The sequence below is a fragment of the Mytilus californianus genome, unplaced genomic scaffold (assembly GCF_021869535.1).
Source record: "Mytilus californianus isolate M0D057914Y unplaced genomic scaffold, xbMytCali1.0.p SCAF_14, whole genome shotgun sequence".
Lineage (NCBI taxonomy): Eukaryota > Metazoa > Mollusca > Bivalvia > Mytilida > Mytilidae > Mytilus > Mytilus californianus.
Genome location: NW_026262626.1, coordinates 22,557,723 through 22,629,811, shown reverse-complemented (window position 1 = coordinate 22,629,811; position 72,089 = coordinate 22,557,723). Strand labels below are relative to the sequence as shown.

At 32.0% G+C, this 72,089-nt stretch overlaps 3 protein-coding genes across 5 annotated transcripts in view; all 3 read right to left on the bottom strand.

The window, feature by feature from the left end:
* Window positions 1-7,172, bottom strand: part of LOC127724926 (putative DBH-like monooxygenase protein 2) — a 13,312-nt gene extending 6,140 nt beyond the window's left edge. Inside the window, 3 exon segments of the mRNA XM_052231928.1 lie at window positions 1-2; window positions 6,501-6,711; window positions 7,153-7,172. The exon segment at window positions 1-2 is cut by the window's left edge and continues 134 nt beyond it. Coding sequence (XP_052087888.1) covers window positions 1-2; window positions 6,501-6,711; window positions 7,153-7,172 — 233 coding nt within the window.
* A 17,589-nt stretch (window positions 7,173-24,761) lies between these two features.
* On the bottom strand, window positions 24,762-47,307 carry LOC127724414 (uncharacterized). 3 transcript variants are annotated; one of them, XR_007992491.1, is made up of 2 exons: window positions 46,814-47,307; window positions 24,762-25,789 (listed from the first exon to the last, which is right to left on the bottom strand). XR_007992491.1 is itself a non-coding variant. In XM_052231369.1 (2 exons), the coding sequence occupies exons 1-2, from the start codon at window positions 46,896-46,898 to the stop codon at window positions 44,384-44,386; spliced, it is 600 nt and encodes a 199-aa protein (XP_052087329.1). In that variant the 5' UTR covers window positions 46,899-47,307; the 3' UTR covers window positions 43,708-44,383. The 3 variants fall into 3 exon arrangements, 1 of the variants encoding a protein (XP_052087329.1); XR_007992490.1 differs by lacking the exon at window positions 46,814-47,307 and adding an exon at window positions 26,360-26,500; XM_052231369.1 differs by lacking the exon at window positions 24,762-25,789 and adding an exon at window positions 43,708-44,898.
* A 1,074-nt stretch (window positions 47,308-48,381) lies between these two features.
* Window positions 48,382-63,011, bottom strand: LOC127724410 (uncharacterized). Its single transcript, XM_052231361.1, has 7 exons — window positions 62,071-63,011; window positions 60,283-60,358; window positions 57,302-57,647; window positions 56,501-56,685; window positions 52,536-52,706; window positions 51,133-51,217; window positions 48,382-49,502 (listed from the first exon to the last, which is right to left on the bottom strand). Exons 4-7 carry the CDS (start codon window positions 56,641-56,643, stop codon window positions 48,453-48,455), a joined length of 1,449 nt encoding a protein of 482 aa, XP_052087321.1. The 5' UTR covers window positions 56,644-56,685; window positions 57,302-57,647; window positions 60,283-60,358; window positions 62,071-63,011; the 3' UTR covers window positions 48,382-48,452.
* Between the last annotated feature and the right edge of the window lie 9,078 nt (window positions 63,012-72,089).

Here is a 72,089-nt window from a genome sequence, read left to right as displayed (position 1 = left end):
ATCTAAAATTATCAGAATAACAGGACTGCAATAAATTCACTTACATAGAAGTGTTATCATTTATCAGCAAAAAGTTCAGGCTTTGACAATTAAACCAGAAAAAGGAAAAGATAGTACAGCAGTTCGTATTGCCAAATAAAGCAGTGATAAGGTAGCAATTTAATGAGAGAAAAATAGACACAATTACGATTTCATTCCAAATCATAACTATAAAACTTCTTCTGAAAGTGTTACTGCATCTGGAAAATTGAGATAATGACACTTTTCATGTTATATTATGGAAAGCCTCAGCTGTCATCTATTAGAGATTTACAAATCGTTATGATGAAACTTAAAATGTAAAGTTAAGACAGCGTGATGTTGAATTGAGTCATCAAAATGCTAACTCTTGATACAAAATGTAGCATAGTACGTCACATCCGGTTGCATACAAAAGAGGGTCGAACAAAAATATTCCAAAGAATTTGACAGTTGTAGGTTATTAATCCTACATTTCATTGAAGTAAACAATTTCTGGGTCATAAACATATATCTTGGGTATTTCAAAGCATCATTATTTTTTTATTTGGGGTTTCTATAGAATATTTTGAAAACTTGAGGTCACTTTGTACACAGATAAAAAAAAAGGTGAACATTTGATAGGTTAACTTCCAGTGAAGGTTTTTTTCTTATATGCAATGAAATGTTATGTGAAATTTTGCCTTTAGTACTGGACAGGATAAAACTTTACTCATACCTAGTATTTCTTTATTTGAAACAAAGATAAATTCCGCACAATTTTTTGAAAAGTGCATATTTAACAAAGACGAATAGGGGAAAATCAATGGTGGTATTACACCTAATGTGGGAAGCTGCACATGCACCTATGACCTTGTGAGTAATCTCATTTGTTAAAATTTCTTGCTATTTAAGTGAAATATTGCAAAAATGAAATATTCTGAGTGGATTGAGTCTCAAAAATACATTTTAGGAGAAAATTTCCTTAAACTAGGACTCTACCATGAATACTAGTTAACAGAGAAGCCATTCTCAGTGTTTTGGGGAGCTTTTTCTCCTTATTTCTTATATTTTGCTATAATAGAAAATTTTTCCTAAGCAATACATTAGCACACATTTTTTGTCCAGAAGCCAAATAAAAAAAGCACAAATTTACCAAACAATGATACTCTTGCTACTAACAATTTGATGCTAGGTGGTTTTGTAACACCTTTTTAAGCATCTGTGCTGCCTGCTGATGAGTCCTGAGTGTAAATGATCATTCACTTATACATACCGGTAATGTTAGTAAATATAAATTATTTTTTTTGAATCCTGTTCATATCTAAAAGAATTTTTAATCAGTTTGTAGGAGTTATGAGCATCTGTATTGGAATCTGCCATATCTGGTATATTATCGTAACTTAAAACCATAATATATCTTCAATTTCCTCGTACAAACAAAATCTTTTACTAATGATACTAGGAAGATCCTGAACAAATTTTCAGTTTTATGTGGACAAACCCAAGTATAAAGTATTGACCACCTCAAAAGAACATAATTAGAACCATACAAATATTACATGCATGCAGGTTATCGGACACCATCTCGCATACTACAATCACATCATGCAGAAATGCACCCAATGTGGTTCTCTTCAAATTTTGGAACTTATTTTATCGGAATCATTTGGCAATCCTTCCAATCTTTTGCTTCTTTACGTAAATCTCTCCAGCGTTGGAGCACACTCAATTAGCTGTATTCCCTTTACAGATCATTTTTAGAAATGTAAATGTATTCACATAGAAGTTATTTCAAAGTTAAAATGTTGAAAGGAAATCCTCCAATGAAACATTGAAAATGCACAAAATTTATTTACAGGAATGTACATATTATATACAGGAACCACTATTAGTACTTTGGCCAATATGTAGATTTGATATTAAAAGCAATGTCTAGCTAAATAAAATCTATGAACAGTCGGCACTGATTTAAAGTAGTGTCTCCTCCATGATAGTCTTGATTGACCTATAATGATTTACTTTTACAAATTGTGACTTGGATGGAGAGTTGTCTCATTGGAACTCATACCACATCTTCTTATATCTATTGAACATTAAAACTCAATATCAAATAAAAGACACTGTTATTTTCAGTGTTTGGTACAGGTTGGCTGTCACTGTGCACAACAGTTAAACATAGAACCCTATGGGGAAAAACCAGAGAACTCTTTTTGTCAGAAAACACTGTCAAATATCCAAACATACTATCCACACTGATATGTGTCCATACTTGTACATTAATAAATATATAGTTATTACAATGTAGTAAATGAAATTATTTTTAAAGCAGTAACAACAAATTATTCACTTAAAGAGACGCTTTTTATGTCCCTCTCTGGAACGCGGCGTAAATTTAAGTTTTACGTAAGGACTTATTGAAACCTCCTTGGAGACAGTAAACTTTTATATGGATAGTTCATTCTGATGAATACTTCAATTACTCATTTATTATAACATTTTTATCATAAATGAGTGAAAGTTACCCCAATTTTTTTATTTGATGTTGTGATGATATGCCAATAACACGTTACGTTGAGTTTAAACTACATGATGTGAAGTTGACGCTGCATGATGTTAGCTTGCAGATGGATAATGTTCTGCAGCCATCCACTTCGATTGCTATGATAACAAAAACAAAACAAAAAGCTGAAACGTATGGTGCTGACTTGATATTAATAAATTTTGGGCTGAGATAGTACGATGGTATATTATTGTGATATTAATATAGGTCTATCATACAATCTGGTTTTTTTTTAAACAACATGATGAACAGTTGAAAGTACATGATGTTAAGTTAAGATATCACGATGCTACACCACTTTATTGAAACGAAAGGCTTACCATACAATTTGTTGACTTAAAACAACACGATGCAACGTTGAAAGTACCTACTGTTAAGCTAAGATATCACGATGGTTTATCAGTATTATGTCACGATGGGCTTACCATGCAATATGCTCACTTGAAACTACACGACGTACAGTTGATAAATGTGATGTTAAGCTAAGATAGCACGATGTTATATCATTGTAATGTCACGATATTCTTATTAGAGGTTTCTCGACATCTTACGAACGGACGAAACTCTACGAACGTATCGTTAAGGAGCAGTGATTTTGTTCACTAACAAATTTCTACCGATATTGCAGTGTGTTTAAAGACAACAGGAAACAACTTGATATTCCTTTTGCAACCTTGCATTTTATTGTTTTAGTGTTCCAATTCATTTTGTGTTGTTGAATGTTACGTAATCTTACGTTGAATTTCGTTTGTTTACATGTCCTACATATGCAATCGATTTATCTCCCTTATCCATTCGAAAAGGAACATTGTTTTTTGTGATGTTGTTAAAAAAATATTCCGCGCATATAGTTGGCATTTGATTGATTGCTTGTTGGTCGTTTAACGTTCAGTGGCAAGTATTCCATGCATATCACGACGAGATTAGTATTTGAAATAGGATTGAAAAGTGATTGAGATGACACAACTTTAGCATGTTTCATTTATTATATCCTCACGTCATTTTGATAACCCACTTCCAAGTTCTACAACACAGTCAAGAACATTGCCATCTTTTGTTACTGTACAACGAACGAATGACTCTAAATGTTTGCAATTCTTTTATTACATGCTCTACGTACACACACCTCTTCTTGTGGAGTCTGTTAAATTTTCTCATGCGCCTTTTTTCTCATGTATCTGTCTGAAAAAATATCGGCGGAATTATATGGAACGACTAGAGGAGGAGTGTTTGGGTAAATGCTGTCTCCTAGAATAAAGCACCCAGCAGGAAATTCCAAAGTTGCGCAAGGTCCAATTGGTCCAAGTTGCTTATACGTATTAGCGTCATTTTCGTTTCCGAGAAAATGACAGCAAAGGTTTTGCATGAATTTATAGGCCAAGCAAGACTAACATATCAGCAATTGCACAAGGTCTTAGCTAGTTTTGAAAATTCAAAAACAAAGTAGAGTAATCTTATCCTATCATATTTTCCGTCGCAGGTTAATACATGTATACGTATAAAGCAACTTTGATAAAAAAAATTATTAATACAAACGGGTAAAGAGATAAGATGTCGTTTACTGTATGTCAATTTCTTCATTCATTCCCAAATTTATTCGATAATATTCAAAATTCAATTTAAGGAACTACTCCTTACAGTAAGACAAGACGGCATGTTTTATGCTTTCTTGGATATATATTTCGTTAACACAGCTATTTATTTTTTTTTTCTAAAATATTTTTGGGATTCAGTTACAGTAATATATATGTGCACTCGATCTACAGTAAAGTAATAGTAATTCTTGTTGAAAGTATGAGTGCTACAGCACCAACAAACTGGTAGTCACATGGTTTTTAAAAGGTACATTTTTTTTAAAATTACATGCCTAAAATAAGAAGAAACAAATAGGAAATAGAAAAACAGAAGAAAATATAAACAACATGCCATAAAAGCTCAACGAAGAGAAGAAAACAATAAACAAGTAAACAAAATAAATAAATGTATACTAATATTTGTACGACAATATAAACATACACAAATAGAATAAGAAAGGCTATGAACACACAAAAAAAAACAACAAAAAAACAAAAAAAACAAAAAAACAAAAACACACACACAATACATTACAGAAAATCTTTTTCAAGTTAACTGTTTTTTTTTTAAATATTTATTTCAAAATCTTCCTTTATTTATCTTCTTGAGTATGCCAGTTTAGCTAGAATATTAATCAGTAATACTCATTCAGGTGAAGAAATGATTCTTTGGATTTTAATGGTTGGGGACAACGAAGTTATCTAGGATCCGACGATGTTTTTTTTTCGAATTAAAAACCGATTTTTTCTAGAGGCGTTCACTCCTAGATTCGTTTTACCTCATTTTAGCGGAGGACTTTTTACCTCTGATCTGAGCCTAGATAAGTTTTCAAAAAGAATCCTAGCCCCTCTCATCCCAAAGTTCTACATTTACCCTTTATCACATGTATGTACTAAATTCGATATGATGTCATGTTTATCAAAAAATCTTGTACGATTACTATCCTTGGTCTAAATATTTCATATTCTTCGCCAAAATTCATTGATAAATTAGATTTACTATACTGAGTTGATTGAATACTGAATTGTATATTATTACATATAATATATCAAATCAATATAAATATATCTACAACTTGAAAAGGTTTAATAAGAAAACCTGCATGTATATTTTTATGTAATAGACATTTCTAAGAGAAGTGAACAGCCGATAGTCAATTATTGTTATTAAGGTGGTACATAACACTACAGGGAGATTACTCTGTAACAATCAGTTGAATGTATTAATCACGTACTATTGTTAAGGAAATATTAAGCTTTTCATTGATCAAAATTAATGTTTGTCAAACTGCTATAAATCCAATGAAAATTTTCCGATAAAGTGTGTGGTTCCAGTTTTTTTGAAATTTTCATATTTTTGTCAAAGGGTTTAGGTAAATATTTTGTCAAAATTTTATGAAAATTAAACGAGCCAAAATTAATTTTAGTCAAGGTGTTTAGTACCACCTTAAATAAATGAATGCTCCCTCTTTTCTTGTTACGGCAAGTTCTGTCAAGTTACGACGATTTTCGTTCGTTCGTTGCAACCTCTTTTATACAATATGCACATTTAAAACTACACAACATACAGTTGAAAGTACGAGATGTTAATACGAATATACGAATACGAATATACGAATATACGAATACAAATATATGAATAAGAAAATACGAATACGACTACGAATATACGATTATACGAATATACGAATATACTTTATTTAATCCAATTAAAGGGCCCGTTTTCGAGCATATCTAAATAGAAATAATTATGGTAATTTTAAGATACATTACATGAAAAATAAATGAATAAATAACTATCCTCCATACAAGAAAGTGCATGATGAATATACAATATAATCATGTACATTGTCGGAAAATATAAACTTTATTTGTATGAGCTTTAGAAACAGGACGAAAAGCGAGGCTCGCCGAGCTTTACTCCTGTTTCCTAGCGAGTACAAATCAATTTTATATTTTCCTACAATATAAATATACTGTTTTTATCCTGAAATTAACACCCACCACTTGAAACTTTAGTTGTCAAAATTTAAATCATTGTCTCTAATTTTTCAAAGAAATCGACATAGTATAAACGCGGACCGCGAAGAGGATCCTAAAATGAACTGTTATGCAAAAAGAAATATCTACATTTCCGCTCGCTCAACATGGAAGCTAGGTAACAGGAAACTTTATTGTACAAGTACAAATAAAGCAAACATTTATTGATGTACCTGTTATTTGTACAATAGATGCCTGATTGCAGGATAAAAGAAATGTGTATGTATTGTTAAATCTTAGGCTGGTCCTCTCCCTTGCAACATACGGGTATCTCTGTCAGAGCCAAACAGATAAAGGACAGGGAACCAGTCTATGTTAAATCTTACCTTTCCAGTGTTCACTTTGTTTTGATACAGATCTATTCCGAATGGATTCAGAGTTCCTCCACCTCCAGGTAATTCGTGTCCAACACCATTCCAGAGTTTGTTTTGGTGGCAGGGGTGACGGACTTTATCTCCGTTTGGAATGGACGATTGATATGACGGGTAGGAATAGTTGCCGCCAAACAAGGAAATTAAACACACACAAATCACTATGCTGTCAAGATTAAAAGATCACTCTTGAAAATGCAATACATTCAAATTGAAGATTATAATATTTAAAAAGAAAATATCTCGTAATCTTATTTTACAAATTAATTCTAAAAACGATGGATCCGCTAGTATTGATAAATTCAAATCAGGTGCAGATTCAGGGAGGGAGTTTGTTGCTGAAAATTTGGATGATTTTGAGTACAATTTTTTGATTATTTGACTGCCGGTTACCTTCTTATTTTTGTTTGGGCCCTTCGATCCCCTTTTGAAAATCCTGGATCCACCTCTTCAAATCAAACTCATTGTTGGAAGTCATGAATTTCGTACTTATTTCAAATACTTTTGTATGAACAATTTACATTTTCATTTAAAAATGGGTACAAAATATTTTGAAAATGCAAATTCATAAATAATTCAAATTACTATAAACATTTCAGTAACTTACTATTTTAATTCAAGCTTCATTTTCATAATATTATCTGTAATGAAAAAAAAATGTTTATTAACTAAGCAGTTTTATTTTATTTTATGTTTCAGTTATTATTCATGTATTTTTTAATTCATAATATTGTTTGCACATTTACTTATGAATCTATTTAATATTTATATCAATAAATCTCAGCATTCCTAACTTACTGTCTGTAAAACAAATCTATTGGAATGTTTGCACCTTTTAAAGATTGATTGTTATGAGGGCTGTCCCCTTCAGATATTTTTTTATAACTTTATAAATATGTAATTAATGGTTTTCCACGTTTAAGATCAATCCATACAACCTCCTATTATTTGCAGAAAAAAAAAAACATTTCTCGTGACAATAGTAATTAAATACAAACCCAATAACTTTTGTTTCTTTTATCATAAAATGTAGAAATTTCCTATAACTAAATGTCTGCATTTTCTGAATTCGTAAAGACACATTTTGTCACCAATAATAAAAATACAAGTTATGTCATATTATTTGTCATCATTTCAACTTCCCGTTTCTGTCGTGCCTCCAGCTGCTTCATTAAAAGATCGGAAACATGGTATATCCATCCACTCATATTTGGTTATTATGCGATTAAAACCTGGGGCCATGTCAATGAATACGATTGAAGTAATATATAGAAATGAGACGTCACGAGAACATGACTACCGCAAAAATCAATAAAAAAAAACATTTACAAAGCTCTTTATATATAGCAAATTCTTAGCAAATTAAGACCATTTTCAAAAAATGTTCTTTGAAAATAAATTTGTGTTACCAAACTTTTAATTATGCGCAAATGATTAATAAATATATCATTTGCAAGATTTCAAGTCAACTTTTACTGTGAAAAAATATTGATAGTCAGAATTATTGGTCCCCTTCGAGCCCACCAGTCTTTGCTCCTACATTGTACTCCTTAATGCTTAGTGGAGAAGCAACGAATGCCGACCGGGCACATTGCATCCGCCATTAGACATATTGACTAGTTTTCAAATAGTTGATAAGACTGTGGCAAACATTTTTTTACAGGAATGTCAAGAGCGAATAACTAAAATTTGTGGCTGACACGCTTCAATGATTATGGTATATTTATATGTTTCATAACGAGTGAGAATTGGATATCGCTTTATATCAACTCGAGTTATTTAATTTCAATGTAATAATAAACGAGCCTTCGGCGAGTTTATTATTCCTATTTAAATTAAATAACGAGAGTTCATATCAAGCGATATCCAATTCTAACAAGTTGTTAAACATATTTCTCTTATGGTCGTTGAATTAAAAATCCCGCTAATCGTTGATCTAGTCTTTTGCACATACCAATATGACGTTATATGTCCTGTTCCGATGTCAAACTTTAACATCAGACATTTTAAAACTTTTTGTACGCTTCAAAATGTAATAAAATTTGACAAAATGAAGAATTTCAGGTGAAAAGTGTGAGTGTTTTGTATATTATTGAAGAAATAACATATGCCCGTTTCCACAGACGAAATGTACATCGTCTTAACCTTTGAAAGATTTCAGTGACCTATCGAAACGCCAATGGAAATGTCGTATTTATCGTCTCATGATGCTGAATAAGCCAATCAAATTAACGCATATTCTAATATCTCATATTGTTGAAGAAATAACATATGCCCGTTTCCACGGACGAAATGTACATCGTCTTAACCTTTTTGAAAGTTATCAGTGACCTATCGAAACGCCAATTGAAATGTCGTAATATCGTCTCATGATGCTGAATTAGCCAATCAAATTAACGCATATTTTAAGATCTCTTTTTCCTATCACACTCCGTACAGTGTGAAACGAAAAAAATATCTCTTCAAGCAAGAAATAGATAGCAGGCCACAACCATAAGACAAGGATGACTATTAGCCTTTTCTCTGCCATACGGCCTATCCGGACTATTTAAAAACACTACCCTTGAGTGCCACGGGTGAGGCTTGGCAAAAGGACAACGGAATTTTGACGTTACGTTATAATAAACAATACGTCATAAAGCTGGAGTGCGGGATCTATCGGCTTCAAATCTATTCCAACTCCATGATTTTGGGTTTTGCCACAAGAAGATGAAAAAGAACCACAATTTAATATCAACCAGAGGGGACCAATAAGAATGCTAGAAAAAAACTCGTCGCCAATAGTTTTTTTTTTAGTTAATATTTACTGTTTTACTCTTCTCTTTAGAGCTGACAAAAGTATTTGTGCAACAAACAAACATGTTGGAAGAATTTCCATGTTTTTTACGTTAACTTTTGGCAAGCAAGAGCATCTGTTAGCTTGGTACATGTATATGAAATTCTTTATGTTGGGATGATTAAAAAAAATGTTGTTGTGACTATATTTGTTGAGGAATACTAAAATAAATATTACCCGTATCAACTACTAGTCAGTATTGAAAATGTGTGTTCAATGACTTAACTTGAATTTGATAAATTTCTTCGAGTTTCTGTTTTCACTGCAACTTTACTGAATGAAGATGAAGTTCGATAAAAACTCTCATAAGATAAACAAAACAAACATGTTTACAGACAAAGTAGCACAAAAATAAATTGAAGCAAAATCATGCTCCGATTACCTTTACATTGTTATGCAATTTATATTCGTCACCTACAGTTTTTGGTCAAATATTTCCCATAAAACTACATATTCTCAAAAAACTTATTGTAAGGCCGAATTCTGGCTGGAATTCAACCAACTTATTACCAATAGAAACATAGTTGGCATAGATTTATTTTTGAATGCTTTTTTGGTTATATTTACATGTATTATGAGAAGCGTTTTCCTCTTCTAATGATATAAACACATATATGTTTGTCAGGAAATTTGCTATATAAACCAAACATGATTTCAAAAAAGTATATAATTATACATGATAACATCAGGATAAAACCAAGTAGACAAATACACTGCAGACAATTCTTTTTTTCCAACTCTTAATTGGTTGAAATATAGGCATACATTGTTACCTGTGTTCAAAATATATATATATTTTTTAAATGTATGTGTTATCATTTGAAAGATTCAGCAAAAGATTGTAAATGACGAATATTTTTACAAAATACTAAAAATAATAAATGTGTGACGACCATGATGGCTAAACAAAAATGATGACGACTGCGACTACAATGGATTTCGCTCATACCTGAAAATATATTATCATAACATAGACATGATAGAAGTGGCCAATCTAATAGACGTATTTACACTTGTATGCAAATTTGTCCGCCATTACGTAAAAGCACACAGGTTCCCGTAAACTTTGACATCATAATTCAAAACATTTGACGTTACAATTAAAAAGTGATTGTTGCCTGACGTCAAAAGGTTATTCGGAGTAGATCTAAGGTCATTCGGAGGCAAAATATAGCTAAATACCAAAAGTGTAAATACGTTTATTATAATCTTGGTATCCAGCGTTTAAAAATAAACAAAAAATTAAATTAAACAAAAATAATCGGACAAAAGAACGGAAAAATTAAACATTAAATGAAAGTGAATTTAAGTCTTTGCTTTAGTACACACGTTTGTGAAATTATGGATAGACTCATTGATTATTGGCTACTTAGTGTCCATCGGCAAATATTTTAGTCATCAAGATAACGCACGGAGATAAGATGCACAAGGTCGATCAGCATCGAAAAGTGATATATGTAGCTGTTTACTTTCCGATATGTATAGCAAATTAAATATCCGGAAATCTGTGGTAGGAAAGTGTAGAATTCATGTAAATATCGCAAAAAAAGTTCAGCAACTTTGACTTTAAAAAAGATGCGGAAGATATCAAAGGGACACCCAAAAATTATAAGATCAAGGAGAATCTGGAAACGCTATAGAAAAATCATGTTTATGATAACACATATTATACGTTTGAGGATGCGTACAACGAAAAATGAATTCGGTAGTCCCCTGTAAATTTTATATCAATAAAGCGGAAATTTTAGTGACAATGAAATATCATTTTAAAAAGAAAATTCACAGATTCTTATCTCCTCTTAAACAGTAGGATTTTTAATGCCATAATTGGAGCTGAAGTGTACCAAAAAAAGTCATATCATAGGAGTCAGTGTATATAATGTGCGAATCCTGAAATACCGTTTTTACTTTATCCGTTATGAATTTCTAATGTAGAATGATAAATAAACAGACGACAAATTCATATTTTTTTAATAAAATAAGAAATAATATATAATATGTACTGTTTTTATACATTTATGATATAGGTAAGAGAAGCGGACGGGTTTTCATCGCGCTTACAGTCATCAAGGTGTAAAATTAATACACAAAAAGATAAATATTAAGAATAGTTCACGAACAGAACGTGCAAGAGATTTAAAAGCAACAGTTAAGTTTCATTTGCAGAAAAATGTACATGTACCTTTTAACATAAGTATTAATGCTGTATAACTTAAAACAGGTTTTGTCATTCAGCTTGTTGATATTGAATTAAATTCCACTATGCTGTTTTCGTTATACGATTCATGTTTACTGTCAAATAATGATACTAGACTTTCACTGTAGGGGCGACTCATTTCTATTGTATATGCGATGCATTTTCACAGACGGAAATTGATTAATTGTCTTCATATAAAATCTTAATTCAGTCGACTCTCTAACAAAATTTATGAAGTCTGAAGGATTGATTATATATATGCATACTTTGTGATTAAAAGTCAAGGTAATATATCAATAAATTCACGTCAACGAAAAAGCAAAATTTTCGTTTTCGGTCTGAATCTACATCACATACTTATAAAACGTCATTAGAGCTATTTTCTTAATGATTGTAGTTTAAAGGTGCGGTTGGCTTGCTTGCTTTGTTTGTATAAATGTTTGCTTAAGCATTGTAATTTAGATTGAGCAAACATTTATACAAACATGGCAAGCAAGCCAACCAAATCTTTAAGCTACAAGCATTAGGAAAATAGCTCTAATGGATGCATCTTAGAAAACAAAGAGCGTTCACAAAACGATCTTCATTTCACGATTTAGTATACAGTAAAGAAAGTTCGAGCAACAATCGAGTCACCTTAACTTATGTTTGAATTTCTTATAAATTGTTGTTACAAATAAGCAAATACGTAATTGTAAGAATACAAGGATATATTGAATACAGGTTATTTTTACATGTTTAAATGGTTCTATGCCTCGGGGTTTAACCGCCGTACAGTTGATTCCGCACGTTAATCGCTGCATCGCGAAGTGAGGTTGTTAGATAGACCGTCCTAATATTTTCACCAAAGACTAATCAACGTACTGTTCAGTAAAGTATTCAGCGTTTATGAAAACAAAATTTACTGCTCCTAACAGCATTGTATATTATTTATATTACTTGAACACCCTGTGACTATTTTAAATATACAGGTCTGTGAATTACTTGTAAACATCGCGAAACAAACACTCTGTGTAACTCAAACTTGATTAAACTACAAATAAAGCATAGTTGGTTGGCTCTTACACAAAATGCGACCGTGTATTTTGTGATTTGTTCTTGTTTAAAAATCATAATGCGAATGAGAAACCCGTTCTTTTATTTTATTTGCAGACATTCACCTAAAAAACTGACCTCAGAACTTCGGCACTGTACGATTCATTCTCTTTGTAGTTTGTTTACTTTCTTTAGTACCGTTCGTTGTAAATTCTTGTACTGTTCGATGTGCGAAAGCCTATCAATATAGTATAAATATGTATGAAACGGCGTGACAAGATTTTTTAAGCGAATACTAAAACTTTTCAAGGAAAATTCGCCATAAAAATACGTTATATTCATGGATGTTCTACTCCAGTATATTTTCGGATCCATGAAACACTAATAGCAAACTCACCAAAAATATTTGAACATGCATGATGTGAACGTGTATCAACTTAAGACGATGTGACGCATTTAACCCCGAACTTCGTGTGAGCTTGACCTTTGACCTCAAGATCAAAACACTGTATTTCTAAGAAACTGGATTACAATTAGGCGCTCCCGATAAATGGGCTTCTCTTGCTCCAGTAAGTTCTGTTTCACGTCAAACAAATACAAAATTCAGGTTGTTTTAATCTTCAATATGAAATGTTAGTAGTTGCAAATGCTTGCTAACCAAAAAAAAAAAAAAGACAGACATTTCAATAGAAACAGCAAAGTATGTTCTCGATTTTTTAATATCGAACGCTAAAGAACTATGAGGAAAACACGCAACAAAGCAAAGTATAGAAAAAAAATCGACGACCAGTACACAACGCACAACGTCCGGAATCAGCCATCCGTTGGTTATACCCGTGTATATTCAAGTAAGCATCTACGACTAGCTTGCATTTCAAATTGTAAATATCATCAATATTAAAGTCATTAAAAGACTATTTTCAGTTGTTGCATGTCGAATTATCATATAAAACAACAATGGAAATTCATTGCACCTCCAAAAATTCCACATCAGAAATGATCGCACTTACAGTGATAATGCATCGCATTTATAGTTAAAATGAATCGCATTTATTAATCAATATTATGGATTCAGCTGTTTTAATTACACTTTTTTTAACTTTAATCCTGTTATTGTACACCAAAAAGTTATATTCTAATGGAATTGTATTAAAACATACATTCAAATCAATTATTTTGTATTTTCAAAAAGTAAACAAACGTAGTTTTTCTCATCATCCTTTATTCTACAATAGACATACTCGCGTACGACAGTGAAAATGAACTAACTGGATTCGCACTTTATATACACTGGGAGTTATACAAGGTATACATTATCAACGTCATGGTCGTGAATGAATTTACTAGTTACTAAAGAAGTGCTTTAGGCATCACAATATCGTATATTTCGATAACTTTTAACATGTATGTTTTCTATGATAAATCAAGTCATATGATAATATAATCTATAATACTAAAATAACGAGGTCCAATTTGTTAGCCGGCATTGGGTAAAAACAACGAATCAAAAAATTCAACTTTATATATAACTAATATAAAAATGTAGGACAATGGTATTGATTAAAAACAACACCATTCCAGGCTCTTTTGTTTTCCACATAATTAATATAATCAATAATTAACAAGTTCCAGGTCGAATCTGATACCGATACCAATGTCACCTCAAACACAAAAGCATTTTGGAATACACTTCACAAATTTTCAAGCAAAAGAAAAGATAGCCCACAGGTGGAGATTGGCACTTTTTTTTGAATATTTAAAAAAAATTAAATGCAAGTGAAGATAATGAGGGAGATATTAGTTTGAATATTGATAGTATTTGTGAAAATCCTGTATATGATGAGTTATTAAATGGGAAAATAACAGAGTTAGAAATATCTGAAGCAATAAAGGAGCTTAAAAATAACAAAGCTCCAGGTACGGATAACATTTTAAATGATTATTTGAAATATTCAACTCCATTGCTAATTTCTATATATTGTCAGTTTTTTTAATTTAGTGTTAGATACTTGTATTATTCCAGAAAGCTGGACTAGTGGAATTATAAAACCTGTTTATTAAAAACAAGGGTAACCCGTCTGACCCTGATAATTTCAGGGCAATCACTCTTATCATTTGCCATGGGGAATTATTTACGTCTGTTATAAATTCTAGATTAAATATTTTTGCTAACGAATTGAGTCTCATTTCCGAAAACCAAGCTGGTTTTAGGAAAGGATATTCAACAGTTGACAACATTTTTGTATTGCATACTCTAATTGAGTTACATTTTTCGTTTGGCAAGAAGCTTTATTGCACTTTCGTCGACTTTAGGAAGGCGTTCGATACCGTCTGGCGATCGGGGTTATGGACAAAATTACAAAATTGTGAGATTAAAGGTAAATGTTTTAAGGTAATCTTTAATATGTACCATGACATTAAATCTTGCGTTCAGTATAATGGTGACCAGTCTGAATTTTTCCCTTGTCTAACTGGTGAAAGACAATTAAGGGGAAAATTTATCACCGTTTCTTTTTTCTATATTTCTAAATGATTTAGAAAGTTATTTCAGCCAGTTAGACGGAGAATCTCTTAATATCATTAAAGAGAAGCTCGAAAGTGAGTTGCACATTTTTTATAAATTATTTGTTATTTTATATGCAGATGACACTGTCATTCTGTCTGAAAGTATGGAAGGTATGCAAAGAGCTCTAGACATTTTTCAATCATATTGTGATATATGGAAACTGAAAGTTAATGTTAATTAAACTAAAGTTATGATTTTTTCTAAAAGGAAATTAAGACAGAATTTTATTTTTACTTTGCAAGATTGTAACCTTGAAATAGTTGATACATATTCATACCTAGGTGTTATTTTCAAATATAATGGAACGTTTATTAACACAAGGAAAAAATTTGTAGAGCAAGCACAAAAGGCGTTATATTAATATTGCATTTACAAACTATTTCGTAATGAATCAATACCTATAGATATACAATTAAAAATGTTTGATTCTATGATTGAGCCAATTTTATTGTACGGTTCAGAAGTGTGGGGTTTTGAAAACCTAAAAATTATTGAACAAATCCACCTGAAATTCTGTAAAAGAATTTTGAAAGTTCGAAAATTCAACTGCATCATTTGTGGTTTATGGAGAACTTGGGAGGTTTCCACTCGAAATTCGGGTCAAATTGAGGATGATTTCTTTTTGGAGTAAATTAGTATTAAATGAAAATAAACTGAGCAGTACATTATACAAGTTAATGCTATGTTTAAAAAGCAATCATGGGGTGAATTTCAAGTGGATAAGCCACATAGAATCTATATTAATGAGTTAGGCATGAGCTTTATTTTTTTAAACCAGTTTGCTGTATACGAAAAGAATTTAGTAAAAAAAAATTTGTGTGACCAGTTCATACAGATATGGTACAGTGACTTACACACCACATCGCGTGGACAATTTTATTCACTGTACAAAAAGAGTTTTGAAATAGAAAAATATCTTATTAGTTTACCAGAGTCATTTAGAATTTGGATTTCAAAATCTAGAACTGCAAATTTACGATTGCCTATAGAAAATGGTAGATGGTACAATATACCAAAACTAGAAAGAATGTGTAATTTATGCAAAGAGGATATTGATGATGAATATCATGTATTATTTATTTGTAAAAATGCAGATATAGTAGAATTGAGAAACAGATATTTACCACAATATTATAGAAATAATCCAAACATTGTAAAAATGGAAGGTCTTTTGTCACTTTGCAATATTGAATTATATAAGAAATTGTCAGTGTTTATCAGAAAACTTTCTTCTCTTCTTTAAATTTTATTTGTATTAATATAGTTAATTGAAGTCCAAAGTGCGAAGTTGTACTGTTATATTTATTTGTATTTAATCACATGTTCATTTCTGTCATATTTAATGTATATATGTTATCAATAATGACCTCTTGTAACACATTGTATATGTGTCTGAGTGTTTTCCTAATAAATCTTGAAATCTTGAAATCTACATGTACGTACCTATTACCTACATGTAATCTGTACGTTCCGCATTTGTCAGGCGCACCATCAGCGGTGTATTTTGAATTTGCTATATACACGGGTCATAATCACACCTAAACTTCGTCATTATACAGGGTTGGCACTACTAAATTCAATCATTGTCGCATTGTTTCCGATTGTAGTATTTTAATCAGTTTGACTTTATAAGATAACAATTCGAATACTAAAATTCCAGACTTAGAATAATGCGTAGGTACAGTTTCCAATGTGTTAGCCGGCATGACATAAACATGGCGAATCAAAGATTTCAACTTTTTATATAACTAATATAGGACAATGATGTTGATTACAATTTGCACCACTCCATGCCCTTTGTTTCCAAATAATTAATATTACAACTAATTAATAAGTTCCAGGTCGACAGGTTCAAACAGAAAGATTTTGAAAGCAGAGAAAACCGTGCGTCTTTTAATCAACATGACTTTATTATTTGACAAAACCAAAACTAAAAATCCAGACTATAAATAAGGCTTATATATAATCAGTTACTTTAATTCAGTCACGCCCGCGATGTCGCGGGTGTGTTCTAGAAGTAACAGAAAATAACTCTGTCAAAAGTTATTGAAAATATATAAAACTACATTATATAAGCTTCTCCGTGATAAATTGATAGTATATGACGTTAAGCACGTTATTGTTTCAATACCGTGAAATCAGACAAAGACACTGATAAACAGCTCTTCTATGAAATCTAAACAGTTAAGCTTTATAAAATGTATATCCATAAACAATATTTCAGATGATTGGGGTTGTTCGTTTAGCCGAGGTTCTAAAGTTGAGAAAGGGCTGTATTACGAGAGGATAAACAATCAGCCGTTTATTTTCAAACTTGTGAAGCGTAAAACTGCGATTTATTTTCCTCTGCAATACGATTCATTTGTGTAAAACTTAAAATTGTTGTACCAGAAAAGTTACACCTCGATATTCTACAAAGCTTGTAAAGTTAACATATTGGATAAATATAAATAATTTTTTAAGACAATCATTTTCTTTCTTGATTTAATTTTCAATTAATAAAGATAATAGAGTGTTGAATACTTTTCTGTATTTAAGTAAGACCCTGTCACTTGTTATTTCATGCATATTCAAGACTTAGAAGTATCAATATCGATAAGAAAGTAGATAACCGACTAAAAGAAAAAAAATATCCTAGATTACCGGTGTCCTAATGCCATTCTCCCCCCCCCCCCCCCCCCCCCCCCCGATGTTATTTTTTCTGGGGGGAAGAACTGGATCAATCCAGTTTTTTCCCCCGGAAAAATTGGTATGATCCAACTTTTCCCCCTCAGCTTGATTGGGGAAAACCAAGATCAGTCCTATTCTCCCCCCCCCCCCCCCCCCTCTTAGTAACACGAAAAGCTTATTTCTCCCCCTTGTAGTAACGTCGGCGACGTCAGTTGGAAATTAATTATCCATTAAAGGATAGTAACCTTCTTTTAGATAGTTTATTAATGTTACCACACAATCATCATGGAGACATAGACATACCAGTGAACATGTCGACAGACTATAGTGGACACATAGCTATACCAGTTAGTGAATATTTTGACTGACCTCTGGACACGTAGACAGATTGGCGGATACGTAGATAGACTGGTGAACATGTGGAATAATTGGACATATAGACAGACTAATGAACATGTAGAGAGGCTTGTTGACACACACAGACTGGTGGACATGCATGTAGATATACTTTTAGGCATGAAGACAGACTGGAGTATATACACAATATGGTGAACTTTTTAACGGATTTGTGGACATATATAGATACAGGATGATGTGGTATGAGTGCCAATGAGACAACTCTCCATCCAAGTTACAATTTATAAAAGTAAACCATTACAGGTCAAGGTACGGCCTTCAACACGGAGCATTGGCTCACACCGAACAGCAAGCTATAAAGGGCCCAAAAAATTATTGGTGTAAAACCATTCAAACGGGAAAACCAACGGTCTAATCTATATAAAAACGAGAAACGAGAAACACGTATGAACTACATAAACAGACGACAACTACTGTACATCAGATTCCTGACTTAGGACAGGTGCAAACATTTGCAGCGGGATTAAACGTTTTAATGGTATGCACAGATTGGTAGATATGTTAACGTTCAGACTACTGGACATAAAGACATGAAGACAGACTAATGAACATTTAGACAGACGAGTGGCCATGCAGGAATGAACTCAGATTTTTGGATATAGTCTATATAGGAATGGGGATATGTTTTTAATGCTAACGGCACTCATGTAACAAAATATATGTGCCCCATGCCCACTCTCCGACCACTTTGACAAAGTTGCTCATTTTGTGGGGGAAATAGTGGCATGGGGAAAAAGTAGCTATATGTATACGTATTGTCAACTTTCCGTGGGGAACAATGACAATGATCCAAAATTTCCCCGGGGGAAAAATTTGATCATGCCAGTTTTTCCCCGGGGGAAAAATGGCTATATAACACCGGAATAAAACGTCAAATTTGAGACGATCGTCGTGCGCAATATCGTGCGTAACGTCTTATGGAGCAAAACTGTGAACATATATTTTTTTATTATACCTCAGTATATGTTTTTTTCTATATAAAAAAGAATGAAATATTTGTGCTATTTCATTCCCCAAACTTTTTGCCAGTCAATAGTTTCAAAGACTATTACCCCGGTCAATAGTTTTATAAACATATTTCCCGTACTTTTAATACTAATTTTTCATTGGACAACAATGACGTCATTGATTATTCTGCTTGGATTTGTGCACTTGGCAACGTTAAACTCTGAAATATCGTTAACCCTCTTGCTGCCAAAGGGACATTTATGGCTTCTACACACACATATTGTTGATTGTGTAGAACGTCAAAGGTCCATGGTAACGTCACAATACTGAGGGGCACTGATAACGTCAAAAGACGGCGCCAAATGGACAATTTTGGCGGGAATGAAGCAAACTGAATAAAATGCATTATAAGTATACTTTAAACGGATGTCAAAAAATGATACAGGATCATAAGCTTGTTAGTACTATAATATCAACTTATTTAACGTGTTTACTAATTATCTAGTTCGTCAATTTCATGTAAAATATTGCATACTTTCGAGAAATTTGTTAAACGTTTTTTTCATACATCTTTCAATCAGAATATCTCATATAATAATCGCTTTCCTAATAAATAATAATAAAAAGGTACCTGTTATACTTGATTACGCGAAATAATAATATTCACAAAACACGCTTTATTTAAGAGAACTGAAAAATTTCTGTAGGGCTCAAATGCCGCGATTGAATTCTCAGTTAGGATTTTTTTTTGTAAAAGTACACACATGTTAACCGATATACTTGTATTGCCATACGATATTTCAATACATTTTGAACCCGTTTCATCATGGAAGCACTAATCTAAAAATATTTATTTTCATTCGAAATGGGGATGTTAAATTAGTAGGTGACCCAATGATTTCTATTCCTATCCTATATATCATCGATATCCTTTCCCAGTGGCAACCTCAATTTTCAGCCATTCATCACAGATCTTTTACTTTGTAGGACCCATTGAGCAATATATTTATTGTATATTAAATTTCAGACGTCCTTATTATTGCATGAAATACTTGCCACTGAACGTGGAAAGAGAACAATTTATCAATTAACAAATTTTAAAGATATTTTGTGTACGTCAATTACAGTGTGTATTTTATCATAGAAAATGAAAATGAATTATTATTGATTCAGGTTCACCTGTAGATAAAAGAAATTAATTTCAGAGAATTTCTTCCCTTGTTTTTCTTGTTGTTTTTTTTTTATCGTATTCTCTAAACTTTTAAGCAATAAGTGGTCATTAAAATAATAATAAACATGATTAAAAAATAAGCAAAATGAAAATGGATAATAATTTTTATAAAAATTATTTCCACGCCTACCGAAACAAGGTTTGCAATGAAAATTTTAATCTGACACGTTTGCTACTTTTAATTACAACAAGTAGTTCATAGAATCGGCTGCTCAGAGTTTTTATTTATTTTTATTTGAACACGCATTGTTTTTATTCATATTTTCACTGGGTGTTGTTGTTTTGTTTATATAATTATTTGAGAGATTTTTTACGGTATTTATCAATTATAACAAGGTTTACTAAGCTAATCTGAAAACAAGGATAAATATATTTTAGTATTTATGAGGTGGTTAAGAATCATTTATGCAGTTCACTTGACAAAGATAAAAAAATAAATCGCCTATAAAGCTAGTAGCAATTGGTGTATTATTTTCACTTTTTTTAAAGACAAGAAAGATAAAAAAAAAAGTTGTATTTTTAAATAATGTTGTATTAAAAACATCGTTTATAACAATCTTAGAGCAATAATTTTCATAGAATTACTTATACATCGCTTTTCATAATAATGGCTACATTGACGCGGGAAAAATTATGGACGGCGGGAAAGCGCTGTTCTACAGAGAGGCACAAGTTTTGCAACGTCACAGCTATGAAACGTCAAGATGCTTTTGGCGAGACAAAGCAAGAAAAAAACTCGGCAGCAAGAGGGTTAACCCTTTCAGTGCCAAGACTAAATCAAAGCGCGAAAGCGCTGTAAAGGCAGTTAATTACAGGTTGTGTGTATTTTTAGTCCAGTTATATCATTATCTTGAATAGTACAGTGTACTTATCAGAGGTGGCTTTCAGTATTTAAGATTTAGAGTTTTCTAATGATATTGAACAAGTTTTATGAATGTCATATTCTGAGCACTATATGAAGGCGATTGTTCTCACTTGTTTATGAACTAGTGCATTATGTCCAGTTTGTACCTTTTTTATCTATGTTTATAGTCAAATTAGTTATCAAAGGTACCAGGATTATAATTTAATACGCCAGACGCGCGTTTCGTCTACATAAGACTCATCAGTGACGCTCAGATCAAAATAGTTATAAAGCCAAACAAGTACAAAGTTGAAGAGCATTGAGGACCCAAAATTTCAAAAAGTTGTGCCAAATACGGCTAAGGTAATCTATTCCTTGGATAAGAAAATCCTTAGTTTTTCGAAAAATTCAAAGTTTTGTAACAGGAAGTTTATAAAAATGACCATATAATTGATATTCAAATACTGTTTAAAATAGTTAGGCATTTTCTTTTTAGTAATAAGTAAATGTTATCAACTGTATTTTATTCAACTCTGCAAATGTGGTTTGTTACTGGTAAGTATGGATGATAGTTGTTTCATTGGCAATCATAACACATCTCCTTATTTATATAATGATCTATATTCAACGACCTCAGGTACAAAAAAAATGTATGTAACTAAACTGTGATGGGAAACCTTTGACTTCTTTCTTTTATATAAACTTTTGATTTGGTACCATAGAACTATGTAGAATAAATGTACATTGCAACATGTCAACTCTTTCAATGACAATACTTTTTTAGAAACTATAACTCTAAGCAAAATTATATTTCCAAGTTTCAAGTAATTTATGAATGAAATAAATGTGGATAGTGTCCACATGTGGACACAGATGATGCCCCCGCTTGCATATCATATAGTTATAAAGGGACATAACTGAAGAACAGTAAAAGTGACGCTACCCAAATTTGAACTTGATCTGAGTTTTGTGTGTAAGTCTCATAACATTTGGTTGAGGCTAACTTAAGTAGAGAACAGAAACTAAAATTCAGCAATTTTTATTTTTATAAAGGGGCATAACTCAATAATGGTTAAAGTGACACTACCCAAATTCAACTTGATCTGTGTTTTATCAGTGGAAGTCAAAATTAAACATTGCATTGTATAAAGCATTGATTGTAGTTGATTCAACTATAATCATGGTCAAAGGAAGATAACTCCAATTTAAAAAAAAACTTGATATTTAGAAGAAAATAAAAATTTTGCAATTTTTTCCATTTATAAAGGGGCATAACTCTAGAATGGTTTAAGTGACGCCACCAAAATTCAAACTTAATCTGTGTTTTGTGGTAATAAGCATTGTGTATAAGTTTCATAACATTTGATTGAGGCAAACTTAAGTTAGAGAACAGAAACTAAAAATTTTGCAATTTTTCCATTTATAAAGGGGCATAACTCTAGGACGGTTAAGGTGACGCCACCAAAATTCAAACTTGATCTGTGTTTTGTGATAATAAGCATTGTGTATAAGTTTCATAACATTTGGTTGAGGCAAACTCAAGTTAGAGAACGGAAACCAATTTTGGGACGTACGAACTGTGAAAATGAGGTCAAGGTCAAATAAAACCTGCACGACTGACATAAAGATCATAAAATATTTCCATACACCAAATATAGTTGACCTATTGCATAGAGTATTAGAAAAAAAGACCAAAACCCAAAATCTTAACTTTGACCACTGAACCATGAAAATGAGGTCAAGGTCAAATGACACCTGCCAGCTAGATATGTACATCTTACAATCATTCCATACACCAAATATAGTAGACCAATGGCATACAGTATAAGAAAAACAGACCAAAACACAAAAACTTAACTATAACCACTGAACCATGAAAATGAGGTCAAGGTCAGATGACACCTGCCAGTTGGACATGTACACCTTACAGTCCTTCCATACACCGAATATACTTGACCTATTGCTTATAGTATCTGAGATATGGACTTGACCACCAAAACTTAACCTTGTTCACTGATCCATGAAATGAGGTCGAGGTCAAGTGAAAACTATCTGACGGGCATGAGGACCTTGCAAGGTACGCACATACCAAACATAGTTATCCTACTACTTATAATAAGAGAGAATTTAACATTACAAAAAATGTTAACTTTTTTTTCAAGTAGTCACTAAACCATGAAAATGAGGTCAAGGACATTGGACATGTGGCTGACGGAAACTTCGTAACATGAGGCATCCATATACAAAGTATGAAGCAGCCAGGTCTTCCATCTTCTAAAATATAAAGCTTTTAAGAAGTTGGCTAGCACCGCCGCTGCCACATCACTATCCCTATGTCGAGCTATCTGCGACAAAAGTCGCAGGCTCGACAAAAACTGGAAAATCCCAATAAAACCCCATAACTCAGAAATGTAAAATCTAAAATTTATAAAATTCTAAAGGGAGCTTACGGATTGATAATTTAGTCTTAGATGCAAGATTTTTTTATCAGTTGTTAGTGGCTTTGAACTAGCTGTCAGTAACTGCGAGTACTCTCAGATCTGTACTTAGCGTCTTTTTGTTGTTTGGATGTACAACTACCCGACCACGTCCACTTGTATTTGTATTTATCCATCTGATGAGTTAAGCCTCTTTCAACTGATTTTTATAGTTTGTTCTTATATTGTACTGTTACACCACTGTCCCAGGTTAGGGGGAAGGTTGGGATCCCGCTAACATGTTTAACCCCGACACATTCTGTATGTACATGTATGTGCCTGTCCCATGTCAGGAGCCTGTAATTCAGTGGTTGTCGTTTGTTTATGTGTTGCATATTTGTTATATTCGTTCATTTTTTGTACATAAATTAGGCCGTTAGTTTTCTTGTTTGAATTGTTTTACATTGTCATTTCGGGGCTTTTTATAGCTGACTGTGCGGTATGGGCTTTGCTCATTGTTGAAGGCCATACTGTGACCTATAGCTGTTAATTTCTGTGTCATTTGGTCTCTTGTAGAGAGTTGTCTCATTGGCAATCATACCACATCTTCTTTTTTATATTTACATCAACAGATATAAACAATTCATCAAAGTCAAGGTGAGACAACAAAACTTAGTGGTAAGATCTATGAAATTTTTTACACGGTACAAGTTTTTCTCATTATTGGAGACTGTACAGTGACAGTAACACCTGTAACTGCTTAAACCCATTTCTTATGCACTTTAGTTCGATAAACTCACTGAATATCATACCACATCTCCTTATTTTTATATGCATTACAATTTACATGTGCATGTAATTATAAATATATATATATCAGAACAAAATGCATTGCGTCACTTTTATTTCTGCATCCTTTGGCACAATACAAGTTCTAAAATTACACAACATAAAACAACTAAATGTTATTTCAGATGAAAGTTTTGTTTCAGTTCCATTCATAGGATTTGTGAGAATTTTGTATGTTTTGCCAAGTCCAATAATTCGCTCTATGTGCACATGTTAATTGGAGACTTTTCTATCCCGTATAAGAGTTTTGGAACTAATTCTGTTTCTTTTTTTGAAAAAAGTTAGCAAACAAATCTTGCACATTTAAACCTTTGTTTGCCATCACACTGTCACCTGGATCACATAATTGAACTACATTTTGTATTCTACATCTTTCAACTATTTCATAGTCACTGGTAGAACCAACATATGCATTAGAGACATAGTTGACTAAACCACCAGGCGTCGAACATACAAGTATTTTCAGTGTTTCTGTTTTTATATGATGAAAAGGTTGCCTGAGCTCTAGGAGTTTTAGGTTTTATCACGGGATATTCTGTGCTGTCAATAATAATCCAAGTCGTAGGAAACTTTAATTTGAAGTTGGATGGCGAAAAATGCCTGACTAAACCACTAGATGGCCAAGTGTTAGCCTCACACCACTGTTTAGGCATAAAAACAATCCATGTATACACAATATTCTTAACACTAGATTCAATCTAGAATCTAGAAAGTTCAAAGTTGGTTGTATAATGCCTCAATTTCATCAAAGTCATAAAAAAACTGATTTTCAACTGACACCCTATCAATTTGAAAATATATGTATCTCAAACAATGTGCTGTTGGACAAAGTGTGGTCAAAACAAATAAAAATTTAGTATACAACTCTAAACCAGTATAAAAATGCATGGCTGTGTCACGTGTCTTCATTTCAAAATTCTCTGCTGAAAACATAGACATTGATGGTGTTTGCGTAATTCCATCTTGGAAGCTCAACATTAGCTCGGCAGTTGGTGGTGGACAGTCATACATTAAATCCTTTCTGCAGTATGAATGACTTCTTCGGGAAAACCAACTTTACAATCAAAACTTTCCTCTAGATTTCTACTACAATATTCATCAAGTTTAGTTCTTTTGTTTTCACAGGAAACTGCCCTGATTTTTCTTTTTGCGGACGATTCAGTCTCTTGCTTGGTCCAGGAAAATAGGCTGGGAATGGCAGTAGACTTAAGTCTCTGTATGGTGGGTTTGCGCCCTGAAAAAGGTTATAAAACATTAGTTTTTTTATAATTAAATGAACTTCCATTAGCAATGTATACTTTGTATTACCTGGCCAAATATTAACTAGATTTATTCATTACAATCTGGATAAAACTATGTTTGCCTGATTCAATGTATGTTATGTAAATCCAAAGGACAAACGATGAGAGACTTATGCAACAAACGTTCATTGTCTGTACCTAAATAACTATAATATAGATGAGAGCATGTCACTGTTTTGTTCCTGTTAACATTGTCATTGATATTTTTCAAGAAAGTCTATGAGGCATAGCTTATGCATTCCTGTCATTACTACATTAGCATAACTACTGCTAAAATAATTCTCAGTATGATATACCTCTTGTAAGAAATCATTATAATTGTAGCAATCACCAAAAAATCTCACACAGATCACATTGAATCGTAATCCAAAAAATTATGACGTCTTGAATTAACCACCCCCTTTTATTCTAAAACGATAATTGCGGTTGTAAACATACTTTGGTTTATTCGCATGGCGATTACATATATAACTATATATTTCAAAAAGAAAATAGAGTTTTACCATGAATAGTTTCCTGCACGTAGTCTTTTTCAGTAAAATGTGCCTTGCAAACAACAGCTGATTGAGATGGACTCCACGATTTCATCGTGTTCTCGTCCAATCTGCGTTTGGGCCATGGCGTTGATCCAACTTTTACTTGTTTTTAAGGGGGTAGGCCTCAGTAACCCTAAAATTTTCCCATCGTTTAATATTTTTTAAATTTACACCATTGAATAGGTATGCCTCAATACATGTTCTGGCAAAGTTTTAACAAAATTGACCGTCTTGTTCTAATTTTAGAATTGATTGAATATGGTCAATTTCGGCCATCATTTAAGCCAGTCCAAAATACCAATAGGTATATATATTCGTTTATTTAAGAAAATGCATGGCATAGAATATGACTGTTACTATTTGATTGTATAATGGTATCATATTCTAAAGTAAATATGAACTGTAATTGGTATATGTGATATTTTTAAATGAAATGCAAGGTGAGAACTAACGGATACATATAAAACTTTGGTAAGTCTCATTTGGCACTTTCTATATATAAATACACGTGGAAAAATATTTTGTCGTTTAATTTGCATATAAAAATGCTGGAACAAATATCAGTCATATAATTTTCAAATGACAACTTTTTATTAATTTTCACCGTTTAAATTTTACAAAAACTTTGATCAAAGTGACCTAACGGACCCCCCAAAAATAGGGTCTTTTGAAGAAAATAATCAAAATTGACATCTATAAACCCTCATAGCTACAATTTACGGTATGAAAGTGCAAAATGTTGTTTGATATATGTGATAATTCCGTTGTTCATTTGAAACAGCAATTATCTTCAATATGCGGATCCCGGGCGGAAAAAAGGGGGGGGGGGGGGGGGGGTGGGTGCTAATAAAGAAACGTAAGGAGTGGAACTTGGATATAGTCTATGCTCTCCTCCATGAGTGGTTGCTGGTTCGTGACACATCCTTCTCCCACCTATGTATGCATTAAGTAACTATAGCCCCCCTACATAAATATATGACATTTCATCACTATGACATTGGTTACATTCCCCTGGACTACAACCGCTCCGTCAGTTTTTTTACATGTACGTTGGAAGGCTGTGGTAGCAACAAGGACAATATCCTTCACTTTCTAAATACTTTCTGTGCTAATGCGAGTAAATTGTTAGCTTTAGCTTGTATTTTGATAGTAGTTGAGATCTTATCTCCAAGAGCACAACATGCAGTAGGCTGCTGATCAGGCTGATAATACACCTTATCGCTATTTGTCCGCCATTACTGGATATCACACAGGTTCCCGTAAAATTTTGACGTCATAATACAAAATATCTGACGCCACAATGGAAAAGTGATTGTTGTTGACGTCAAAAGTTCAAGCGGCCGGGTCAGCCGGGAATAGCGATAAGGTGTATTACTAATACTAGGTTTCAGATTTTGATCTGACAAGCCTCATCGACTCCTGAAATTGCATCCATATTATCATAAGATCTTGGTAAGACTACTGAAATTTGTAAATCATTATATCATATTGCAAACGCCAGTTTTTTCAGGTCTGCATGTCCCTCTTTGCATTATTTTTAAAAATATTCATGTCGACCGGTCTGCATGAGATCTGATCTACATGTGTCATAAAACACTTACCAAGAGAAAGATAAAATACAAATATTTCAACATTTCTATTATCATGATTATATGTAGTTTGAAAGTTGATTCATGGTCTCAGTAGAACTAGTACATGTATGTCCAAAAATAACAGTTTGTTATATATCTGCTCTATAGACTATAGTCACTGATAGTTACATGTAGTAATGGGGTATATTTTATATAACAAATGTATTCATAAGATATTGTGACCTGATAAGTGATATCTGTCACATTGTGGACATGCATGCAAATTTCATTGAATTTTCTTAGGAACTACAAACCAAGGCTTTGTGGGTTTTTTTTTTAGATTTTTTTGGAAATGAAATCTCATCTGTATTATACTGTTTGATGCATTTTCACTTCCATCACATTCCAACTTCTTGTTTATCAAATATTTAGAACTGGGATATTGTAGTGATCAACAGCTCACAGTTCCAACTCGTTAAAACATTTTTAGATTGCTGTCTCATTGATAGGAACCCTGTTATTTCTTCCATCTATACATGCATTCCGCTGAACAAGTATACATTATCAATGTTTTTGTTAAGGGGTCAGATGAGGATAGCCTCAGGATCAGGATTTTCTTGCTGTGTTGAAGACCCATTGGTGGCTTTGCATGGGCTGTTTTGTTCTCTTAGGTCGGGTTGTTGTCTCTTTGACACATTCCCTGTTTCCATTTTCAATTCAACACAAAAAACAACAGAAATAAAGCTTGAAGGAAGAATGTATGTTTTTTTTCAGGTTTCCAAAATAAAGGAAATAGGGTACAGAGTGTAGCTATATTTTTTCCCCTAAAATATCAAATCATTTAGTACCAAAATAGTCAAATGACACTTTCATTTAAAAATAAACCAAGGTATATTAGGGAAACCTGAAAGTCATGCATTTTATTTGAATCTTAGTCATTTGTAGTAAAATTGTACACTGTTTCATAACAAGGTGACATATAATAATGCAATATAAATGGGTCAGTAGCCTATTACTTTAAAAAAAAAAAAATACAAATGAAAGCCAAAGTCATAATATTAGGAGTAAATGGTGATAAATCTAATCACACTTCTTATCAGCTTCTAAAATAACACAGCCCTTATTATCACAATTATGTTGACTGTCAGAATAAAGAATCCATACGTCTTTACAAAATAAATCCTTCATAACAGTTCTTGAATTAATCTTTTGTATCTAAATGCACAAATTTCTACAATTTTTTACTGTGTTTTCACATACTTAACATATTACGTTAATGCTGAACATGTATATTGATAATATTGACTTTCTAACATTAGAATTTGTCGTTTGCAATGTCTTATATTTCTGCCCATCTTTGCACTAAGACAGAGAATTTCAAACAACATTATAACAAAGATGGCAACTAATTGTTTTGTAGGTAGTTCCATTGGCTTCATTTAACAATAAGATAATAAATGTTTTCAGTTTTCTACAATTTGAACTTGTAGGTATATAGAAATAAGAAGATGTTGTACATGTACGATTGTCAATGAGACAACTATCAAGACCAGAGTTCAAATGAATTGGATGTAAGCAATTATAGGCCACAGTGCGGCCTTTCACAATGAGAAAAACCCATAATGTATTATTGTAACCTAACTGTACTAAAGGCCCAGCCATGAAAAATGTGAAATTTATTATATATATATATATATATTATTTGGCCAAACACCCAATAGATATAAGAAGATGTGGTATGAGTGCCAATGAGACAACTCTCCATCCAAGTCACAATTTGTAAAACTAAACCAGGGTTTCACACTAAGGCAAGTCCATGAGTCCTGGACTCATGAAAATCTGTTTGGGCTCACCATTTTCAAACCTGGTGAGTCCAAAGATGCTTCAAGATTGAAATATTTTGTATAAACTGAACACACATATCATCATTTTATAGCAAAAGTTTAAAAGAAATCTGAATTTAATGTAATTTCATTGCTCTTTTAGGTCATGGAGGCTAAAATAATAAATTGTATTGCGATAAAATATCTTCTTCTTACTGTTGGACTCACCATGGCCAAAAACGATGAGTCCCTGGACACGCCTTCAAAAATCCGTAGTGAGAACCCTGGTCAACCATTATAGGTCAAAGTACGGTCTTCAACACAGAGCCTTGGCTCACACGGAACAGCAAGCTATAGAGGGCCCCCAAAATGACTAGTGTAAAACCATTCAAACGGGAAAACCAACTGTCTAATCTATATAAAAAACAAGAAACGAGAAACACTTATGAACCACATCAACAAACGACAACTACTGAACATCAGATTCCTGACTTAGGACAGGAGCAAACAAATGCAACGGGTTTAAACGTTTTAATAGGTACCCACCTTCACCCTTATCTGAAACAATAGTGTAACATCACAACATAGAAAGACACACTATAAAATATCAATTGAAATAGCTTAACTCAATCAAAAGACATATTAACACAAGTGAACATACACTGAATGAATAAATTTGATCTATGATACAAGTCTTAATGTTTTTTTTAAAAGTAATCCCTACGCAATAAAGATATATACATGTATAACCAGGATGGTTTTCCAAAAAGAGAGAGAAAAATCTTACTAGATTAATGGTGTCCTTTCACAATGAAATCTAGTTACTGATGCTTTAACCAAATCAGCTAAATGGCAAAATTTTATGTGCATATTTTTTTTAAAATATGTATGCTTGGTTACTAGTTAAAAGCTGAATCAAGTCAGATATTTAGCTCTAATTTTTGCATTTATCGTAAAATGTTCCAAATATTCAGTCAGAGCTCTGACATAAACAAGTCAGAATAAAATGACTTCCATAGGTCAGATATAATTTGATGTAAGTGTTGTCTCCCTTCTTGCACTCAACAGAATATGACTTGTACAGGTCAGTTTATGTCAGACTTTAATTTATCATAAAATGACTTCCACAGGTCAGCTTTTGCACAAAATATTGTGACTTAATATCTTCATATTCTAATAAGATTTATGCCCCTTTTTAATGCATTTTGACTTCGAGAGGTCATTTTTGTTCTGATTTGAAGCAGTAATTACTACCACTTTGTTATCAATCTCCATAAAAATATGGTGATTACTAGTTTCGAATTAAAGAGTTTTAAAAAGTGGGATTCATCTGACATCATACCTTCTCCTTTCCAGAATCTAAACAGAATATATTTATCTCATCACTTTCAATTATTTCAAAATACAAAGAAAAACCAGGTGAGAAAAAATGGATCATACAATTTTCTGAATATCAAAAGATTTACAAAATACAATATTGGATACATTTACTAGTACCATGACAATACTTCAAATCTTCCAAGGAAAAACAAGACACTTATTCATGATAAGACTATGTTAATAAAAGATATATTCTCATCCACTTTAAGCTAAATTTATTAAGAGCAAAACATTTATTATTTTAATATTTCATTGAGGTAAATACTGTTGAGCAAACTGACTCAAACAAGTCACATTATGTTCTGACTTCAAAGAGTCAGTCATACTAAATGTATTACAACTTTTAAGTCTAGTATTGTCATATTGATTTAATAATGTATAGGTAAGCCAGATAAAAGACTGAGGAAATAAGGTCCCCATAAGTCACAATAATGAGGACTATAAAAAAGTTTATTTGGTATATTCAATATTAAATGTATTTTGTTTTAAACAGGTCAAATCATGTTCTGACTTAAAAGAGTCAGTCCAAAACTAAAATAAATTTATTGAAATATTTAAGCCGGGCATTGCCATATGATATTAAATGAATGTATGGGAACGTCAGATAAAAGACACAAGAAATATATGTTAAGATCTCCTAAAATAAATAATCATTTGACTTAATTGGTTCTAAAAATTTATCAAATAATAAACTCGAAAATGGCAGATTCAGAAGCAGTCTGAAAGCAAGGACTTTCTTGGATTAATGGAAGTACACCTAGCTTTGATTGGAAATTTTGTTCTGTAAACTGACTTTAACAGGTCAAATCATGTTCTGACCTCAAAGAGTCAGTCAAAACTAAACTTATTACAACTTTTAAGTCTAGTATTGTCATATTGATTTAAAAATGTATGGGAGAGCCAGATAAAAAACAGAGGAAATAAGGTCCCCTAAAGTCACAATAATGAGGATTATATAAAAAAAGTTTATTTGGTATATTCAATATTTAAATGTATTTTGTTTTAATCAGGTCAAATTATGTTCTGACTTCAAAGAGTCAGTCAAAAACTATACTTTAACTAATTATTGCAACTTCTAAGTCTGGCATGGTTATATGCATTTAAGAATGTATGGGAAAAAACAGATAAAAGGCACCCAATAATAAAGTCACAATAATGAGGACTATAAAAAAGTTTGTTTGGTATATGTAATATTCAAATGTATTTTGTTTACAAGTTTCATCAAATTATCTTAAAATTTTATTCTATTTCTGTATTTTCATGACTTTTCTTTTCTGTTAAGTTAACACATGGAACTTTTGGTTGTAAAAAATATTATTTTGAAGACCATTTGACTGAATTGTTTCTAAAAAAAACTTATCAATTAACATGATTAATTAACTCAACAGTAGCATATTCAGATAAAGGGAAAAAGGGGGGCTTAGAGGAAGAAGACCTAGTTTTGACTGGAAATCTTGTTCTGTAAACTGACTTTAACAGGTCAAATCATGTTCTGACTTCAAAGAGTCAAACAAAACTAAACTTATTTCAACTTTTAAGTCTAGGATTTTCATATTGATTTTAAAATGTATGGGAAAGCCAGATAAAAGCCAGATGAAACAAGGTCCCCTTATGTCACAATAATGAGGACTATAAAAAAGTTTATTTGGTATATTCAATATTCAAATGCATTTTGTTTTTAAAGATTTTCATCAAATTATCTTAAAATTTTATTTTATTTCTGTATTTTCATGACTTTTCTTTTCTGTTAAGTTAACACATAGAACTTGTGGTTGCCAAAAAAAAAAATATTTTAATAACCATTTGGCTGAATTGTTTCTAAAAAAACTTATCAATTAATTAACTCAACAGTAGCAGATTCATATTTAGGGGGGGCTTAGAAGAAGAACACCTAGCTTTGATTGGAAATTTTGTTCTGTAAACTGACTTTAACAGGTCAAATCATGTTCTGATTTCAAAGAGTCAGTCAAAACTAAACTTATTAATACAACTTTTAAGTCTAGTATTGTCATATTGATTTAAAAATGTATGGGAAAGCCAGATAAAAGACAGAGGAAATAAGGTCCACTAAAGTCACAATAATGAGAACTATAAAAAAGTTTATTTGGTATATTCAATATTAAATGTATTTTGTTTTAAACAGGTCAAATCATGTTCTGACTTAAAACAGTCAGTCCAAAACTAAGTTTATTGAAATTTTAAAGTTGGATACTTCCATATGATATTAATGAATGTATGAGAACGTCAGGTAAAAGACATAGGAAATATATGTAAGATCCCCTAAAATAAATTACCATTTGACTTTATTATTTCTAAAAAATTATCAAATAATAAACTCAAAAATGGCAGATTCAGAAGCAGGGCTTAAAGGAAGTACACCTAGCTTTAATTGGAAATTTTGTTCTGCAAACTGACTTGAACAGGTCAAATTATGTTCTGACAAATTGACTTAAACGGGTCAAATCGCGTTCTGACTTTAAAAAATCAGTCAAAAACTAAATTTATTGAAATGTTTAAGTCAGGCATTGCCATATGATATTAATGATATGTATGGAAAAGTCAGATAAAATACACACGAAATACATGCAAGATCCTCTAAGATAAATAACCATTTGACTTAATTGTTTCTTAAAACTTATCAATTAATAAACTCAACAGTGGCAAATTCAGAAGGGGACTAAGAGGAAGAACACATAGCTTTGATTGGAAATTGTTATCTGTAAACTGACTCAAGCAGGTCAAATCATGTTCTGACTTATAAGAGTCTGTCAAACACTAAATGGATTGCAACTGTAACAGTCGGGCATTGTCATGATTGTGATGTGATTGTTAGAATGTATGGATACAAGTAGGAAAAAAGATCACAAATATTAAGTCACAATTATTAGAACTATATAAAAGTTTATTTGGTATATATTTGATATCTTAATATTTCATTGAGGTAAATCCTGTTGTACAAACTGACTTGAACAAGTCACATTATGTTCTGACTTCAAAGAGTCAGTCAAAAACTATACTTTTACTAATTATTGCAACTTTTAAGTCTGGAATTGTCATATGCATTTAAGAATGTATGGGAAAATCAGATAAAAGACACCTAATAATAAAGTCACAATAATGAGGACTATAAAAAAGTTTATTTGGTATATTTAATATTCAAATGTATTTTGTTTACAAATTTCATCAAATTATCTTAAAATTTTATTCTATTTCTGCATTTTCATGACTTTTTTTCTGTTAAGTTAACATATGGAACTTTTGGTTATAAAAAATATTATTTTAAAAACCATTTGACTGAATTGTTTCTAAACAAACTTGTCAATTAATTAACTCAACAGTAGCAGATTCAGATTAGGGAGGGGGGGGGCTTAGAGGAAAAGACCAGTTTTGATTGGAAATTTTGTTCTGTAAACTGACTTTAACAGGTCAAATCATGTTCTGACTTCAAAGAGTCAAACAAAACTTAACTTATTACAACTTTTAAGTCTAGTATTGTCATATTGATTTAAAAATATATAGGTGAGCCAGATAAAAGACAGAGGAAATAAGGTCGCCATAAGTCACAATAATGAGGACTATAAAAAAGTTTATTTGGTATATTCAATATTAAATGTATTTTGTTTTAAACAGGTCAAATCATGTTCTGACTTAAAAGAGTCAGTCCAAAACTAAAATAAATTTATTGAAATATTTAAGCTGGGCATTGCCATATGTTATTTAATGAATGTATGGGAACGTCAGATAAAAGACACAGGAAATATATGTAAGATCCCCTAAAATAAATAACCATTTGACTTAATTGTTTCTAAAAATTTATCAAATAATAAACTCAAAAATGGCAGATTCAGAAGCAGGGTTTAAAGGAAGTACACCTAGCTTTGATTGGAAATTTTGTTCTGTAAACTGACTTTAACAGGTCAAATCATGTTCTGACTTCAAAGAGTCAAACAAAACTAAACTTATTACAACTTTTAAGTCTAGTATTGTCATATTGATTTGAAAATGTATGGGTGAGCCTGATAAGAGACAGAGGAAATAAAGTCCCCATAAGTCACAATAATGAGGACTATAAAAAAGTTTATTTGGTATATTCAATATTAAATGTATTTTGTTTTAAACAGGTCAAATCATGTTCTGACTTAAAAGAGTCAGTCCAAAACTAAAATAAATTTATTGAAATATTTAAGCTGGGCATTGCCATATGTTATTTAATGAATGTATGGGAACGTCAGATAAAAGACACAGGAAATATATGTAAGATCCCCTAAAATAAATAACCATTTGACTTAATTGTTTCTAAAAATTTATCAAATAATAAACTCAAAAATGGCAGATTCAGAAGCAGGGTTTAAAGGAAGTACACCTAGCTTTGATTGGAAATTTTGTTCTGTAAACTGACTTTAACAGGTCAAATCATGTTCTGACTTCAAAGAGTCAAACAAAACTTAACTTATTACAACTTTTAAGTCTAGTATTGTCATATTGATTTAAAAATATATAGGTGAGCCAGATAAAAGACAGAGGAAATAAGGTCGCCATAAGTCACAATAATGAGGACTATAAAAAAGTTTATTTGGTATATTCAATATTAAATGTATTTTGTTTTAAACAGGTCAAATCATGTTCTGACTTAAAAGAGTCAGTCCAAAACTAAAATAAATTTATTGAAATATTTAAGCTGGGCATTGCCATATGTTATTTAATGAATGTATGGGAACGTCAGATAAAAGACACAGGAAATATATGTAAGATCCCCTAAAATAAATAACCATTTGACTTAATTGTTTCTAAAAATTTATCAAATAATAAACTCAAAAATGGCAGATTCAGAAGCAGGGTTTAAAGGAAGTACACCTAGCTTTGATTGGAAATTTTGTTCTGTAAACTGACTTTAACAGGTCAAATCATGTTCTGACTTCAAAGAGTCAAACAAAACTAAACTTATTACAACTTTTAAGTCTAGTATTGTCATATTGATTTAAAAATGTATGGGTGAGCCTGATAAGAGACAGAGGAAATAAAGTCCCCATAAGTCACAATAATGAGGACTATAAAAAAGTTTATTTGGTATATTCAATATTAAATGTATTTTGTTTTAAACAGGTCAAATCATGTTCTGACTTAAAAGAGTCAGTCCAAAACTAAAATAAATTTATTGAAATATTTAAGCTGGGCATTGCCATATGTTATTTAATGAATGTATGGGAACGTCAGATAAAAGACACAGGAAATATATGTAAGATCCCCTAAAATAAATAACCATTTGACTTAATTGTTTCTAAAAATTTATCAAATAATAAACTCAAAAATGGCAGATTCAGAAGCAGGGTTTAAAGGAAGTACACCTAGCTTTGATTGGAAATTTTGTTCTGTAAACTGACTTTAACAGGTCAAATCATGTTCTGACTTCAAAGAGTCAAACAAAACTAAACTTATTACAACTTTTAAGTCTAGTATTGTCATATTGATTTAAAAATGTATGGGTGAGCCAGATAAAAGACACAGGAAATAAAGTCCCCATAAGTCACAATAATGAGGACTATAAAAAAGTTTATTTGGTATATTCAATATTAAATGTATTTTGTTTTAAACAGGTCAAATCATGTTCTGACTTAAAAGAGTCAGTCCAAAACTAAAATAAATTTATTGAAATATTTAAGCTGGGCATTGCCATATGTTATTTAATGAATGTATGGGAACGTCAGATAAAAGACTCAGGAAATATATGTAAGATCCCCTAAAATAAATAACCATTTGACTTAATTGTTTCTACAAATTTATCAAACAATAAACTCAAAAATGGCAGATTCAGAAGCAGGGCTTAAAGGAAGTACACCTAGCTTTGATTGGAAATTTTGTTCTGCAAATTGACTTAAACAGGTCAAGTCATGTTCTGACTTTAAAAAATCAGTCAAAAACTAAATTTATTGAAATTATTAAGTCAGGCATTGCCATTTGATATTAATGATAATGTATGGAAAATTCAATTAATAAACTCAACAGTGGCAGATTCAGAACGGGGCTAAGAGGAAGAACACATAGCTTTGATTGGAAATTTTGTTCTGCAAACTGACTCAAACAGGTCAAATCATGTTCTGACTTAAAAGAGTCCGTCAAAAACTAAATGGATATGCATAAAATCTGGTTCATAATTTTTGAAAAGATGGAGAGATTAATGAGTCTATATTTTGTTATTCCGACTCACAAATGTCACTATGTGACAAATTTCGGGAATTTTTCTCTCCTTTTGACTGATTCCTATATGTTGTATGGGTGCCATAACTATCACTTCAACATGTACAAAGTCAGCACATTCTAAGGGACGACATCAAAAGACCAATGTAGGATAAAAAAACTTAAATCAAATAGTTTGGGGGTGGGGGGTGGGGTTAAAATTGCTGCAAGTTTTGTTTATCCAAAATCGATTTCACATAAATCCATATTGGTCAATCAATTTTTCCCAAATTAAGTTAAGAGGGGGGTGGATGGGTCAGTGAAAAAACTATGTGATGTGAATTAAGTTTTTTATCCTACATTGAACTTTTGATGTCGTCCCTAATGACTTGACCTTTTACAGTATTTCTGTCTGAATTTTGTATGAATATTCTGTATTTACTTATTTAACTACATGTATGTGATTGCAAGTGTATTAATTAGCTTTGTTTATTACTTATATTAAACTAAACCTCTATTAATCAATTATCTTTACTCTGGTTATTGATTATATAAGAAAAACTCTGCCTATTACTATATGACTGTAATCTAAACTCTGATTGTTAACATCCTGGATTGCATATCTGCATGACCATTAAACTCATGGTATGCCCATTTTATTTGAGGATATAAAAGTATTGTTTTTTCAATATAACATTTTCAGACACATCGAATCTGTGAACATGGTGAAGACAACTTTCAATTTGACTTTAGAAATTAAAGAGTTTGTAAGCAAAATGTTGGGGAAATTTAATTATAATTAAGAATGTTTAAAATTAGTTAAGAGAAAAGCCGACATTATTAATGTTAAAAAAATTTTGAGGAGAAAAAACATACAAATTCAGACCAAATATGGTGACTTTGTTGTCCTTCAAGAAGCCATACATATAATCCATAATATTTTCACTGTTTTGTAAACACATGTAAAAGTTGAAAGATAACTATCTATTGACTTTTTTTAAATAGCTTTTTTCACAACACTTATAACTTTGTAATTTATGTTCCATTGTACACTTGTTATTCTTAATATCTTTAAAAATTGTTGTTTGGGAACAAAATCTTGTCAGGGTTTCTTATGGTACTAGCATGACAAGTGCATTCATATTCTAAAATACTCTAAATATTAAAAAAAGTCAGTATTTTCAGATCATTCTGAGTCTTTCTGACCTTATTAAGTCAGAACATTCAGACTTTTATAAGTCAGAACATTCTGACTTCCAATGTTCTTCTCACTTCTGTAGAAACAAAGACTATTCTATGTCTCAAATAAGAGGTAAATGCTTCATGTGGCTAAGCATCTGGGGTAAGAATTATAGATGTGTAATTTCAGAGGAAAACAAATATGCCAAATTTTTTTTTTTTTATATAGATTAGACCGTTGGTTTTTCCGTATGAATGGTTTTACACTAGTAATTTTTTGAGGCCCTTTATAGCTTGTTGTTCGGTGTGAGCCAATGCTCCGTGTTGAAGGCCGTACCTTGACCTATAATGGTTTACTTTTATAAATTGTAACTTGGATGGAGAGTTGTCTCATTGGCACTCATACCACATCTTCCTATATCCATGTAATTAATAAGATGTGATGCATGTGAGAGGAAAATAATACTGAATAGACAATTCTGTTTACACAATACTGATAAATATAATATGTAAAGGTGGTCTCTCACCAGATTAAAATAAACAAGAAATAATTGTAACAGGATGCTGTTACGAAGTCTCCCAAACAAAGCTCCCATAATTCGTCATTCCCATGGTTGCCTGACATTGGGCAAGTTCCAGTACAAATTGGTTTTGTCTAGTAAAGAGGGGCCTGATGGGGGGGGGTCTCATCACGATTCACGAGTTGATTTTTTTGTCAATCACAATTCATAGAAAATAAATTTCCATGATCACGGATCAAGAAAATATATAAAAAAAAAAATGTAAAAAAACGGATCACGATAGCGAAAATGCGCCGATCACGAAGAACGAAAATAACCCATCAGGCCCCTCAGTAAAGTGATATGCATAAGTGACGCCTAGGGTTTGACCCTGCATGTAATTCAAATCTTCTTGAAATGACGAACAGGAATATCATATGGTTTACCTTTAGGGGTGGTGATCCAGAACATTTCAAAAAGGGGGATGGGGATGACCCCAATGGACTTCCCCTATATTTCATTTGATTTGTTTTATTGTCCTGTGCAAGAATGTATATGGTTTAGGGGTTGGGATCTCGACCGTTTACAAGTTTTCAAACATGAGGGGGTGGGGTGACCCTCAGGGACTTCACCTTTATTTCATTTGATTTGTCTTATTGATCCTTACAAGTATATATATGGTTAAGGGGTGGGGATCCCGGCCGTTTACAAGTTTTCACACAGGAGGGGGTGGGGGTGACCCCAAGGGACTTCCCCTATATTTCATTTGATTTGTTTTGTTGTCCTATTCAAGAATATATATGGTTTAGGGGTGGGGATCTCGACCGTTTAAAAGTTTTCAAACAGGAGGGGTAGGGGTGACCCCCAGGGACCTCCCCAACATATCATTTGATTTGTTAAATTGTCCCATACAAGAATATATATGGTTTAGGGGTGGGGATCTCTACCGTTTACAAAATATAAGAACATGTGCAAATGGCAGGGGGTGGGGGTAAACCTGGAGACTAGCCCGGTATATTTCATTCAAATCAATTTGACATTATAAAGAGGAATAGAGAAATGACAGGGATAGGGGTGATCCCTGGAGACTTGCCCTACATTTCATTTGATTTGTTTTATCATGTCCCATGATCATAAATGAAGACCAGGTGTGTGCATCACGTATTGTTCTCAAGTTATAACTTTAAAAATAAAAAAAAACCTTGGGTTCTTTAGTTAAACCCCTCCCTTCCTTTTTCTTTTATTAAAATTTTTCCCATTTTCATTTCATTATCATCATATCAATATTCACAATGATCGTTTTTCTCATTGGGAGAAACGTATCAGAAAGGTTAAATCAAAGCGCGAAAGCGCTGTAAAGGCAGTTAATTACAGGTTGTGTGTATTTTTAGTCCAGTTATATATCATTATCTTGCATAGTACAGTGTACTTATCAGAGGTGGCTTTCAGTATTTAAGATTATGAGTTCTCTAATGATATTGAACAAGTTATATGAATGTCATATTCTGAGCACTATATGAAGGTGATTGTTCTCACTTGTTTATGAACTAGTGCATTATGTCCAGTTTGTACCTTTTTTTATCTATGTTTATAGTCAAATTAGTTATCAAAGGTACCAGGATTATAATTTAATACGCCAGACGCGCGTTTTGTCTACATAAGACTCATCAGTGACGCTCAGATCAAAATAGTTATAAAGCCAAACAAGTACAAAGTTGAAGAGCATTGAGGACCCAAAATTCCAAAAAGTTGTGCCAAATACGGCTAAGGTAATCTATTCCTTGGATAAGAAAATCCTTAGTTTTTCGAAAAATTCAAAGTTTTGTAACAGGAAGTTTAAAAAAATGACCATATAATTGATATTCAAATACTGTTTAAAATAGTTAGGCATTTTCTTTTTAGTAATAAGTAAATGTTATCAACTGTATTTTATTCAACTCTGCAAATGTGGTTTGTTACTGTTAAGTATGGATGATAGTTGTTTCATTGGCAATCATAACACATCTCCTTATTTATATAATGATCTATATTCAACGACCTCAGGTACAAAAAAAATGTATGTAACTTAACTATGATGGGAAACCTTTGACTTCTTTCTTTTATATAAACTTTTGATTTGGTACCATAGAACTATGTAGAATAAATGTACATTGCAACATGTCAACTCTTTCAATGACAATACTTTTTTAAGAAACTATAACTCCAAGCAAAATTATATTTCCAAGTTTAAAGTAATTTATGAATGAAAAAAGGAGTTCTTAATTAAGAAATAAACTGATTCACTGAGCGCAGCTGGATACACCCGCAGAGGTCCAACCCTGAACAGTTGGGGCAAAAATGGACACAATATTCAAGCTTGATACAGGTCTGAATTTGGATTGTAATTAAATATTTGACATATTATAGTTTCTGAATAAATGTAGTCAAAGAACTTGAAATCGGTTATATGAATTGAATTTATATTCAATTAAAGATTTCTTGCTGTTGTGCAATACACTGTGCTGTTGCGCAATACTTAATAAATCTGTTGCCAGACTATAAACAAATAAAGTTCAATTTCTTCTCAATTTATGAAAATCTATAGGGAGATTACATCAATAGCTATAAATAATTCACCAAAGTTTCATGCGAACTGCTTAAAGCATTTTTGAGTTGTGGTCCAACAAGAGTGCACACGCTGAAATGTCTCGCCTTCTTTACTAATCACTGATATTATGTTGATAGTCCTTAATATAAAGCTTTATTACAACTGTCACATAAACTTAACATTAACCAAGAAAACTAAACATTGACCAATGAACCATGAAAATGAGGTCAAGGTCAGATGAACCATGCCAGGCAGGCATGTACAGCTAACAATTCTTCCATACAACAAATATAGTTGACCTATTGCTTATATTTATAGTTTAAGGAAAACAGACCAAAACACAAAAACTTAACACTGAGCAATGAACTGTGAAAATGAGGTCAAGGTCAAATAAAACCTGCGCGACTGACATATAGATCATAAAATATTTCCATACACCAAATATAGTTGACCTATTGCATATAGTATTAGAAAAAAAGACCAAAACTCAAAATCTTGACTTTGACCACTGAACCATGAAAATGAGGTCAAGGTCAAATGAGACCTGCCAGCTAGACATGTACACCTTACAATCATTCCATACACCAAATATAGTAGACCTATTGCATACAGTATAAGAAAAACAGACCAAAACACAAAAACTTAACTATAACCACTGAACCATGAAAATGAGGTCAAGGTCAGATGACACCTGCCAGTTGGACATGTACGCCTTACAGTCCTTCCATACAACGAATATACTTAACCTATTGCTTATAGTATCTGAGATATGGACTTGACCACCAAAACTTAACCTTTTTCACTTATCCATGAAATGAGGTCGAGGTCAAGTGAAAACTGTCTGACGGGCATGAGGACCTTGCAAGGTACGCACATACCAAATATAGTTATCCTACTACTTATAATAAGAGAGAATTTAACATTACAAAAAATGTTAACTTTTTTTTCAAGTAGTCACTGAACCATGAAAATGAGGTCAAGGACATTGGACATGTGGCTGACAGAAACTTCGTAACATGAAGCATCCATATACAAAGTATGAAGCATCCAGGTCTTCAACCTTCTAAAATATAAAGCTTTTAAGAAGTTAGCTAACGCCGCCGCCACATCCCTATCCCTATGTCGAGCTTTCTGCGACTTTTGTCGCAGGCTCGACAAAAACTGGAAAATCACCCCTTTTTTAATGAATAAAACCCCATAACTCAGAAATGTAAAAACTAAAATTTATAAAATTCTAAAGGGAGCTTACGGATTGATAATTTAGTCTTAGATGCAAGATTTTTTTATCAGTTGTTAGTGGCTTTGAACTAGCTGTCAGTAACTTTGAGTACTTTCAGATCTGTACTTAGTGTCTTTTTGTTGTTTGGATGTACAACTACCCGACCACGTCCACTTGTATTTGTATTTATCCATCTGATGAGTTAAGCCTCTTTCAACTGATTTTCATAGTTCGTTCTTATATTGTACTGTTACACCACTGTCCCAGGTTAGGGGGAGGGGGGGATCCCGCTAACATGTTTAACCCCGACACATTCTGTATGTACATGTATGTGCCTGTCCCAAGTCAGGAGCCTGTAATTCAGTGGTTGTTGTTTGTTTATGTGTTGCATATTTGTTATATTCTTTCATTTTTTGTACATAAATTAGGCCGTTAGTTTTCTTGTTTAAATTGTTTTACATTGTCCTTTCAGGGCCTTTTATAGAGCTCTGACTGTGCGGTATGGGCTTTGTTCATTGTTGAAGGCTGTACTGTGACCTATAGCTGTTAATTTCTGTGTCATTTGGTCTCTTGTGGAGAGTTGTCTCATTGGCAATCATACCACATCTTCTTTTTTATATTTACATCAACAGATATAAACAATTCACCAAAGTCAAGGTGAGACAACAAAACTTAGTGGTAAGATCTCTGAAATGTTTTACACGGTACAAGTTTTTCTCATTGTTGGAGATTGTACGGTGACAGTAACACCTGTAACTGCTTAAACCCATTTCTTATGCACTTTAGTTCGATAAACTCACTGAATATCATACCACATCTCCTTATTTTATATGCATTACAATTTACATGTGCATGTAAATATATATATATATCAGAACAAAATTCATTGTGTCACTTTTATTTATGCATCCTTTGGCACAATACAAGTTCTAAAATTACACAACATAGTACAACTAAATGTTATTTCAGATGAAAGTTTTGTTTCAGTTCCATTCATAGGATTTATTAGAATTTTGTATGTTTTGCCAAGTCCAATAATTCGCTCTATGTGCACATGTTACAAAATGTAATTGGAGACTTTTCTATCCCGTATAAGAGTTTTGGAACTAATTCTGTTTCTTTTTTTGAAAAAAGTTAGCAAACAAATCTTGCACATTTAAACCTTTGTCTGCCATCACACTGTCACCTGGATCACATAATTGAACTATTCTACATCTTTCAACTATTTCATAGTCACTGGTAGAACCAACATATGCATTAGAGACATAGTTGACTAAACCACCAGGTGTCGAACATACAAGTATTTTCAGTGTTTCTGTTTTTATATGATGAAAAGGTTGCCTGAGCTCTAGGAGCTTTAGGTTTTATCACGGGATATTCTGTGCTGTCAATAATAATCCAAGTCGTAGGAAACTTTAATTTGAAGTTGGATGGTGAAAAATACCTGACTAAACCACTAGATGGCCAAGTGTTAGCCTCACACCACTGTTTAGACATAAAAACAATCCATGTATACACAATATTCTTAACACTAGATTCAATCTAGAATCTAGAAAGTTCAAAGTTGGTTGTATAATGCCTCAATTTCATCAAAGTCATAAAAAAACTGATTTTCAACTGACACCCTATCAATTTGAAAATATATGTATCTCAAACAATGTGCTGCTGGACCAAGTGTGGTCAAAACAAATAAAAATTTAGTATACAACTCTAAACCGGTATAAAAATGCATGGCTGTGTCACGTGTCTTCATTTCAAAATTCTCTGCTGAAAACATAGGCATTGATGGTGTTTGCATAATTCCATCTGTGAAGCTCAACATTAGCTCGGCAGTTGGTGGTGGACAGTCATAAATCCTTTCTGCAGTATGAATGACTTCTTCAGGAAAACCAACTTTACAATCAAAACTTTCCTCTAGATTTCTACTACAATATTCATCAAGTTTAGTTCTTTTGTTTTCACAGGAAACTGCCCTGATTTTTCTTTTTTCGGACGATTCAGTCTCTTGCTTGGTCCAGGAAAATAGGCTGGGAATGGCAGTAGACTTAAGTCTCTGAATGGTGGGACTGCGCCCTGAAAAAGGTTATAAAACATTAGTTTTTTGATAATTAAATGAACTTCCATTAGCAATGTATACTTTGTATTACCTGGCGAAATAATAACTAGATTTATTCATTACAATCTGGACAAAACTATGTTTGCCTGATTCAATGTATGTTATGTAAATCTAAAGGACAAACAATGAGAGACTTATGCAACAAACGTACATTGTTTGTACCTAAATAACTATAATATAGATGAGAGCATGTCATTGTTTTGTTCCTGTTAACATTGTCATTGATATTTTTCAAGAAAGTCTATGAGGCATAGCTTATGCATTCCTGTCATTACTACATTAGCATAATTACTGCTAAAATAATTCTCAGTATGATATACCTCTTGTAAGAAATCGTTATAATTGTAGCAATCACCAAAAAATCTCAAACAGATCACATTGAATCGTAATCCAAAAAATTATGACGTCTTGAATTAACCACCCCCTCATATGCAACTATACCAGTCATAATTACGTTCGATAACTCTGCATGTTACTGGTTTAATTAGGATTATGAAAAATTTACTGGTAACCCGTGTGATGAATGATTTAGAAAATTGAAAAATATAGATATTTCACCTCGGGGTTTCGAGGTTTTTTTTATTAATATAAAATAATACCATAAAATAATTTCTATAAGAATCGGACCATACTAATCTACATAAGTCTTGTCAAAACTTACATGATCTTACATCGTGATTAGGTGCCATGTTTGTTTTCTTTGATCACGTTGATGACTTAATATCTCCTTAATCAAGCTATGTCCTTGGGTATTATTAGAGAGACAATAACGTGTCATATTTAATTGCAATATAAACAGTGAAATCAAATTGTGTTATTTGCATGGGCAAAATTAGTGTCGAACATCGTCTACGTTTGAAAATTGTTTGGTCGCCATTTTTTTTCGTAACTTCGAAATTTTATCAAACCAAAAGCATGTATCCACTTTATCAAAAAGACAAAATATTTGATTCTATGCTGCTTTAAGGTAAGACAAAAACTGAAAACGCATGCATCCAACAGTTTTTTGATTTTCATCGTAAAAATATTACAATATATATTTTCACAAGTCGACCTACGCTGTCAACATGGTCAATGTAAACAATGCATGGTTGATGCATATAAATCTTTGTTTTGAGTGCGAGAGACTGTTTCTAATAAATATATCAAATTAAAGGTGAAATAAGAAATTTCTAAAAACAATAAGACATACTTTAATAAATATTTCACAAATTACTTTCTAATTAATTACTAAATGAATACATGTCGTGATTTTGTTCACTTCCGACATCGACCGCCATTTTCAAAATATTATTAACGAATGCCAAAATGTAAACTTTTCAATCAAATTTTGAAGCAAAAAGTTTGTTACCTTAACTGATTTGGGTTTCGATTTCATTTAGATGAATGTGTTGTCGATCTTTTTAGGGGTTGGAAGGATATTATTAACAAATAATAAGTTGAGAAAATTGATCATATAAGAAGGTCCCATTGCAATTTTATTGAGTTTTAACGAAGAAGTCAACAGAGGCTGTGTGGTTATGTCACCTCCATTTTCAAACTTAATTTGAAGCAAGAAATCATATTTCTGAACTGAAACTTAAAACATTTTTAATTGTAAAAATGAAAATACTATAAAACGTGGGGTTGGAAGGTAAAATACACAATGTAACAAAAAAGTTATGATCGTTTAATCTATGTAGCCCGTTCATTTTCATTGATAATCAATCGGCCATTAATGATATACAACTGAATTGTAAAAGTCACGTGATGACCGCGATAGTTGGATATGTTTATTCTAAAACGATAATTGCGGTTGTAAACAGACTTTGGTTAATTCGCATGGCGATTACATATATAACTATATATTTCAAAAAGAAAATAGAGTTTTACCATGAATAGTTTCCTGCACGTAGTCTTTTTCAGTAAAATGTGCCTTGCAAACAACAGCTGATTGAGATGGACTCCACGATTTCATCGTGTTCTCGTCCAATCTGCGTATGGGCCATGGCGTTGATCCAACTTTTCCTTCTTTTTAAGTCATTTGGAAATGCATGTCCTCCTCTTAAATGACATCCAGGTACACAACAACAAGTACTTGGCATCGTTAATTAAAAATGTAACTGAAAATAGTTGCACAGTGCAGAAACCGGAAGTTGAGGAACAGGATCGGCTACCACGGCGCCACCTATTCAGGAACGATAATTTGCTACTTTATATAACTGCGAAATAACAATAACGTTAGACGGGTTCACGTGCATAAACAGAAATGCGCTTTAAATTGTATAATATAATTCATGTTCAGTCGACCTTTAATTATTATATCAACGACTGAAATGATTTATAAACATATAGATTGCAGATAACACTCGAAATTAACCCGAGCTCTTTCCTCACGGAATTCATATAATTCTAGTTTGTCAATCGGTTGACTGCTTATAATGCAAAATACAAATATATCAAAATTTTTTAAAACTAACAAAACACAATGATCGTTTCTCTATTTCCCAATGTAAATGAAATGAAACAAAAAACATTTTATATCACAATAAGAAGAGGAGAGATTTCAACATTTCCGGATCTACTTGGAGCCTAACGACCCCCCACGTAGATAAGTTGGATATCGCGGAAGGAAGGATTAACCCGGCAACTAGAAAGGCATTAAAGCACTGCCTTTAAAAATCAATTCGTGATTGAGTTTAAAAATAGAAAAATCACGTGACGATGTTCAGCTCGAAGCAATAATTTTACTTTTTAAATTGCACTGACTGGTTAATAATGTAAATATTGTTTAAGACAACACGAGTTATCTCCCGAAAATAACAATTCATTATCATAACAACATTTTCTGACCTGAACAAGTCAGAACTGTCAAACACCAGGTCATCTCAAAGACCACGCGTCCGTATTTACAGGTCGCGCGCCTTCATGAAACAGCAAAAAAATTACTTGCAAGGAACTTCTTTATAGGCAAAAAATATAAAAATGCCCATGAAAATACGGAGGTAATATGAATTATCTTTCTAAAAATGCCCACAATGACCTAGATTTTCACTAAAAATCGTAAATAATCAATACAATATTCAATGACTTCTCGTTCGAGACACTTCCAAAACAACGACTCTCAAACACGTGATCTCTTGCAAAAAACCACGTGATCGTATGTGTCGTAGATCGGCGGCAAATTCAAAATAACTTCGGGTTTGACGGACTCGAGTGAAAACTACGCAAAACAAAAATTGACGCGTACAGGTCAGAATTTCAAAACACTTTCTGACTTGAAGAAGTCATTTTATTCTGACTTGTTTATGTCAGAGCTCTGACTGATATTAAAGTTTCATTCTTAAATCAGAAAAGGTAACTTTTATAAAATCCATAAAATAGAATTACCAATATCTTTCCAAGACAAAACACAATATAAATACATTGTATACTTGATGGTGTACAATTTGACAAGATAAAACATTATGTGCATTTTAATCTAAGAACAGTATTCCTGCAACGGAAATTTCTTTTGTCATGACTATAAAATTTACTGTTCAGTTGCAAAAGCAGCAACGAATACAGAGGCAGTTTTGGAAGGAATGTTAAACTCTTGTAACAATAATCTTATTCCATTTGCATCTCTTCTGTTAGCTATCTGTAAGTGTGATAAAGATATGCCATTTTTTGCAAGTCTAATGCAAGTGTCTCTGCTTACAGTTTTGTTTTGAACTAAATTATCATATGAAGATTTGCAACTACAATAGCAAATGCTATGAATATCATTATCTTTACATTTATTCTTCATTTCTTGGTGAAAGAGATGTTGAAGAGACTGTACATCTTCTATGGCATTGTGTGCACTGTATTCCAACCCAACATACTTTAAAATAAGAGTTGATTGTTTGTAATTGTCTACTTCATTTCGGGGGAAAATTCTTTTAGCTATTTTAAGTGTGTCCAGAAATCCAGAAGTAACATTACAAAAAGAAGAAAATAAGCTGAATTCTTTCAATTTGTTTGAGAGTATTGCAATGTCAAAATTACAGATGTTATGTCCAACAAGGAGTGGATTTTGAATTGTTTTTAAAAATTCAATAAAATCTAACAATGCTTCATACTGGGATTTGGTTTCCACTTCCTTCCCATGAACATACATTTTATTCTTAGCCAAACAGCAGGTAATTCCTGTTACTTTTGAGGCTTCAACAGAAATATCACATCTTGGTAAAATGTAAGATTGATATAGTGTCTTATCATAAACAGCTGCTATCTGAGTAATATCACTAACTCTGCTTAAACCTGTCGTTTCAAGATCAAAAAATGTAAATGATTCTGTTCCGTCCAGTTTCAATGGCGATGGAATAGTTACGGCCTCAGTATCTGATAATCCTATCGTTGCAATTTCTGGTTGATATGAAACAGATTCATGGATAGTGAATCGCCTTTCTTTCTTATTCCTTTTTTTCTTTAGTTCAGTTCTTTTTTTCTTGAACTCACGACTTCGCCTTTTAATCCTTCTTTTCAGTTTCTCTGTATCCAGTTTCTTTGCAATACTTTTTGTGTATTCTCCTGGAGATAGAAGTGCAGCTTCATTCATCTGAAATATTATGATGTAAAATTTAACACAGAGATATGTCTTGCCTTTTTTGTAATTTTGGTAATGCAAATGTTGAAATTAAAAAAGCAATACTTTAACATGAGAGTTATGATAAGGGGGTGGGGGCTATATAATCTCCATAGAAACGAAACTTGCAATTGCCAGTAAATTTGCATACCAAATATCATTGACTTAACATTAGGGATTCACCTTAAACTGATCACAAACTAATACATGTAAACTAAGTCAAAGTATTAAAGTCAAAAGACCATGAATGAGGGGGCAGGGCCAAATATTCTCCATGAAAATGAGATGAGCTAATCCTTATACAACTTCAGACCAACAAACATTGGCCTACCACAAATGGTTCCCCTTGAACTGACCTAATCACAAACTAATACATGTAAACTAAGCAAAAGTTTCAAAGTTAATAGACCATGACTGAGGGGACAGGGCCAAATAATGTCTGTGATAAGAAGATGTGCCAATGCTAATACAACTGCATACCAAATATCATTGAAATATCACAAATATTTATGTCAATTCTATAATTAAAAACAAAAAGAAACATTCAACTGTTAAAATTTCATTTACAAGTTAACCTGATTTTTGGGTTTATAGGACTGTAAAAAAAAAATTGGTGAAGAAAAAATCATATGGTGGTGCACTTCTTTTTTTGCTATGGCCATTTGAAAGTACCCAATTCTGATGATTTTCCCATTTTTCATCAATTTTTACCCATTTTTGGGCTATTATCATGGAAGAAATCAGTTGCACACTTAAACTTTTTTTAATACTTTCAATAAAGATGAAGGGGACCAATCGGAATAAATCGAACTTAAAAAAACTGTAGGTAGATGTTAATATAAGAAAGTTTTTGTAAAATTTTGTTGCTTTTTCGTGTAATTTTTGACAAAAAGCATAATATTTCAACTTCTTTGTTATAAATGATTGAAAAAATACACATCTAAGAAATTTGAAAAGAACAAAATTATATGGAATGTACATGTTTATGGTAAAATCATTTCTTGTATCCCTCACCCATTTTCCCAACATTTTGGCTGATGAGACTGACTTGATTGGTATTAAAATTTGAAAATTCAATTACCCAAAAACTACTTGCTGTGGATTCATTATTATTCGTTGGATACCAATTTTCAAGGATTTCGTGGGTACAGGTGAACCACGAAATTAAATGTTGAACAAATAACAAATTTTCTAAAGGCTTGTATGCAGACTTCAACAAAACCACGACATTAAATATCCACGAACATGTTAGTTTTCCTTAATCCACGAAAATAAATGAATCCACAGTATTGTAAATACACATTTTTTTCACAGAGTTAATTTTGATTATAATATTTTTTAAATGCATTGTTTTCCACTTGCATCACCTGTGAAAATAAGGAGATGTGGTATGATTGCCAATGAGACAACCATCCACCAAAGTTCAAATGAAGTGGATGTAAGCAATTATAGGCAACCTTACGGTTGTCAACAATGAGAACAACACATTCTGTATAGTCGGCTATAAAAGGCCCTAATGGCTGTTCTTAATTTACTGACATATTGACATACCATAATCTAATTGTATAAAGGATTATCAAAACCTCCAAAAATTCACATTTACCTGTTCTAAGTAATTGTAACCCTCATTCTTTTGAAGCACAGCCGATGACACTCTACTTGCTAGGGATTGTGAACCACCATAGTGTCTGAAATATAAGTAACCTATATGTTTTCTTACAGTCAAACATGTTATGTTTGTACAAATAAATTTTTGAGATAACATGTATTATTGAAAGGATAAAAAATTTAAACCTTTCCTTTGTCCCAATCATACAATATATAATTAGTACACAAATGCATTGATGACTTCCTTCCTACTTTATCTACCTATTGACCATGGGAGACCCTCATGGGTAGTCAAAGTTGTTAAAACAACCCCTAATAGTAGTTTATCTGCTCAGCACAGCAGGCAATGTGTGGTGTAAGTAAATAATGTTAATGGCTGAAAATGAAAAATATTATAAAGTCGATCTATATACAATATAGTAGTTTTTTTTTCATTGTTGAAGGCTGTACATATTGTTGCTTATTTTTGCTTATATCAACCTCATTAGAGCTTTGGTGGATAGTTGTTTCATTGGCAATCATAGCACATCTCCTTATTTTTTTGAGTCATTATACCAAATGTAAAACAGTAAAACAATAAAAGCTATAAAGTTTATGGGTGTTTACTTCATGGATTTGATCTAATGTTCCATTCAAGATTACAAAGAAATCTGGTGTAATTTTTGCTGCACACAGTTAGTTTTCAAAATAGGAACATTAATTTTTTGTTCTTCCTGTCATAATCAGACTCATAATGAAAACATAACAAAAATGTATAATGTTGATTTTCAACTTAAGGTAGATTCGTTGTATACCGCCATCTTGGATTGTACAGTAGCAGTACACTATCAGTCTAGTTCTTTGTCTTAATCTGCTAATTTTGAGACAGATTTGCAATTCATGTGTAAGGCTGTTTATTTGTATACAGAAAATAAGTGATTAATTGCATTATTTTAAATGTTAAAACAAATGACAAATATTTGTGTTTTTTAGAATTGATTTTATCAACTTAGCCATTTAAGGGGAGATACCTGTTATAGTAAAAATTTTAGACTGGAATGATAGTGAAATATTTGTTTTGTTTACTTCTAGCAAGAAAACAAGTTCGGTGACCCCATTTTTACTTTTTATTTTCTTAAAGCATTTTATAATGCCTATCTCCTCATATTTCATTTCAAAATTCTATCTCATAGATTTCTTTTTATATACAAAAATATGTTTTTTCATGAACAATCTTTACAAATTTGGGCAATTTACCACAACTTGTAGCTTGAAAAATAGCACGGTGACCCATACTTTTTATTATATTTTTGAAAAAAGCATAGTAAAATCTTCATCTTGGCAAAGTATAAGAAAATTCTATCTTAGGAAATATATACCGATGATCCACTTTAACAATATTGTAGAAATTTTACTCACTTGGACTTCGGAGCCTTTGTTGCTACAGAATGGTTGAAGCTCTCATTAGCCTGTGTGGATCCTAAATTTCTTAGTGAAGATGCCTTGCTTTTATATTTCTCTATAAGATTCTCTAGATCTCTCCTCAAATCTTCACTAATCAAAGGCTTTCCATTAGGAAGGCTTTTATATCTACATAAAAAAAAAATCTTGGAATTTTAAACTAATTTAATTAAGCTATACAATTACTAAATTATTACTGTTAACCTTTAATGTGTTCAACCTGGTTTATATTCATGAATATAAACTGTTTATTGCATTGGATATCTGCCCTTATATTAACAGATTAAGCTGACATTTGTCATTTTAAAGTAACATTGATAATTGAAGAATATATATATACATTTTTAGGGGAGATACCTGTTCACATCACTTGGCGTCCGTCGTCCTTAACTTTTACAAAAATATTCTCCTCTGAAACTACTCGGTCAAAGTAAACCAAACTTTGCCACAAACATCATTGGCGTATCTAGTTTAAAAAATGAGTCCGATGACCCGGCCCGCCAACCAAGATGGCCAGCATGGCTAAAAATAGAACATAGGGGTAAAATGTAGATTTTGGCTTATATCTCTAAACCAAAGCATTTAGAGCAAATCAGACTAGGGTAAAATTGTTCATTAGGTCAAGATCTCTCTGCTGTAAAATTTTCAGACGAATCAGATAACCCATTGTTGTGTTGCTGCCACCCAATTGGTAATTTTAAGAAAACTTTGCAGTTTTTATACGACCACAAAACATTTTTGCAGTCGTATATTGGTATGACGTTGGCGTCTGCCGAAGACACATTGGTTTTCGCACAATAACTTTAGTTAAAGTGAATGGATCTCTATGAAATTTTACCATAAGGTTCAATACCACAAAAAGAAGGTTGGGATTGATTTTGGGGGTTATGGTACCAACAGTTAAGGAATTAGGGGCCAAAAGGGGGCCAAAAATAAGCATTTTTGTAATTTCCAGACAATTACTTGTGTGTTATTGTATGGATTTCTCTGACATTGTACCACATGGTTCCATATCACAAAGGGAATGCTGGGATTGATTTTGGGGGTAATTGCCTCAAAATTTTAGGAATTAGGGGCCAAAAAGGGGCAAAAACAAGCATTTTTCTAGTTTCATGACAATAACTTGTGTGTCAGTGTATGGATCTTTCTAAAATTGTACTACAAGGTTCCATATCACAAAGGGAAATGGGGGTAATAGTCTTAAACGTTTAGGAATAAGGGGCCAAAAACAAGCATTTTTCTAGTTTCCAGACAATAACTTGTGTTCAAGTGTATGGATCTGTCTGAAATTGTACTGAAAGGTACCATACCACAAAGGGAAGGCTGGGATTGAGTTTGGGGGTGATGAATCATAAGGGGGTTCAAAAAATTTGGGGGGGGGGGATTTTTTTTTCTATTTTAAGACTTTTATGATGTATTTAAATTGATAATTATGGTTGCAAACTCCATTGGTAATTTGAATTGAGATTATGACCATATTTTGAGGGAAAAACATTTTTTTTTGAAAAAGGGGGGGGGGGGGGAGGTGAAAAAAAAAATTAAGGGGGGAGGGGGGGTAAAAAAGAAATTGTGGGGGCAATTTTTTTTTTCATTTCAGATTACAGAAATTAAAAAGAAATTTTTTCAAATAGTATTTCTTTTTGCAAAAAAAAGGGGGGGGGGGGGGGTAAATTTTTTTTTTTTGGGGGGGGGGGGTAATTTTTTTTCGGGGGGGGTCAATATGCAACAGCATAGTGTATTTCACAAAAGCAAAAAAAAGGGAGGTAATTTTTTTTTTGGGGTCAATTTCACAACAGCATAGTGTATTGCACAAAAACAAAAAATTGAATATAAATTCAAATCACATAACCAATTCTAAGTTCTTTGACTCCAGTTTTTCGGTGTCAGAAACCTGTTATGTGTCAAATATTTATTTACAATCCAATTTCAGACCTGTATCAAGCCCGAATATTGTGTCCATTTTTGCCCCAACTGTTCAGGGTTGGACCTCTGCGGTCATATCCAGCTGTGCTCAGGGAAGCATTTTATTGGTTTATATCTTCAATATTATTATAGAAAGAGATAAACTGTAAACAGCAATAATGTTCAGCAAAGTAAGATCTACTAATAAGTCAACATGACCAAAATGGTCAATTGACCCCTTAAGGAGTTATTGCCCCTTATAGTCCATTTTTAACAATTTTTTGTAAATTTTATAATCTTTTACAAAAATCTTCTCTGAAACTATACAGAGACAAATTTAACCAAACTTGGCCACGATCATCATTAGGGTATCTAGTTTAAAAAATGTGTCCGATGACCCCACCTACCAGTCAACATGACCGATGGTGACATGTCTAAAAATAGAACATAGGGGTAAAATGCAAGTTTTGTGTATAATTTTTTGAACTGTTATAAATAGGGAAAATCTGAAAGGAGCAAACATGTTCAGAATAATGAGCTCTACCAATTATCCATATACGTCAAAACTGTTAGACAAATTTTTATAGGGGTTATATATATATTGCCCATAAATGACAAATTTTACCATTTTTTTCATTTTTGTCTTTTATCATGAAAACTATGATATTTAGAGAGAAAATTTTTTTTCTGTTATGCCTTTATATGATTTTAATTATAGTAGATAAATAAACACTTTAAATCACAAAAATTCGTTTACAAGGGTTCCGCGGAACCCAGTATCTCGCCTACTTTTGCTGTTAGTCGCAGGCTCAACAAAAATGGGGAAAAAATTATTAAAAATTTTCCTCTAGATACTATCTTTTGACTGTAAGAAGCTTCTATCCAAGTTTGGTAAAAATCCAGGATTGGTTATGAATCTAATAAATGTTTTAAAAACTTTAACCGCAGACTTTATGTAATGTTAACTGGAAGAAAAACTAAGTCCATTTATAAGTAATATACGGAAAAACAGGAAATAAATTTTTACAAAATTTTCTTCTAGATACTAGCTTTTGATCATAAACAAGCTTCTGTCCAAGTTTGGTAGAAATTCAGGATAGTTTAAGAAAGTTATTAAAATTTTAAAAACTTTAACCACAGAGTGAATGTAATGTTTACTGGCAGCAAAAACTAAGTCCATTTAATAGTAAAATACGGATAAACAGGATTTTTTTTTTACAAAATTTTCTTCTAGATTCTAGATACTAGCTTATGATCATTAACAAGCTTCTGTCCAAGTTTGGTAGAAATCCAGGATAGTTTAAGAAAGTTATTAAAATTTCAAAAACTTTAACCACAGGGTGAATATTTGTGGACGCTGCCATCGACGGAATGTAGGATCGCTATGTCTTGCTTTTGCGACAAAAGTCGCAGGCTCAACAAAAATGATCAGCAAGGCAAGATCTATTAAAAAGTCAAATTTTGCCGATATAGGTAGTAGACTCAGTCACTCTTCATAGGAGCGATTGCCCTTAAATGAGGATTTTTTTTACCCTCTTTTGTGTTATGAGCAAAAACTAAAGAAGATAGAGAGAAACTAAAACAGACTAAAAGATCAGTAATACAAGATCAACAAAATAGAGATTTTTGTCATGAAGTCTATTCTCGTCTACAATGTTGGAGAGTGTCCTTTGTTTGAAATGCATATAGACCAAGGTGAGCGACACAGGCTCTTTAGAGCCTCTAGTTATGTGTTATTGCTGACCAGAATATAAGTCTCTTTTTTTTATTACATATGACTAGGTAAAAATGTGCTTACAATGACAGTTTCCATATTTATCAATATTAGCATTGTTTCTTGTACAATTGAACTATAACTATATATTATTATAGTATTTTTTTTTATGAACTCATTTTTGTTTATCATCTTCTTTGATTTGTCTCAATGTTTTCCGGAAAAGGGAAATGTGGTTAGATATGAATGAGACAGCAAAGTTACAATTTAAAAAGAACCATAAAAATCATCTTTAGGTCATGCATACTTGAAAGATATAGGATCATCTTTAAATGTACACCAGTCTACTGCACCACACAATCCATGATCTCCAAAGACATGGGGAACAATTCTCGAAAGACCCTCATCAATTTTAAGATCACTGCTGCTGTTCTGTGTAATTGCATACATGAAACATCTGTTCAGATAGGGAATTACTTCAGCTCCTTGTGCCTACAAAATTATATTTTTTATCATTACATAAGTTGAAACTGAAAATCAGTGTCTAAACTTTGATTTTGTATATCTTTTAAAAAGTTCAAATCATAATTGGTACTAAGTTTCAAGTTAATCTGACTACAGCTGCATGGGGATGTTAAATCTATCTTTTATCTTATATTGAGTGAACCTAAAATTTTTTAGACCCCCCTTCCCCAAAAAAAAAATAAATAAAAAAAGGGTGCTCTGTTTTATTAAGCAGTTCCTGATCCACTTTTGGAACCTGTTGTGTTGCTTATTCAAGACAATCAAGTACCAATCCAGTGAACATTAACAATTATGCATGAAGTTCTCAACAATAAATGTTATAACGTTATTTGCTTGACATAGGTGAGGGTGTGGATGAGGGTTTACAGAATAGAAAATTATGGGCAAAAAAAGAAAAAAAGAATAGGGAATAATGAGGTGCTAAAATATAAAGATCAGAGAAAAATGGACATAAGTTTAAAGAAAAGAGAAAATAGCATACAAAATTAAAGAATACAGAAATGAAGAACCCCCCCCATCTAGATCCTCATAGGTAAGGCTAGAGCCCAAAAAAAATTATGACTGAAAACATAACTTTTATTACCTTTTAGACAATTCAATCAGTGATTTTGTTATTCCTTTTGTAGTATGATTTTGGTCATCCTTTTTTTTCAAGTTTTCAAAGTCCATTTTCAGTTTCAACATGGTAGTTGAATCATTGTCAGCATGAATGACGTCAATTGGGCATTCATTATCAGTCATCTTATGTGCCATGGAAACAGCCATATCTGGTTCCATAGACTTACTAGACCCATACCAATTTCTACAACAGTCATGACTTAGAACTGTTTCATTCTTTCCCTCATGATGCTCACAAAATTTACAGCTTTTGCTTCTTATATCATAGCAGGTCACTTTCCCTGTTTGTTTTCCTATCATTGAAGCATGTCCTGAAATTCAATATGAAATTACAAATTTTGGTTGAAAAAGAAAATATTACAATTCCATATACAAAAATATAGTTTGTATGCATACATATGTAGGACTCTAAAGTGCGATGGTCACGCTAAAGTGCGATGGTGTCAGACGCTAAAGTGCGATGGTTGTTTTTTTTTAAGTGCGATCAGATATCACGCTAAAGAGCGATGGTATGACACGCTAAAGTCCGATGGTGTAACGGGAAAGAAAAGCTAGAATTTTCTATTCGGACTAATTTCAGATAGTCACTTTTAAAAGTTTATATAAATTTTCAAAACCACTTGGATTTTCATATCAATTGTATTTTGACCTTATAGAATACCAGGTTGTTTGATAGTTTGGTGTATTGCTGTCAAATTTTATTAATAAGTAAGAAAAAAATCTAAAATTTTCAGTTTAGGCTAAATACAGATAGTCACCTTTAAAATTGTTTTTCAAATCAACTTGGATTTTCATAAAACTCTACACCTATCTCATTCATATATTGATCTTACAGAATGCCAGGTTGTTTGGGAGTTTAGTGTATTGCTATCATTTTTATAGATTTAATAAATAGGTTAAAAAAAGCTTAAATTTTCAGTTTAGGTTAATACCAGATAGTCATCTTTAAAATTTTTTATAACATTTTCAAATCAACTTGGATTTTCATATAACTCTACAGCTATCTCATTAACATATTGATCTTACAGAATGCCAGGTTGTTTGGTACTTTGGTTTATTGCTGTCATTTTTATGGATTTAGTTAATAGGTTAAAAAAGCTACAATTTTCAGTTTAGGCTAAATTCAGATAGTCACCTTTAAATTTTTTTATAACTTTTTCAAATCAACTTAGATTTTCATATAACTCTACAGCTATCTCATTTATATGTTGATCTTACAGAATGCCAGGCTGTTTGGTAGTTTTGGTGTATTGCTGTCATTTTTATGGATTTAAAAAATAGGTTAAAAAAATCTTAAATGTTCAATTTAGACTAAATTCAGATAGTCATCTTTAAAAATTGGTATAAAGTTTCAAATCAACTTAGTTAATTGGTAAAAGAAGCTACAATTTTCAGTTTAGGCTAATGTTAATAACACTATATATATATGTGGAATTAACTAGCACATTTTGAATTTTGTATTTATACACCAAAGTCTATTCTTTGATTTCCAGACATAAACATGCAAATATTAAAATAGAACCTTAATCATTTTTGATTGTCTTTAAGTCTTAGAGGGGCAAGGACTCTTTTTATAGTTTTTTAGATGGGCAAGGACTTTTTTGCAGAATTTAAAAGGATGGGCATTAACTTTTTTAATGAAATAATATTAAGAATGCACCGGCCCATCCCTCTGGTAAATATTGAACGGTCCCTTACATCAGTGTATTCTTCTATCGGATGTCGTCCTCAATGCATTCTCTGTGTATGTGTATTAAAATACCTTACTAGGAATATTAGCAACATATAATAATTGAATCATTTGAAACCTTTCAATTATAATCAGAAAAGAGAGGGGGGTCAAAAGTTTTTATGTAGTTGAAAGAGGGGGGGTTAAATTTTTTAACACATTTTGAAAAGGGGGGGTCAATCATTTTTTATCATTTCAAATTTACATTTTGCCGGCCCCCCCCCTGGAGATAAATAATGACCGGTCCCTAATGCTGTCGAACGTTGCTAACATCGATACTTTTGCGGAAAAACGCACTTTAGCGTGTTCAAATGATTAGCACAGACCATCGCACTTTAGCGTATCAAACCATCGCACTTTAGCGTAGGCCATCGCACTTTAGCGTGACTATCGCGTTTTAGCGTCCCCATCGCACTTTAGAGTCCTACACATATGTATATCTTGTAAAGTCTGATCATTTTATTAGTTCACAATTGACAAAATATTTGTTTGAAATATGAATAGAAAATTATTGAGGATTAGATGACCCTTAGATCAGTCAGCAAGAAACCCTAAAACTCAATAAATCTAAAATAGTATAGAAAGTCCCTGATCTTAAAGTAGAAATATTTGTCAATGTGAATTAATTGTAAAAATTTGTTTATTACATCTGGTTATAGGTATTATATATTCTTAACTTGAATTCAGGTGCATGTAAGTTAGTAGGTCTACATTCATTACATTATTTTTAGTTTTACCAGCTATTCATACTATACTGACATTGGCTGAAGTTTTCATCAATCTTCAAATTTTGTGTATCTGTCACTATTGAGTTTATAACAATCAGAAAAAGGTTCTTTGGCTTAAATTATTAAGCTTGTTTACATTTAAGTGAGATTCTCATACATGTAACAGTCTTATGTGAAACATTGAACATGTAGACATCACATGCAATTCTGATTGGTATGTATATTAATTAATTGTAATTTATATAGTACTGTAGTTGTACATGCATGTATAGCTAGATTATTAAGGTTTTGATCTTATTAGACAAAAATATAGTTGCAAATTCACCATTAAAATTGTACCAACAAAAATAAATATGTTTAAAATTGAGAATGGAAATGGGGAATGTGTCAAAGAGACAACAACCTGACCATAGAACAGACAACAGCAGAAGGTCACCAACAGGTCTTCAATGCAGCGAGAAATTGCACGTTTATAAAGTGCAGGTTTACCTGTTAAGCTATTGTAATTGAATCCTGTCCCACGTTTTTGCCAACCTGCATCAAAACTGACCTCAAGCTCCAACTCCTAAATTACATAAATTTGATAAAAATTAGACATCGCAATAAGGTAGTAAACAAATTATGAATAATTTGAAAATTTATATTGTTTATTTAAATTCTTAAAGAATTATAAAAGACGTAACATAAAAAAGATTAACTTATTTTATTAATCATTTTGAAATTAATTTATTGATCTGTTTTAACACAATATAAATAAAATATATATATATGTTGTGTACAAGATGTACAGGTTTTTTTTTACACATACCTTTTTGCACCAGGTGATAAAAGTTTATCTTCAAAAATTTATCAACTTAATGTTTTAAATTCAAATCTATATACTTCAGCCTGAAATTTAGTGCTATTCTCCTTGTTCTAAAGCTGGAAATAAGAACACCTGAATGGTTTAAATTCTATTTTTTTTCCTCTGTATACTGAAATCATATCCATAAAAAGTATTTCTGTGTTCTTATGTTTTTTTGTAACAATGCTCAGTATAACTATTAGATTGTATCATGTAGTCATGGAAATATGACAGAAGTATGTGAAACAAAAGACTGTGATTGTATCATCCATTTGCATTAAGCAGTTCAATGAAACCCAATAATTTGTACAAAATTCTGTGCAAATTATAATTGGTATACAACATATATATATGTTGTGTACAAATTGTAATGTTGTACAAATTAATTATAATTTGTACAGAATTTTTGTACAAGTTATTAGTCATGTTAGTGTTTTATGAACTGCTTAACACAAATGGATGATGCAAGCACACAGTTTTTTGTTTCGCATATTTCTTTCATATTTCCATGACTACATGATACAGTTCAATACTGAGCATTGATACAAAAAACATTATAAGAACACAAAAAGACTTTTCATGGATATGATTTTGGTATAAGGAGAAAAATAAAAATAGAATTTAAACCATTCAGGTGTCCTTATTTCCAGTTTGAGGACAAAGAGAATAGCACTAAATTTAAGGTTGGAGTATATAAATTTGAATTGAAGACATGAAACTGATACATTTTAGAAGATAAACTTTTATCACCTGGTGCAAAAAGGTATGTGTCAAAAAACTTATAAATTGTACAAAAACCCTGTACACATTATAATTTGTACAAAATTACATCTTGTACACAACATATATATATATAATTCTATTGATTTATTTTTTATTTTGATTTATAGATGGACATATGTAAGATTGTTCTTTTGACTTCTTATGTTTTTAATTGTTGGAGAAGTTATATTTTTAATTGTAAATGTAAATTACTTTTCATTCAATTCAGAAAATGATGCTTTTTCCATGTTTATGTAGCCCTAATTACAAATTGTGTTAATATTTTATCTGTACCTTTAGGACAAGTTTTGTGATTTTGGGGCCTTTTATAGCTGACTATGCAGTTTAGGCTTTGCTCATTGTTGAAGGCCGTTGGGTGACCCATAGTTGTTAATTCCTGTGTAATTTGGTCTCTTGCAGAGTTGTGTCTCATTGGCAATCATACCACATCTTCTTAATTTTATATATATATATATATATATATATACCGGTATATGTATATATATAATTCGTCTAAACGAACAGCCCAATAATGTTAGATCTGTAAATTTGCGGAAGTATATATATATATATATATATATACACATGTATATATATATACATATATAAGTCATATTTGAAAGAGGTCCAGAAGTAGATTAAAATAAGTCAAATATATCATATAGTATTACCTTATCTGTAGAAATTTCTTTTTCCAGTTGTTGAGCTTTCTTGCAGGATTCTTCAGCAGCAGATACAAAGATTTTTCCAATTTTCTTCTCATGTTTTTGGAAACAAGACTTACTCATGACTGGCAAGTTACATTCTGTCAGAAAGTTTCTTATTTGTGCATATCCTAAGCCAGCATGTATCATTCCTACATATAAGAAAGCATTTTATGAAACAAAAATTACATTTTGTAGAAACCAACTATAGTTCAACTTCAATCTATATAATTGAAATGTATTTTTTCCACAAACTTTTCCTCTCAGTAGAACTAGTTACTTATTTTGCTGTTATATTGGAGTGAGACTATTTCAGTTGAACCCATCATGTTTTTTGATGGTTTTAGATTATTCACATGAAAAATGTCATCACAAAAACAGTATAGCAATTATATTTTAAATTAATACTACCTGATTACATATAACTCTTTGTTTCGTACACACATCAGGTTAGTTTTCCCGTTTGAATTGATATACATTTGTAATTTCTGGACATTTTAGAGCTGCATGGTTATGCCTTATGGGTTTTGCTCATTGTTGAAGGCTGTTTGTTGACCTTAAGTTGTTAATTTCTACATCATTTGGTCTCTGATGGAGAGTTGTTTTTTAAGCATTCATACCACAATCATACCACATCTTCTTATTTTTATGATTATTCTCATAACACTTTATATACAATATCATTTCATTGATTTAAATACCAATTAATTTGATATTTAAGGAGAACCTTTGTATTAATCTCAGAATAAATACCAATATTTGTACAATGTTATGTTATGTTGAAAATGTGTCTCAAAATTTCACATTTAGCTTTTGATGCTCAAACAATTGGAAATGACTTAGTTTTATTTCAGTGGTAACAGCTGTGTCATACATGTCAGGGGCAGATTTAGGAGGGGGGGGGGGGGGGGGGGGGGGCTGGGCGACTAGAAAGGCATTAAAGCACTGCCTTTAAAAATCACTGTGGGTTTAAAACTGATTCGCATGCCCATAATTGCCCTAAAGCTAAATGTCATCTTCAGATTATGAGGATCTGGATAGGGGTTCATTATTTCTGTATTCTATTATTTTTAGGACATTTTTTCTATTCGTTATACTTTTTGCCCATCATTCTTTATTCCTTATATTCTAGAACCTCATCATTCTCTTTTCTATATTTGTTTGGTTATTTTCTCTATTCTTTATTTTTTTTGTCAATTATTTTTTATTCTGTAAACCCCCATCCACACCCTCATGTATAATAGAAGACGATAAACATTTTAGTATACATACCATCTGTTGTTTCTTTCTCACCTGGACACAGGACTTATATATATATATATATTACGTAATAGCAACAAATGTAAAATTATCGATATAATAAATTCAATAGAATTTAATCGGTATCAATGCACTGGCTTGTTAAATGTATTTTGATCTGACAACAAGAAAACATTTGTTTATCAAATTTTTAGTTTATTTAATTATATTTGGTCATGTTTAATTTTCGAACAAGGCAAAAAAAAAAAATGAAAACATCGTATTTTCAAAAAATCTCTAAAACGTGCTGAATTTAAGAGCCTATATCAAGAGATCGATAGGCTTTACCTAGGTGTTTTTCCTTTCTCGTTTTGTATATAGATTGGACTATTGTTTTTTTCCTGTTTGAATGGTTTCACACTAGTCATTTTGGGGTCCTTCATAGCTTGCCGTCATAGGTATACCGTCTGTCCGTCCGTCGTCAACATGTCGGACATTAACTCAAAAGCGCTTTAACCAATTTGCATAAAACTTTGGAGAATTGTTTATATCTATTGATGTGAGCTCCCTTTCGAATTTTATAAATTTTAGATTTTTACGTTTCTGATTTACAGGGTTTTATTCATTAAAAGAAAGGGGCATTTTCCAGTTTTCGGACACTAACTCAAAAAAGCTTTCAGCAGGTCTTGTGCAACTTTGGTGAATAGATTATATCTACTGATGTAAACTCCCATTCAATTTTTGTAAAATTTAGATTTTACATTTCTGAGTTATTGGGTTTAATTCATTAAAAAGGGGTGATTATCCAGTTTTAGGATAATAACTCAAAAATACTTTCAGCAGTTCTCATGAAACTTTGGTGAATTGTGATATATCTATTGACGTAAGCTCCCTTACGATTTTTACAAATTTCTGATATAACATTGAGAAGTTATTAAAGAATTGAATGCTTTTTTTGTAAATTCATTGGGATGTAAAAGCGTTGACCGAAGTACATTTTGTATGAAGTGCGGAAGCGCTTCATTCTAAAAATGAGCGCACGGTCAACGCTTTTACAACCCTATGAAATTACTAAAAGAAGCATTTTTCAATACTTATAATTACATTTTCCCGCCATGATCATGAAAACACGATTACTATCATTTTTTTTCTTTTATTTACCTGACGTGTGCACTTTATTGTGGAAACGTGTGTCATTATGTATGTTACAATTCATGAAATTCATTTTGAAATGAAGAATGAAGCGATATTGCTGAAAGAATCGTAGGCAGTTTCCAGAAGAGCTGAAGAACCTTCCTATCAGATTGGAGCAAGGATTGTATGTCAGAACTTAGTGGCACTTGTGTGGATGGAAAAAAAAACATGTCTCCCTGTTGTCAACAAATCAGTTTATGGAACAGGTACATCACCTTCCATATTAATTATATGTACATGTATACGTGCACTTAAAAAATATATATTATAAAACAGTTATTGAATTTTACAGGAAGCTTTTCCCCTTTTTAGCTCATCTGGCCCAAAGGGCCAAGTGAGCTTTTCTCATCACTTGGCGTCCGTCGTCCGTCGTCGTCCGTCGTCCGTCGTCGTCCGTCGTCGTCGTCCGTTAACTTTTACAAAAATCTTCTCCTCTGAAACTACTAGGCCAAATTTAACCAAACTTGGCCACAATCATCATTTGGGTATCTAGTTTTAAAAATGTGTCCGATGAACCCGCCTGCCAACCAAGATGGCCGCCATGGCTAAAAATAGAACATAGGGGTAAAATGCAGTTTTTGGCTTATATTTCATTTAGCATTTAGAGCAAATCTGACGGTGTAAAATTGGTTATCAGGTCAAGATCTATCTGCCCTGAAATTTTCAGATGAATCGGACAACCCGTAGTTGGGTTGCTGCCCCTGAATTGGTAATTTTAAGGAAATTTTGCCCTTTTTGGTTATTATCTTGAATATTATTATAGATAGAGAAAAACTGTAAACAGCAATAATGTTCAGCAAAGTAAGATCTACAAATAAGTCAACTTGACCAAAATGGTCAGTTGACCTCTTAAGGAGTTATTGCCCTTTATAATCAATTTTTAACCATTTTTCGTAAATTTTTGTAATCTTTTACAAAAATCTTCTCCTCTGAAACTACTGAGACAAATTTAACCAAACTTGTCCACAATCATTATAAGGGTATCTAGTTTAAAAAATGTGTCCGATGACCCCGCCCGCGAACCAAGATGGCCGACATGGCTAAAAAATAGTACATAGGGTAAAATGCAGTTTTTGGCTCATATCTCTGAAACCAAAGCATTTAGAGCAAATCTGATGATTTTGTTCATTAGGTCAAGATTTATCTGCCCTGAAATTTTCAGACCAATCAGGCAACACGTTGTTGGGTTGCTGCCCCTGAATTGGTAATTTTAAGAAAATTTTGCAGCTTTTGGTTATTATCTTGAATATTATTATAGATAGAGATAAACTGTAAACAGCAATAATGTACAGCAAATGTAGATCTACAAATAAGGCAACATGACCAAAATTGTCAATTGACCCCTTAAGGAGTTATTGCCCTTTATTGGCAATTTTTTACAATTTTCATAAATTTTGTAAATTTTTGTAAATTTTTACAAAGTATTTTCCACTGTAACTACCGGGCCAAGTTCATTATAGATAGAGATAATAGTAAGGAGCAAGAATGTTCAGTAAAGTAAGATCTACAAACACATCACCATCACCAAAACACAATTTTGTCATGAATCCATCTGTGTCCTTTGTTTAATATGCACATAGACCAAGGTGAGCGACACAGGCTCTTTAGAGCCTCTAGTTACTTTGTAATCCAGCCAAAATTAGACTTGGTATAAAAAGCAGAAAAAAATGTTATGACATTTACATTTATTTTGCAAGTGCCTGACGTCAAATCGTGCCAATCAAATAAAGCGTGCGGAAATGCGACGTTTTCAACCAAAATGCTCGAGGAGACAGTGAAAGTAAACAAAATTGAAGAAAGGGGGGAAGTGTTCTAAAATTTATGGTACCGTAGCAATTATAATGACGTAAAAAGAAAAGAAAGCAATGCGCTCAAGCTTCAAATTTGATTTTAATTGAAGACCCCGCGCTCATAGGCTTACGAGGAATGTGAATAAACAAGTATATTCAACAAATCAACATATCATATATACAGTAAGGAAAGTCAATAAGCAGGTGGTAAAAAATGAATAAACATATACTATATGCATGATTAGGTATTAATGAGTGACATGTTATTTTGCTACTGTGGACAACAGGCATGTGTTTTTTTCTTCTTGTAATTTTCGGATGTCTACTGTAAGTTGCTTCGACATTTTTTAGATGTGACTATACGTTGAATAGTTTATTGTTGAATAGTTTATTGTTAAACAAATTTGAACAAATTGTAATATTTTCACTAGTCTTTAACATTGTTGTTTTAGAACGTTTAATTGATTGATTTGTGTTTAACGCAAATTTTAGCACTATTGACTGTTTCGTGTAGGTCAGTGTTTAGTGGTGAAGGAAGCCAAAGTGCCAAGGAGAGAACAACCGGCCTTCGGTAGGAAAACTGACAATCATAGTTAACTAAGATTGGAGTCAAACGCACCTGCCACATGCGGGATTGGTACTTACAACTGCAGTGTTGACAGGCTAGTGATACAGTAGTTGGACTACTTTTTTTTTTCTTGATAAACTTTTATTAATGTGTACAATAAAGATTTACCAGACAGTACATTGTGTCACAAACAAACAGTTACATATAGCCAATTAAAACAATATCAGACTACTTAGAGCACCCGGCCACCGAAGCCCCGTCCTAGACTGATTATTTCTATAGATTCTATAAGATATGAAGTACTTACATGAATATGTCCTTTAAGGGTAATTGAAAAGTCTGAAATATTTATAAGGAATAAAGACTTTTGGTATCATCCGATCGTAATGTTCTTTTTTTTTTTGTTTTTTTTTTTTTTAAACATATACTTTATTTCATTAAAGCCGTATAAATCTTTTAAGGATACAGCTTTTCCCGTAGAAGCCCTAAATACATAAATAATAGGTTTAGACTTACCTATTGATACTAATGCTATAAACATAAGTATATAAGTATAAATTACAATGTACAATTTTCCGGAAATATAACAGTGCTTTTCCGTATATTTTAATTTACTAATAAATCGTCCTATATAATAGGTGGCACGGTAGTATTTCCTGGCCCATAAGGGATAATGATAGCCTTTTTAGAATTTTCACCACTTTCTAACACTGCAAAAAATTCTACATTCACAGTTAACTGAAGTACTTTCATTTTACTATTCAGAAATGAATTTGAATGTGTATCATGACCGTTTACTTTTTTTGCTATTTTTAAAAATCTAAGGCCACTAGTGCTTTTAGGTCTTTTATCGTGCAGTGAATACAAAATTAAAAAAAAATCTCAAAAATTCATTTTCATCTGTATGTAAAATTATTTCATATTTTTCTACACCTGATTCATCCCTCAGTTTGGGAAAGTATGTTCAGTTGATACTGTATTTTTTGTCCAATCACACTGTTCAGATACATTGACTTAGGTAGGGTACACAAAAGAGCAACCTAAATACTGGAATGCAAATACTACCGTGCTACCTTAACCAAGACATTACAAACTTGAAATCAGTCATGACACTTATGATGCATAGACTTCTTACTATGAAACATATTACAATAAAGAATACTAGTCTACACTTATTTTTTACCAAAAAAAAAGTCAAAGATTACACCCCTACCCCAGCTGGCAGATTTTCACTTTTTTTCATCTTACCATTTTTACTTAATGAGTGAACAAAACCCAAATATACCATGTTTCAAATCAACACAGAAGTCAAACAAGGTGATTCAGGAGGTATTATTGAATTGCCAACTCTATTTAAAGTTAATCTGACTGAAAGAAACAGTTTAAGCACCAAATCATGAAAAATTATATTAAAGTCCATTCCACATTTTACAGCATGCCTTACATTACTTTAAGCATTTCCAGATTATGAGGGCAACACAACAAGACTCTTTAGATGGCAATTAGCTATTATTCTAAAATCTATTTGACAATACATGTACTAGAATATATCTCTAAGTTGACTGTTTGTCTATTTCTCATATATGCATTAAGTTAAATTATGTCCCCTTACATAATCAGTTTACCTTTATTATGCTTTTCATTGTCAGAAAATCAAAACAATTAATAACATTTGCAAGGAAAATGAATAAACTATTAAATCTTGCTGATATACAATCATAATTACATTCTTTGTCAAAAAAATGTCTTGTCAGTGTAAAGAAACCCCTATTGCTATCTCTATTTCAGCCAAATATGAGGGCTAAATGAATAAGTAAGGACCCCCTTAACTACTTAATGGTTTAAAAAATGCTCATACTGGTGTCATGTTACCACAGAACTATAAATTAAACCTGAAAAAAATAAAATAGCTGTACTTGTGTGGAAAAAAATAAAAAATTATGCAATTCATCTATTTCGGTGAAAATAATAGGACGTACAGGCAACTAAAATATGTCGCGTCTCAATTTCCAGTGGTTGCACATGTGTCAGACAGTGCGAAAAGTTAAAGCGAGCATTTATAATTAAAAAAGTACTGCAAGTTACTTAAAAATAATGAAGTTCTACTTTCTAGGTAAATTTTTACATTATTACCCACAGATCAGGCAAAATTTGCTGAATCAGCAATTTTCACTCCCAGGGATGGAATTTAAGGGCTATTTTTATTATAGTTGCCTTTAATCAACTTTTAATTGATAAACATACAAATTGCATAGGTAAAAAAAAATCCTTTATTGATTTAGTGTAAACATATATATCCCCCTTAACCAAGACATTACAAACTTGAAATCAGTCATGACACTTATGATGCATAGACTTCTTACTATGAAACATATTACAATAAAGAATACTAGTCTACACTTATTTTTTACCAAAAAAAAAGTCAAAGATTACACCCCTACCCCAGCTGGCAGATTTTCACTTTTTTTCATCTTACCATTTTTACTTAATGAGTGAACAAAACCCAAATATACCATGTTTCAAATCAACACAGAAGTCAAACAAGGTGATTCAGGAGGTATTATTGAATTGCCAACTCTATTTAAAGTTAATCTGACTGAAAGAAACAGTTTAAGCACCAAATCATGAAAAATTATATTAAAGTCCATTCCACATTTTACAGCATGCCTTACATTACTTTAAGCATTTCCAGATTATGAGGGCAACACAACAAGACTCTTTAGATGGCAATTAGCTATTATTCTAAAATCTATTTGACAATACATGTACTAGAATATATCTCTAAGTTGACTGTTTGTCTATTTCTCATATATGCATTAAGTTAAATTATGTCCCCTTACATAATCAGTTTACCTTTATTATGCTTTTCATTGTCAGAAAATCAAAACAATTAATAACATTTGCAAGGAAAATGAATAAACTATTAAATCTTGCTGATATACAATCATAATTACATTCTTTGTCAAAAAAATGTCTTGTCAGTGTAAAGAAACCCCTATTGCTATCTCTATTTCAGCCAAATATGAGGGCTAAATGAATAAGTAAGGACCCCCTTAACTACTTAATGGTTTAAAAAATGCTCATACTGGTGTCATGTTACCACAGAACTATAAATTAAACCTGAAAAAAATAAAATAGCTGTACTTGTGTGGAAAAAAATAAAAAATTATGCAATTCATCTATTTCGGTGAAAATAATAGGACGTACAGGCAACTAAAATATGTCGCGTCTCAATTTCCAGTGGTTGCACATGTGTCAGACAGTGCGAAAAGTTAAAGCGAGCATTTATAATTAAAAAAGTACTGCAAGTTACTTAAAAATAATGAAGTTCTACTTTCTAGGTAAATTTTTACATTATTACCCACAGATCAGGCAAAATTTGCTGAATCAGCAATTTTCACTCCCAGGGATGGAATTTAAGGGCTATTTTTATTATAGTTGCCTTTAATCAACTTTTAATTGATAAACATACAAATTGCATAGGTAAAAAAAAATCCTTTATTGATTTAGTGTAAACATATATATCCCCCTTAACCAAGACATTACAAACTTGAAATCAGTCATGACACTTATGATGCATAGACTTCTTACTATGAAACATATTACAATAAAGAATACTAGTCTACACTTATTTTTTACCAAAAAAAAAGTCAAAGATTACACCCCTACCCCAGCTGGCAGATTTTCACTTTTTTTCATCTTACCATTTTTACTTAATGAGTGAACAAAACCCAAATATACCATGTTTCAAATCAACACAGAAGTCAAACAAGGTGATTCAGGAGGTATTATTGAATTGCCAACTCTATTTAAAGTTAATCTGACTGAAAGAAACAGTTTAAGCACCAAATCATGAAAAATTATATTAAAGTCCATTCCACATTTTACAGCATGCCTTACATTACTTTAAGCATTTCCAGATTATGAGGGCAACACAACAAGACTCTTTAGATGGCAATTAGCTATTATTCTAAAATCTATTTGACAATACATGTACTAGAATATATCTCTAAGTTGACTGTTTGTCTATTTCTCATATATGCATTAAGTTAAATTATGTCCCCTTACATAATCAGTTTACCTTTATTATGCTTTTCATTGTCAGAAAATCAAAACAATTAATAACATTTGCAAGGAAAATGAATAAACTATTAAATCTTGCTGATATACAATCATAATTACATTCTTTGTCAAAAAAATGTCTTGTCAGTGTAAAGAAACCCCTATTGCTATCTCTATTTCAGCCAAATATGAGGGCTAAATGAATAAGTAAGGACCCCCTTAACTACTTAATGGTTTAAAAAATGCTCATACTGGTGTCCTGTTACCACAGAACTATAAATTAAACCTGAAAAAAATAAAATAGCTGTACTTGTGTGGAAAAAAATAAAAAATTATGCAATTCATCTATTTCGGTGAAAATAATAGGACGTACAGGCAACTAAAATATGTCGCGTCTCAATTTCCAGTGGTTGCACATGTGTCAGACAGTGCGAAAAGTTAAAGCGAGCATTTATAATTAAAAAAGTACTGCAAGTTACTTAAAAATAATGAAGTTCTACTTTCTAGGTAAATTTTTACATTATTACCCACAGATCAGGCAAAATTTGCTGAATCAGCAATTTTCACTCCCAGGGATGGAATTTAAGGGCTATTTTTATTATAGTTGCCTTTAATCAACTTTTAATTGATAAACATACAAATTGCATAGGTAAAAAAAAATCCTTTATTGATTTAGTGTAAACATATATATCCCCTTTAAGGTGGCACGGTAGTATTTCCTGGCCCATAAGGGATAATGATAGCCTTTTTAGAATTTTCACCACTTTCTAACACTGCAAAAAATTCTACATTCACAGTTAACTGAAGTACTTTCATTTTACTATTCAGAAATGAATTTGAATGTGTATCATGACCGTTTACTTTTTTTGCTATTTTTAAAAATCTAAGGCCACTAGTGCTTTTAGGTCTTTTATCGTGCAGTGAATACAAAATTTAAAAAAAATCTCAAAAATTCATTTTCATCTGTATGTAAAATTATTTCATATTTTTCTACACCTGATTCATCCCTCAGTTTGGGAAAGTATGTTCAGTTGATACTGTATTTTTAGTCCAATCACACTGTTCAGATACATTGACTTAGGTAGGGTACACAAAAGAGCAACCTAAATACTGGAATGCAAATACTACCGTGC

Bases quoted from the DNA above. Each gene is read 5' to 3' on its own strand.
- LOC127724410 (XM_052231361.1), bottom strand. From the start codon at position 56,643: ATGTATGCAATTACACAGAACAGCAGCAGTGATCTTAAAATTGATGAG. The intron at 52,707-56,500 runs GTATGCATGACC...TTTTTTATGTAG, and splicing joins GATGATCCTATATCTTTCAA to ATATAAAAGCCTTCCTAATG. The intron at 49,503-51,132 runs GTAAATGTGAAT...ATAATATTTCAG, and splicing joins GTTACAATTACTTAGAACAG to ATGAATGAAGCTGCACTTCT.
- LOC127724414 (XM_052231369.1), bottom strand. From the start codon at position 46,898: ATGAAATCGTGGAGTCCATCTCAATCAGCTGTTGTTTGCAAGGCACAT. The intron at 44,899-46,813 runs GTAAAACTCTAT...AACCTTTTTCAG, and splicing joins CGTGCAGGAAACTATTCATG to GGCGCAGTCCCACCATTCAG.